The 72,089-nt window shown below is 33.9% G+C and overlaps 2 protein-coding genes and 1 long non-coding RNA gene across 5 annotated transcripts in view; 2 read left to right on the top strand and 1 right to left on the bottom strand.

Annotated features, from left to right (window-relative positions):
* Positions 1-1,744: 1,744 nt before the first annotated feature.
* On the top strand, positions 1,745-15,979 carry LOC123534264 (uncharacterized). Its single transcript, XM_053519605.1, has 13 exons — positions 1,745-1,801; positions 1,913-1,966; positions 2,233-2,307; positions 3,345-3,404; positions 3,664-3,783; positions 3,998-4,135; positions 4,473-4,591; positions 6,079-6,249; positions 7,037-7,207; positions 7,621-7,782; positions 13,561-13,733; positions 14,318-14,465; positions 15,516-15,979. The coding sequence occupies exons 1-8, from the start codon at positions 1,792-1,794 to the stop codon at positions 6,235-6,237; spliced, it is 735 nt and encodes a 244-aa protein (XP_053375580.1). The 5' UTR covers positions 1,745-1,791; the 3' UTR covers positions 6,238-6,249; positions 7,037-7,207; positions 7,621-7,782; positions 13,561-13,733; positions 14,318-14,465; positions 15,516-15,979.
* Positions 15,980-25,649: 9,670 nt separating this feature from the next.
* LOC123534960 (uncharacterized) lies at positions 25,650-31,461 on the bottom strand. 2 transcript variants are annotated; one of them, XR_008366449.1, is made up of 3 exons: positions 31,447-31,461; positions 29,031-29,418; positions 25,650-28,138 (listed from the first exon to the last, which is right to left on the bottom strand). It is a non-coding gene; the product is annotated as an uncharacterized LOC123534960 (long non-coding RNA). The 2 variants fall into 2 exon arrangements; XR_006683110.2 differs by lacking the exon at positions 31,447-31,461 and having other exon boundaries at positions 29,031-29,847.
* A 32,467-nt stretch (positions 31,462-63,928) lies between these two features.
* LOC123534526 (zinc finger protein 93-like) overlaps positions 63,929-72,089 on the top strand; it is an 8,715-nt gene continuing 554 nt past the window's right edge. Inside the window, exons 1-2 of one of the 2 annotated variants that reach the window (XM_045316812.2) lie at positions 63,929-64,062; positions 69,758-72,089. The exon at positions 69,758-72,089 is cut by the window's right edge and continues 554 nt beyond it. In XM_045316812.2, coding sequence (XP_045172747.2) covers positions 70,205-71,329 — 1,125 coding nt within the window. In that variant the 5' untranslated portion in view covers positions 63,929-64,062; positions 69,758-70,204 and the 3' untranslated portion in view covers positions 71,330-72,089. Of the gene's footprint in view, positions 64,063-66,198; positions 66,719-69,757 lie in introns of those variants that run through there. The other variant, XM_053519601.1, reaches the window with a different exon arrangement.

Below are 72,089 nucleotides of genomic sequence, written 5' to 3'. Positions count from 1 at the left end.
AAAATAAATAAGCTTATCCACCTATTAACTGTGGATTGTGAAGGGGAAGGATCACCGTAAACAGTTAAAATCTTGCAGAATTTGCTTGGCTTTTATATTCAGAAACAACGCAGTTTATGTAAGATCTAATTTGAGCCTCCATGCAGCTAGGTTGAAGAACAATATATATATATTTTTTTTTGTACGGAGAAGATCATTTTTATCTATCAGTAAGCTTAGTCCAATTGTACATGCACTCATCAATTAGCTGATCTACGTCTGTGCCATGCGAAAATATATATAGTTACTGCATGGGACGGAATATGCACTTACGCAAGTAGAGTTAGCTTTCCAAAATTAAACTACCTGCATGGGATTCAATATATGCACTTACGCCAAGTAGAGCTAGCTTTCCAAAATGAAACTACCTGCATGAGACTGAATATGCACTTACGCCAGTAGATCTATCTTTCCAAAATGAAACTGTCTGCATGAGACTGAATATGCACTTACGCCATCAGATCTAGCTTTCCAAAATGAAACTGCCTGCATGAGACTGAATATGCACTTACGCCAGCAGAGCTAGCTTTCCAAAATGAAACTGCCTGCAGTATCGTGCTGGATTCGATATGAATTGCATAATGGCATGTGACATATTTTGCCAGTATTTTCATACAAATACCTGGCTCAATTACCTCCTCACCAAAATAAACCGTAAAAAGAAGTCCACATCAATCATTTAAAATACAAACTTTATATTGGATGTTATTCATTAGGAGGTAAGCATGCTTTCAGCACCAGACATGTGTGATACTAATAATGTATCAAAACAACTGAGACGTCTGAAAGTATATGAGAAAAAATCATTTTAGCTCCAATGTCAGTAAATTAATAAAACAGTAACACTGAAGAAACATGTCATAAAGAAATATATATTTTCTATGCACGTTTTGCCTTTATTCTGGCCAGATCGACCAAAGCTGTCACAGACAATACTAGTACTCCTTTGGTAAACAATGATATATCTAAAATCGATACTGAACAGCAAACATGTGATTGAACCACTCGAGTCTGCTTTAATTTTTATATGTATTTTTTTATAAATGAAACTGCTTCGGTTCTTACTCTGTTAGGGTCTTGAAAGAATACTTACAATTATTTGATAAAATAAACTATTGCTTTTATAGACAACATATTTTTTCTTAAAATATCAAAACCTGTTGACCACCGTTCATGCATGGACAGTGGATTGGAAATAAAATTTTAATTGTTACATCTTGACTGACGGTTTAATCAATAGAAGTTCATATTATGTTACACGTACATGCACGTAAATATTACATAAAATGTTAAAAGGACACGAATAACATAGAATCACAAATAAAATGAGTTGCAAACAAATAAATCACCTTACTTTACATGAAATAGAAAATGGAGCTGATGTGACATGCTTTTTTCTTGCAGTAACGATCCTCAGATTTTAATGCTACAACCTGTTATATAAATTTAATTAAAGTTTTATTGTTTTCTTTTTGGGTGTGACTAAATTATAATTACATACGAACGTCAAGACCTGCAACTAACCACGTGTATTCTTATCTAACGACCGACCTATAATCAAGTACTGCCCTATGCTTGTCTCAGTGCTAAACTATTGTAACCGCCTATATTTAAGAAAAGAGTTTGTGGTTTTCAACAAAGGCAGTGATATCTCTACTTTGCACTTAAATGTGGGCTATTTTTGAATTATCTATATATGAAGCATGCACGCATCATGTACAAATTTGAACACGAAATATCGCCGTCTGAATTATGACTTTAGGTAGGAAAAGCTATCATTCTATTGAAAGAATATTGGATATTTTATGCATAAATTATATAGATAATTCAGTAAAACATTCAAACTCTTTATTGAAATACAATTCTGTTTCAGATTATGTATACCTTGAAGTCATTGTAGCAGTGGTATTTCTACCATTGTTTGCACGTAAGTACCATGTAGTAAACTGGAATAATGGTTAGTGATACTAATTGTTAGTTTCAATATTGCCGAGAAAAATATTTAACTGTGTTTTAAAAGAATATTCAAATGACTGATCTAAGTAATGTTATCTTAACATAATTATAATAACTTCTTGATTAATATATGTAACGTTAACCTCGGGATGGATCACTAATGTTAGAAAACATGATTCAGTTATGGGAATGTTTTTTTGTTTTGTTCTATATTGATTTTATAAATTCCTTTAACAGGAGGTTTCTTATTGAATGGCAATATTACAACAAATTCACCAGATTTTCAACGGAATCCGACAGTAGCAGCTGTAGGTATGCGAGACATGTTTTCTCTGACTCTTTGTTGATGTTTTGATGCCCAAACATGCTACTAAACTCCGTTTTATAAAAGTGTATAGAGCTTTATTCAAATTTTAAATAAGAAAGAATTAAATAATGTATTTGAGTAAATCTAAAAGTTAAATTTTTTATTACTTAGGCAATTTTATTTAAGAAATAATTTATAGCAAAAGTGTGTTTTAACACTTATTTATGCACGATGGGCGGTAATACGTCGAGCGTAATAATTTCACGAGGTTAAAGCCCGAATGAAATTATATGTACGACGTATTACCGCCCGAGTGTATTAATAGTGTTAAAATACTGTTTTGGTATAAATTATTTCGATTCTAATATACCCTTAATCTAAAACAGTAAATAGAATATAGAAGCGCTCTTTCTTGGTCGCAACAAAAACATTGACGTCACCGCACGTTAACGTGACGTCATTCTAGCGTAAGGGTGTTTTAAAAGAGAAGAGCATATTAGAATGTTACATATTGAAAGTTGTACTTCGTGTTTTTGTATCATTTAAAAAATAATCCATACGTCCCTATCAGTCAATAAAAAAGACAGGAGTCAAAATGCGTAATAATTCTCGCAATTGTGTATCATTATTTTAGCAAAATTTTAATTTCCCGATGCGAGAATTAAAAAAGACATGCGAAAATTAAGACGATAATTATCGACTCAACCTTGCGAGGATTGTTAAATCTCGAATGTCTAAATGTTTTTGGACAAAGCGACAATGCGTTGGTGAAGAGAGAATTAAAATGGCACGGACATGATTCCGTAGGTTGGTAACATCTTTCATACAATAAAGAAATAATGAAACAATAGCATTGATGGTGAACAGTGTCTAGGGTAGATCAATCCTAACAATGATGTAACAATATATATAAAGTTACATCCTCATGTGTGCTGAATATAAATGTCCGCCATTTACAAAATACTATAAAAATATAGTTCGTAGTTCTGTTGCATTATGAATCAACTGGTTGAATCCCAACAAGTTTACTGCCTATTTTCAGCTCCTACGAAGAATGTGCCAGTGACATTGTACGTAAATATTTCGTCTACATCATCACTTGGTAAGTAAATCATTCATAAATGCATGACAAAATGCTAAGTAAATTTTATGCTTAGAGTTAATTGATTTAAGATTTATGAATATTTTGCCGTTTAATCATGAGCAATTTTATTTACTCAGTTGCCATATCTGATTGACGGATCATATAATATATAAATGACAAAATATGACGTACTTCTCAATCGTTTAGTTTCCTATTAGTTTGAATATAATTGGTTTCGGGAAGAATGTAAAATTAATGTAGTTTATTTTTGTTCAAGTATGTGAAGATACAATAGATACGTGCAGTCAGTATGGAAGAACACCATGTACCGAGAAGACCTACGAGGCCTGGGCAAAATCACACTGTGCTCTATACTGTGGATTATGCACACCACCAAGTATATCTAGAATATTATTTATGACAGAATCATCCGGTTTTCCAAAGACAGTTTTATCTTATATAACTAAAACTTAATACATTTTCTAGGATTTAAGATGAAATGCCTTTTGTTTTTTTTTTTGAGATCATATTACCTTTGAAAGAAAATGTTTTGACTTATTAAGTATTTATACTACAATGAGTTAAAATAACTTTCACATATATGTACATAGTTTCAGCGAACCAACTTTGTGAAAATAAACTATCAAACTGTGCCGAATTTGATTCTGGCAATCTTTGTACTGATGATAGATATTACACGTGGGCGTATGACAACTGCAAAGGATATTGCAAATTTGATATCTGTAATGGTAAGGTTGATACTGCATCCCATTCCGTATTTTTGTATCGTCAATGGTAAATCCTGTATGGTAAATCCTGTATTTATAACAGTAAGTGTGATATCTGTAATCATAAATTTGATATCTGTAATGACGTCTTTAAAAATATAATTCATTCCATAAGTGCTTACCTCACAACTGTTGACTTATCTTGAAGAGTGTCTATCTATATAATGCTGAATGTACGTTTTGAAGATATCGGGAAAATAAGCAGGTCTTAACAATTAAATGAAGTCTGTATGAAAATTGTACTCGTACTGTTACTTCGATGCATTGGACTAAAACGATGAAAATATTATTGTTACAGATAGCTGGTGTGACGACAGTAAAGGTGTAAATTGCCCACTTCTTGACTCGGCAATCAACCTTTGCTCATTCCAAAAGCTAAAAGCATCTGTAGAAAGTACTGCAATCTTTGTAATGTCAGTAAGTTGATTATTTAATTCTATCTAATATTTTTTTCGATATAATGTCTACAGTTGCAGACTAATCGAGCTTCGTAGGTCACTAGAAATGTCCAAGGAATTCAAAGGTGAAATTAGGCTCCCTTGATATTTTCATTTCCATAAAAATGTGGGATACACTTCTCTTAAAATTCTTAAACTGAATGCTTTTCTCTAAAATGTATATAAATGACCCGCCTAAACATACTTTCATGGGTCCATTTATTCGCCAACGACATCTCTGTCAATAACTCCTCCAAGGAAAGGATCATATGGCTAGATCTTGACATGTTAAAACTTTGGGAAATCAAATGGGCATGTAATTTACACCTCAAAATTCACCGTGTGCTAAATAGTATAAAGACAAAGGACCCATTTAAAGACATTTCCAAGAATTCTTCTCTGCAGACTGGAATTTTTAACATTTCACATATATCTACTGCAATATTTACTCGGGTATGTCATCATATTCGTTTTAAGGTGAAGACAGAATAAATGAATGACTAATTTAAAATTGGTACCTAAATATGAGAACCAAGAACTGAAACAGCTATGAATTAAATTCCATTAAAATTAAACATATTGATAAAATTAATTAAGTATTAAGTTTGGAAAATTTTCAAAAAGTAAATTGCATTGAAAATACTCCAAAATGCACAATATGTAGCACAAACAAAAGCCCTATCTTTACCTCTCTATGAGGAGTCTGCTTTGTGTTGCCACTTTATTCAAGGCTCTTACTTATTTTGTAAATAAGCCTTGCAGCAGACTCTTACTGATCCTGTCTCCCTTTTACATGTTTTTATTAAATGTTTTTGTCATTATTTGTCTTTTTATATTATAAACTGACAGAAGCAGTGGTATTTCTTTACTGTTGTAGTGTATCGTCCTTGATTTGTTGCTGTGTCGTTTGTTCAGTTTCGTGTGATAATGGGGAAGGAACCAGACCTGGTAAAAGTAACACGAAAACCAGCCTAGTTTGAAATGTTTTATAATAAAGTTTTAGGTATATGTAACTGTCACGTATATTTGTATCATTCTCCTTCTTCCGTCATAACAAATCAAATGTCTAACACTAACACACCTATCTTTTTAATATTTTTTTTTGTTGCATAAAATAGGATGTTCTTTTGGTTTACATCTAAACAAGAATTGGAGAAAGTTCGCGGAAAGGGGTATCTCAATCTGTAGAAAAATCGTACCTAACTATGTTTATATCTTCTTCAACATAAATTTATTTTCTAAATTTTTTATATCAAACATCGTTGTGGTTTTTGCAAAAGCCATAGAACTGGAGTAATTAAAATAAAAAGTATTGATAATTGAGTAATTTACCAAGTACAAAATAGAAAACATTTGAATGACACAAACTTACTTCATAGAAGAATTTAGAACTGCACTGTCTTTTGTCATGGCGTTGTATTGCGCATGCATGTTAACAACAAATATCAACATGAATGCTTTTCCCAGCTGACGGAAAGTGGTGTTCATGGGGTCCTTGGAACAACTGTGATGTCACATGCGGGAATGGAACGCAAGTACGAACAAGACAATGCGCTTGTCCGAAGCCTCAAAATGGAGGCATCGATTGTGTTTGAGACATTGAAAAGACAACAACATGTTCACTAAACCGCTGTCCAGGTTGGAAAAATGCTTATTCTATTATATATTTTCTTTGTGAACAAACTTACATCTGCTTTTTCTTTTATAAATATTGTTTAATTGACATTAAAATTCCTGCGTTTTTTCTATTATTATAATTACGTTCATGTTTTCCTGCATTTTGTCCATAAAATCAAAGGACATGGGTCACTTAAGCGTATTATTACTAAACCAACACAACTCGGAAAAAGATCAGATTGATTACACATGTAATTGAAAAATATGCACTGTTTGCTACCAATATTTAACTTTTTTTCAAACAGAATTATTATTTTGTGGAAAACATGTCTTTGAACAGACTGGCTTTATTTACAATTTTGACATGTTTTTCTATTGCGCAATACTAAAAATTGGGTTGGAATGTGCGGGTATTTTTAATCATAGGCAAATACTTTAAAAACAATGAAACAGGCCTATATATCTTATTTCACTTTAGTATAGACGTATGCTAGTTTTATAATTGTGATAGGTTTCATTAAAATTCAAACTGTAGAAATCTATCTGCAAAAATGTCATCAAAAGTGTGATTTCCCCATAGACTGCCATTATGAAACCTGTGTGAAGTCAAGTTATTTTTAAAAATCAATCTAGCAAAACATCAAGCATACGACCCCATTATTTATTTGCTAAGTTAAGTCAGAAGTTTTTAAATATCAGGGTTTAATGGAATTGTACATTGTAGAAATATATTGATCCGAACGTGCAGAACTACCTTAAGTTATTGGTTCTTCTCAAATATTAAAAGTTTGACTTTGCAATTTAAAAGTGCAGGGTGGTTGGAGCACGTGGTCTGACTGGGGTACCTGCAGTACATCTTGTGGGATAGGATTAAGAAGACGAGACAGGCACTGTAATAATCCATACCCATCATTGTTTGGAGACCACTGTTTCGGTGAAAACATAAACTATGATGTTTGTGCGGATCATATGTGCACAAGTAAATAACTTTGTCCTAAACCATGTTAAGTATTTTATGAAAAAGTTCGTAGAAGAAAATAATGAGGGCAGTTTTAGAGTTATTTTAAACTCGACTGCTTGCTACAAAACCGAAATGGTTCAGAAAGCGTAGGGCAAAGACAAAATGTGGATGCAACATGCATTTATAAAAAAAAAATACATTCCAGATACCCATCAAAGTATTTCGTAATCGTTGAAAATAGCCTTTCACTATTACTATATCGACCTTGCATGTTCATCTTGTAATTTTCACAGAGTTTTCTACTTTTCACAATTTTATACTATGTTTTAGTATTCTTCTGTGGAATCTTAGCTAAAGATCTCACAGTAAGTTTATCAAATATAATTTCACAAGAATGCGATCATGTTTAAAATCTATACTGTATGTGCCAGGCGGTAAATGGACAGAATGGGGAGAATGGGATGCCTGTAGTATGACTTGTGGCGTCGGTCTGAGAAGAAGAGAACGTAACTGCACTGTGTCAAGTTTACTTCTTCAAACATGCGCAGGAGATTCGTTTGAAATTGAAATATGTCCTACAATTGATTGCCCAGGTAACTGTATCTTGAACAGTGTCACTGCGTTTATTCATGTTAATTTCCCGTGAGAGTATCAATTCAAAACAAATAAGTTTGTTTTTTCCTTATTTTTATTGAAGTGTTACGTAAATATTACATATTTAGTAAAGGTTGTACAGTGGTAAAAAAAAAACCTATATAATTTATACAGACTAATGAAAACTTCTGAGAGTTGTAGTGCATAGCCAGGCCAATTTTGAATAAGAATTACTCACCTTATGTTCTAAATGACCTTTGAACAACACAAAATACCAAGAAAAGTAGGTGTCATGTATCTTCTGACATGATACCACTACGGAACTTCTTCAAAAATGACAGCTGAAATATGGAGAGGGATACATATGTAATTTGGTTTGTTTACATTTTTATATATTCCAAAAATCTACTTGCAAATGATAACAAATTGTCAGGCATAGATCCACAATAAAATAAAAACAGAGAATGGCTTACATAAAACATGAAAATTCATCAAAGTTTACTGGTAAAGAAAGATTTCTTTTTTCTGCCATTATCTGAGCCCGGTTGTGGTGCTTGATTCGCTATTTACTACTAATGTTCCTAAATGGACGTATCGCTTTAGTTTATACAGTATTTATTGATACAGCATGTACATAAATCACATGTGGAATGGGCTGATATAACTCTTGGCCCAATTCATTTGTATATGTTACTTTTGTGATCATATTATTGTATATATGCTTAATAACAAATACAATAAAATACTTTTAAATTTAAATAAACCACTAGCATACAGTCACTATAACTTACTCATTTCCTTGTAATAAATGTAAGGTGTAAAAAGTATGGTTTTTGCCTAGTTATTTATAAGTTTAAACTCGATCTATAGATTTTCTGGTTGATGAAATTAGAAATTACTAAAGAAATAAAATTAGGAATTTAAAGAAATTGGATATATAGGCGTATAGGTTAAAAGCCAATGTGAGAATAATATTAGAATATAATATCAAAATCCATCCACTTTTCTTAATTATTAAATTACGTTGATCCTATACTTCATGCTCTGTGGGAGCTACTTACCCAACCGACGCAAAAGTGAATCTTGTTTTGATTTTTCATCGATTAGCTGTCTTCTAACGAGTTATTTGAAATAATCTATCTCTAGGTCCGCGACTAGGCGGAGTTATGACGTCAACAAAATAGAGGTAATTTCAACAGGTTCAGTGTAGTTAATATCAGTAATATGCTTGTTGTTATTTTTACAGAAGATGATATTTTGATTTTTCTTAACTGCTAGCATAAAGAAAAATATAATGTTAAATGTTTGAAACAATTTTAAAGAAAAAGTTTCACTTCTAAATAGAAATATACTAATAAAGTAAATACAATTATCGGTTTAACAAAGGAAAACTATCATTCTTGGTAGGAAAAAATATGGTAAATATTTACTTAATTATTAATAATAAATAAATTTCAGAAAAGAAAAACACATTCAGTATAATTTGGCTATTATCCTACAATACCATTATGTGAAATTGCAAAAATATGTGACATCTCCAGCAAAAGGAGAAAATTTTCAGGAGAAAAAATTCAGTTAATCTCAGGGGTAACATGCAGTTACGGACTGTTTTGTGCTTCTGATATGAGTCTTGAGCCCAAAAATTATTCAATCAAGAGCTGTTAAATTCTTGTCTTACGACACAGCTTTTATCAATACTTATTTACAAGCTCCGTCTCGAAGTCACAGATCAATACCATAGTAATAAAACTGTCTTGATGTCTCGAACACTCAGACAGAAATCGAATATAAATTCCAAAAATGCAGCCCCTACTCCGCACACACACACTTCTCCCCTGCCATCCCAAATAAAATCATACAAAAGTGTTTGTATAGGTGTGCAATGGTTGATATGTACACAAAATGTATAGACAGTAAAACCAGCAGACAACGGAACAAAATGCGACACCGCAGTGTAACCGTCTGTTGCAAATATTCAGCGTGAGCCAACTGGCACCAGATCAGAAAGAAAATGCCTCCGTACGTGTTATACTCTACCCCTAGGTATTCTATAAGAACCATGGTCATGAACGGGAAAATATACTAACACATTTCAATCGCGTATTTCATACCTAAAACACGCAGTTCAGTAAATGTGTACTATTGATATTAAACAAGCGATAATTTATCTTCCATCGTGCACCAGTCACATTGTCTCAATATTCCATATTGCAGAGATGCTCCATATATTTTATGTTTTTGTCAACGTTACAGAAAAAACTTGCGTGAACTCCCCTAATGAACATCCGGTCTAGAGGTCACGGCAGTGTGCACATGTTAAACGAAATGTAAACAAACAAAAACAGAATGCAATATATTCACAGTTTTACGATAAGACTCGACATGATGAATGGAATTCATCTTCTATATGATTTTGAACTTGAAATCATACATTGGTATACATCTATTTTGTTTATTTAATTCATTTTGCACATTTATGCTGCATATAAACATTTTAGCGTACACGTGTAGTAAAATGACGACTGACATACATCTTCACATCAGCCAATCAGAGTGTGTCTGTAATCTAGAACGGAACTTCACCAGGAGAGTTCAAGCAAGTTTTTTGTGTACCTTGAAAAAACTGTAAACTACACGTTGTTTTTCTAAGATAAGAAGTATTGAAGAAATGTGACCGGTACACAACGGAAAATAAATTACCGCTTGTTTAATATCAATAGTACACATTTACTGAACTGCGTGTTTTAGGTATGAAATACGCGATTGAAATGGGTTAGTATATTTTCCCGTTCACGACCGTGGTTCTTATAGAATACCTAGGGGTAGGGTATAACACGTACGGAGGCATTTTCTTTCTGATCTGGTGCCAGTGCGTGAGCCCTCAGTCTTCGTTCCATCAAGTACCAAGGACACATAAACCTATGAATAAATGTTATGCTCACTAGCTATATCCATTAGACACGTAGTGGTAACATAGATATGAAATGTTAACACACAAAATGCTCATGTACATACGGATAAAAACATTATGAACCAAACTTGCATGTACTCAGTGCCTTGGCAGAAGGTACAGCACCAAAAAAAAAAATTGATAAATGCCCTTGCATTGGAACTACATGATTCATAAGGAGTGCTATGTTATATTAGTTTGGTGCTGTGGAAACCAAGTTTGAAGTTAGAAGCAAACGTTTTTATTGCGAAAAGTTTTAATTTCGACTTAGGTTTTCGTATGTCATACGGTTAACTTTTCCTCTAGGAGTAAATAGTTTAATATAGTATAGTTTTCTGTTATTGCCTTTGTGTGATAAATGATTATAAAAATGATATACTATTGCTAGCAAATGTGTGCATTTTATATAGCATTATTTCAAGTGATTTTGTGCCCAGGAACGCATATTTGTTTTGCAATGTATGTTAGTGTCACTTCTTTAAAAAATACCTGTGTGGCTCTGGTGGAAATAGTGCATATTAGTGAATTGAAATACATATAGGTTTTATTACACGGTTGAAGAACATAGGTATTAACTAGACAGTTTATATGTCGGGTATGGTTTTGAGCAAGTCAGTCATTTGGTGATTAGTGTACAAATACACATTCACTTGCATGTGTTAGCACCTGTCTCCTCAAACAGATATTATATAGTTTTAACATTTCTCTAAGCAGGCGAAGCTAATAAAAGCAGTATTCCAAATGCGTCTCCTTAAATCCTGTGATAATGACGTCGGAAAACGTGCATATGACCGGAAGCTACACATTGAAATTGTCCGTTCTGATGAGACGTTTGAGTGTTTTCTATTTCAACAGCCGCCGTTAGTTGGCTTGATGATTTATCGTTACAGCGCTGGATCAAGTTAATCCATGCGAAAGAAAGAGAATAAGAATTGTAGATATAAGGAAGAAATTGTTGTACACATTGGACTTTTTAAAGTACGTATGTATTTCGCCACTTTAAACAGTCAAATGATATTTAAATAACCACAATTTATTGAAAACAGTCATTTTACTTGATACACAGGAACAATCTTGAACATAAGTATGGCCAAATAGGTAGCCCCTTAAAGCAAACCGTTACCATCCAGTAAATTTCAAAATGCTATTGCAATGCTTCGTAAAATTAGTGCGTTTATAGAAATAACTAAAATAAGATACCAAAATCCCTCTAAGCAAATCTCATTCTCAATCTGTCATTAAACAAAATTAGGCTGACTTTGTTGCGTTTTCCTTCTTTTCATAAAATAATGCACTTTAAATGATATTTTAGTAAATTTATGCCCTTATATTGAAGTTGCGTCCCGTTAATTAACTTGGCAAAATTGGAATAACATTTGAATGTCTTCGTCAATAAAAACAAAGTCAATGCGCCACTGTATTGTTACTTTTATGTTCATGCATATAGTACCAAATATACTGAAGTTCACTGCCAACAGATATGCTTAGGGTGTAATAGTAATAAATCTAAATAGAAATTTAAACTACTGAAATGAAAATTTAACATTAATCTAATTGTGTACGATCGAAATATACAACAATAGTTTACACTGATTTTCAGAAGTATAATGTAGTTGGTGGGTACGGAAAAAGACCTCTGTTTAACACTTGAGACAAATTAAAACATTGAAAATTATGAAAAATGACATTTTAAGTCGTAAATCTTTATGGAACATTTTTTTTCGAGCTGCACTTATTTTTGCTATACGCTATTATTTACAATAACTCATTTTTGGCTTTTTGTTGAATTTGTCCCTTTTGTTGATGTTGTATAAACATTTAGATCTACCTTTTAACAACAACAATATATAAATAATTATATATAAATAAAATAAGTAAAGATAAAAAGGAAAACCTTCAATTAAATGTAAAGGATGAATGATTTATTTGTATGTTTGTAGAATGTTAAACTTACCATGGTAAATGCAGGTTTTATTTATAATACCGTAATAAATATATTTTATGAAAATATATTTAATATTATATTACACGGTACATCATACTACAGCAAAGATTACGGGAAAAGTTTGGTTTAGCTGCTTAAATGCGAACAATTACTTTGGCAGTTCTTTTCATTTGAGAAGGCCTTATATGTGCTTTACAACTGCATTGTAAATATTTTATTGACTTTTCGATAAAAGAATAATGAAGAGACCATTTCTAGTATGAATAGTTATACCTTATAGTAATAGTGTCATTTCTGAAAAAGTGCTGTACTACGCAGGAATATCAACACCGATAAACGCCTGACGCGAAACAAGATGGAATCGTGTCCGTCTGACTACTTTCCTTTTTATACTCGGATAATAAGTATAGAATAAAAGCTTTATTTAAACTTGTACTGTACAATACGGGATATGTTTGGACTCATAGACATTCGAAAAACATATTGGACTCGCAAATTGGCTCTTCCATTATTTTAACTCGAATGGATACTCGCCGTATTGTACAAAACAATGTTAGATAACGTAATATAATTGCACGTAGGATTTAAAAAGGAAGTGGCAAGTTCCAAGAACACTGTCCTTCTAGAGGCTGCTAGAGCAAAAGTTACAAATACATTTAAATGACTACGTCCCATGAACCACCTGACAGCTCTTCATCAAACTTGGTCTTTAGCATTATTGCAAGGTCTACTCCAAAATATCTTAAAATGGGTTAGTTGGTCTTAAGACTGTAACTCGTTAATCTTTGACATATAAAATGTCTGAGGATCTCTCCAGTACACTTGTAAGAATATATCTAATCATCTAAGATGACAAAATGGTTAAATTTCATTTTGTGTCAGGGATGGTGGACACATATACACTGGTTCACATTTTGGACAAGGAACATTGCCTATACTTTTGGACGACGTAGTGTGTTCCGGCTCGGAGATGAGCCTTGAGGACTGTTCTCATCGTTCTTGGGGCACAAGCAACTGTGGTATCGGCGACGAAGTTGGAGTTTCGTGTATACTAAGTAAAATATTTAATGACATTTTTTCACATTTTATTAAATTTATACCACGAATAATCATCAATCAGTTTTATCTAAACAATAGCAGTAAATAGGTTTTGTATTTTGTGTTTATAAATTTTTTACCTTGGATTACTAATATGCCGTATTTCTAAATAAAGTGAAATGTTGTACATTATATCATATAGAAACTACTAGATTTAATACTGGCTATGTGCAAGATTTGCATGTTATTTCTTTTCAATGGTCTAACTGAAACCTTAATTATTGTAGCTTGAATTGGAAAACGTGTCTTTTGCTAGTAGGTTTCTAGAATGTTGAAAATGATTTATTTTTGCAATAGGATCAGCAATGAATTTAGCAAAAGTCACGTGTCAATAATTTTCAGAAGTTGTATAAGCCTTATTCGACAATTTGAAATGTTCATTGAATTTTATTATACTTGACGTTAACAACATGTTAAGGCTTTGTTTTTCAATAACGCTGTGAGAATAATTGAATAAATAAAAAATATACTCAATGCTCCTATCCAATATTGGACGATTTAGATTTTAACGACCTAGGTATTTTTCATTTTTATTTAAAAGATCTGCACATCCGTCTTGTTGGAGGAAGCACTTCCCATAGAGGACGCGTGGAGGTGACTATCGACGGTAGTCATTGGGGTATAGTGTGTGACGATAGATTTAATAACAACGCCGCTAAAGTTGTGTGCAGAATGTTAGGCTATCCAACGTATGTTGATATTTACACTTTTGTACACGTTAATACACATGGTGATTCCTACATTTAGAAGTAAAATATGTACTCATGTTTACAGCTTTAGATCACGGGCTGTTTTAAGTTTATGTATTGCCAACTTCAAGGACATGTTGTATTTTTGTTTTAATTCTCGACAGACAATTTAAAGATTTTTCGGGACGGAAATGTCTCCTTTTTAAGCTTTCGAAACCTCAATTTCTATTATGAAAAATATGAATTTTAATTGGAATATCTATTACTAAAGAAATTATCTTTTTTTTCGGCATCTAAACCGATTTTAGCTTTGGTTATCACCTAATTCTCCGTATTTAAAGAAATACAGTCAGGAAATATGTATATTTTATTGCTCATTAATTTTGCCACGATTTGATGGCACCATTATATCTGTAATACGTCAACACGTCATGTATTGTAATTAGATCTATTTATATGAAATTGTAGTGATGCACATAGAACATGATCATGCAAACGTTTAAGACTTTTTTCTGCATAACTTTGTATTGAATTATATTTTAACAAGAATCGCGGTTCGTCACAGGTCTACGCGTATTTAATGTAATAATTGAAAAAAAAAATGAAAAGGTACATTTATAGCGGTAAGATAGAGAAGTTTTGGAACAATCAGAAATTCTGTCAAAAATGAGACACTTTGGAAGCGACGGTTGAACCTAGGAATGCTGTATGCGGATTTGTTACGACATTTTGTATGCAATATTTTATATTTTAGTTTTTTAAAAACTAACGATCTCTTTTTTGGAAAGGGAAAATCCCTTCAATACAACGGAGACTTTCATGCCTAACAGATGATCAAGTTAGATTTATATTGAAAATATAAACAAGCACGTATGCAGTCGACACACCCTTACATATGGGATATAAAAAATATTGCTATTTTTATTTGCTGTCCAAAAGAAAATGCTGTAACCGTATTGTAGGTCAGGGCAAACAAGCTGAACATGCATTCAGTCATTCCAGAAGTATTATATGTACCTTAATATGATATTTCAACTTTATTACTTTCAGTTCAAATGCACGATATAACACCAGTGTCAGTCGAGGCACTGGACCAGTATTCCTTGATGAAGTAAATTGTACTGGGTCAGAAACATCCTTGCTCTTGTGTAAACACAACAGATGGGGTGATGATGATTGCCACCACGATGAAGATGTCGGGGTTGTGTGTGCTTAGAAATGGGAATATAATATCAACTCTATAACACTTTCAATTATTTCTTATCTATCAAAATAATATTTGTAGAATATTGCTTGCTTAAATATTTTGTTGTTATTAATATGGCCAACATTTACATTTACGCATGTCAATATGCAGTACTTTAAATTGAAATTATGCTTTACTGACTTTTTCATACAAAACAGAAACAAATCAAGTCATTATATAGCTAGCCAGATGACATTGAGATCGCTAGTAAGGTATTCGATGATTTTATTTCCGTAAATGGTACAAATAAAATGTTTGTGAAACGCCTGTGTAAAATATTTCCATCTTTATCTCACACTGTTCAGTTCAAGCTCATTCTAGTCCAATTTAAACACTGCGTGCTTATTTCATGTCATAGATAATATTTTTCTTGCCCATAAGAGTCATAACATTGCAGGTTTGTGGCTGATTTTGATAATCATCTTTCTTGGTAGGACCACGTGGTTTTTCATTTGTTTAACGTCACACCGACACAATTACAGGGCGCAACCCCAGGTGCCCCTCCGGGTAATATTTCAGGCGTGGGCGGGCACAATGGTTAGTTTCCGGATGCCTTCCACACATCAAAGAACTCTTTACCCCAAGTGAGGTTTCGAACCAACAACAGTGACGGACAAGTGATTCGAAGTCCCTCACCTTAACCGCTCGGCAACGGAGGCCCATCCCCTCTAACCCCACTTTTGTTTTTGTTATCAAATCAACTGCGAAAATTATGTTTCAAAACATCGAAGTTTTTAGAGTCTGTTTTGCTCCTATCAGCATGGACATGATCTAAATAGTCTTAGATAGAGATTTACTTGTGTCATCCGTAACTTTATCATTATCATCATATCTTTTATGACAAAATTGAACCGTACATTGGTTCTTCATATGTTCAAGGACCCGAAATCTAATACCATTATTCAAATATCTAATATTTAAACTTTGCAACAAGTGGCATACAGCATTTAAAAGTGCAGAACACAGTACCTATCTTTCAATCCATGAAGTGTCGTAATGACCCTCTGCCTAGTGTTTGTCAAATGAATAGGGCACAGAGAAAACGAAATATTGCGGGCCGAGGCGATCTTAAGTTACTGTTGCATTGAATAGTACGTGAACATATTTTGTAAATGTTTTGATTTTTATAATATCCATTCTTTATTGAATATAGAGGTGCCGGTATAAAGTAGAACCTAAAACTTTATACTTACATTATGACATGATATCAAATAAGTTTTCTTTTGAAGTCTCAGGTTTGTGAGAGAAAAATAAATGTTGTCTAAGACATCCGTTTTTTTCTGAGAAAGACCGCTAAGCCTTCATTTCTCTCTTCTTCTTTTTTTTCAAATTCGGACATCTGATTTCATAAGGCTACAACAAATTATGTAAAAACTGAGGAAAATGAGCCTCTTTTTTTTCTGCTAAAAACATCTACTACGGACATATGTACATGTAATGTTAAATATGTAGATACAACCTACTATATATATTTTAAGACGAGATCATGATTTGTGTTGTAGTATAATTGTTTACAGGCCGTTTGTTAGGCAGAAATGTAAATTATCTTCTTTTTACAGATTTTATTTAACACGGTTTAACATTACCTAAATTTAAATAGATATAGCATCACAAACACATACAAATTTAAAAATAGCTTTATAACGATTACTTGTGGTATCTAAATATACATACATGCTAACTTGTTTATATTCTAAAACTTCAAATAACGCACGCTTTAAGTTATGATTTTTATTTAACGCCCATCATAAACGGCCACTTATTAATATTTATCACCCCCCCCCCCCGCCCTGTCCCATGCAAAGACGAGGGGGTGCATAATATTGTTTTGCTTATTGTTGGTTAATCGGTCCATCTGTCGCTTGTTCCGTAGATACTTTGGTTTCCGATAAATAACTAGACAATGCTTTATTCGACCTTCGTAGAATGATTGCATCTGGTCAGCAGATTATCTCTATCCTTTTGGGGGTTAGTAGATTTAAAGCCATGGTCACAATCACGTTGGATTTTTAAACTTCATAAGATGATTGCTAACGGTCAGTAGATAAAATATTCTGTTGTTGTTGTTTTTTAGTTATCATTTATCTTATTATTATTAAGTCAGTGGTAAAGGCCACTGTATTCTTGAAAGTAAAATTACACATAGCTACAGTTTTAGTGTTTATTTCAGTAAGTGTGTAAGCTTCCACACACATACACTTATTGCAATGACAGCCTCCTATGATTACTCAGATGGCTATACAATATGTAAAATTTATCGCAGATGACCATTACTGTCACGTATCTTTTTAATACCTTTTTGATACCATTGCTATTCTAACTTCAAATAATTTTGTTAAGGAAATTTTGTTTCAATTATTGTATTTTAGTATACAATGTCTGTATTTTACATTAAAGTGTTCTGTTTTGAGATTTCTGATGAGTTCTGAAAAATCAGGAAAAAAACAGAATGAATTTAAAACATTTTCCTAAAAATCGTTGAAAGGTGCTGCAGTTTGTTATGCCCCCGGCCATATAGCGATTGAACTGTCCGTTTGTCCGTTCGTACGAACCAGATTGCCTACAGCCCACACTAATGACACGATTTAGTCCTTTTGACAAGACCTGTACATAGATTACTTTGACCCTCATACATTTTGGTCCTACAGCCAACATAGATGACCCAATTTAGTTCATATTTACCCTCAATAAACCTTACGGCATGACCTACAAAACTGACCTATATATAGACGACCTTTACCTTCATTCGTCCGTATAAAGCAGATTGTCTACAAACCTCATTGATAAACCGATTTAGTTCATACTCTCATTCAACCATTCTTGTGGCAAGACCTACAAACTAACTTATATATAAATGATATTGACACTCATATGACCTTCACCTTCAAACTTAAAACCTTGATAAACAGCATCTTTGGTCATAATAATCATAACTTGCTTTTAGTCAAGATTGAAATTAAACTACCATGATGACCTTGACCTTCATTTGTCTGTACGAACCAGATTGCCTACATTTTACATTAATGATCTGGATTTAGTTCATACCCGCACTCAACAATTCTTGTGCTAACCTATAAATAGATGACCTTCACCTTCATCTGTCCGTGTAAAGCAGATTGCCTACAGCCCTCATTAATAAACAGATTTAGTAATACTCACATTCAACAATCGTTGTGGCAAGACAAACAAACTAACCTATATATAACTGACATTGACCCTCATATTACCTTCAACTTCAAACTTAAAACCTTAATAAACAAAAATTTTGGTCATAACTGGGTTCTAGTCAAAATTGAAATTAAACTATAAAGATGACCTTGACCTTCATCCGTCTTTAGGAACCGATTGCCTACAGCTTACATTAATGACCTGATTTAGTTCATGCTCACACTCAACAATTCTTGTGGCAAGACCTACAAACTAACCTACAAATAGATGACCTTGATCCTCATATGACCTTCAGCTTTAAACTTAAAACCTTAATAAACAATATTTTTGGTCCTACGGTCAACATTAATAGATGACCTTGACCTTCATATTATTTTCACCTGTAAACTTAATACCCGAAGAAACAACATTTTTGGTCGTACACCTGGGGACATGATTTTAATCTACGTTCATTTTGGTTGAACACTTGTTTTTAAATGTACTTTTCAAATTACTTATTAATGTAAATATCTTTCATGTGAAAATATAAAAACATTGAATTATTCAAAGGTCAATCTGAAAAACACAACAACATGTATAAGATTTTATTGCAATTATACTGTGTTAAAGGCAATATAAAAGTCTTAATTTTTGTAAGCGATTAAATCATGTATGACATCGTCTAACGAGAAGAAAACAACTCAAAATTATTTCTGAGATGACAGATAATGTGCATGGTGGTAAAATGATACACAGGGACCTCCATAACCAAGTGGTTAAGGTCGCTGACTTCAAATCACTTGCCCCTCACAGATGTGGGTCCGATCCTCACTCGAGGCGTTAAATTCTTCATGTGAGGAAGCAATCCAGCTGGCTTATGAAGGTCGGTGGCTCTACCCAGGTGCCCGCTCGTAATGAAATAATGCACGGAGGGGCACCTGGTGACTTCTTCCACAATGAAATGCTGGAATGTCGCCATATGCCCCATAAATGTGTTAGTGTGACAAACCAAAAAAGAATAAAATAAAATAATGCACGTGTTAGAGTAATTTTAATAGGGCATATGTGTTGTAGTCATGTAATGGTATTGTTTATCAAATCTATCTAAACTGTAGACTATGATGTATCATTGTCAAACCATGGAATCTCATGCAAATAGCTCTAGTCAAGGTGAATCATAAACATTATAGATGAATTTCAATATATTCCTTTAACTAACTGCATGTGGCGGTAGACATCTAGCCCAGGAACGTAAAGGTTGACTCCAGAAACAAAGGAAGCGTTAGACAGTTTTATTGTTTAAATCACCTTTTATTTAGTTCCATAATGTGATTTTTATAATCAATCAATAATAATTTCTAACTAGACAAATACTCATGACAGTAGTTACCTTGAATTTTGTAAAAGTAAATAAGTACTATATCAAACTATATTATGTTTTACTGAAACACTGCAAAATCAACGTAGTCTTCTTAATTTTACTTAAATATTTTCCAAGCTTCTTGATATATCATTAAGCTTGGGTCCTTTACATTTCATTCAATTTGAAATTTACGAATCTTACAATGGTTCACACACGTTTGACAATGGTTTGTTACAATACTCTCGGGTTTGATTGTCGGCATCAACGTTGTTGTTCTCATATCCGTATCCTAAAGTGTGTAACAGCTACTTGTTAAATCACAAACGTCCTTTTAATCACATATAACTCCTAGTTTTAACGTCTTGCTATGCCGTGATCCATCCATTTACTCGATTGAATAAGTTTAGATTTCAGCTACACTTAACATGCTATTTACAGTATCAAGCTGTTACTGCGAATTATATCCGGTCACCTATATTGTGTTTCATACCACACTGCTTTTGTAGTTATACAGGAGTACAAGTCCCTTTCTAATGAATTTTAATGTTTCCTCCAATATAGCTCGAAGTGTTGGCAAACCTTTCATTTCTTTTTGCCTCTCGTATGTTTGTTGTATGTCATCACTGACAGATTGTAGTTGACAGGAAACACGACGTTGTCTGAGTTTGTGTTGAATATTCACTTTTATATCAGCGTCAAATACCTCGTCGTTCATATCTGCCATGCTTATGTTTTTCTCTTCTAAGTCATGTTGTTAATAGTAATCTGTACTTTTTTAATACTCCATTCCTTCTGGTCGTGGTTTAAAGTATTTTTTCCCGTTTTCTAGCGATAGCTTTTAAACGTAAGAAGAAAACTGAGGAAAACACCTTTGGAAATCCTCTGATTATCTAACAACTCTCAAGCATGTTTTTCAGACCGTTTTAAGTATATGTTTATCTGTTACGTGATACAGCATTGGTATTCTTTAAATTACCATATCATATATCATAATGTTATTACTTGTTCGAATGTTATGAGTCATGTAAGTGTAAAGTGTTATCTGATAATGTATGAAAATAAAGTTAGGTCATCAAAACAATGAGGTGTTGACATAAAGTACATCGTACTATTTTCATATCGTCATGCTTAACTGTTTGATTTAGTTTAAAGCCTCTTTTGATGGCCTAGAAGCTAGAGGCCGTTAGAGGCGTTGCACATTTCAATTAAATTAAATAGCGACTGTAAATAGTTTGCTTGATTGCGTTCCATGCTTCTAACATGATATTCGTCTTGAAACACGCCACATGCACATAACAATATATGAATGGTATATCTGTAGGCATACTCAACATTCTTCTTGAGTACTTAAAACACACTGTCGCATTCAACAACTTACTGTAAAAGGTACATAATACTTCAAATTTTTATCTTAAAAAAAATGAAACAGCTTTCCAAATAGATGTGATGCGTAATTTCATGGTAAGAAAGAGCACTACATGAACTGTTTAAGTTAGAGCCATAAAGGGAGGTAATAAAAACAATAGCTTCTATAAAACATTAAAGTATATTCAGCAATATTCAAACCTTTGACAAATGTTAAAGAAGGTAATTATCTGAAATGGGATTTAACAAGAAATTAATGTATTTTATGTTGTGGCAGCCACATTTTAAACAAAGGCATTATGAGCCTTTAAGAAATGTTAATCAGACTCAAAATGACTTTTTTGCAAAGGCTGTCAGCTCGGATATTCATTGCAAATATATCGTATTATAGCAGGTAGCACAGACCTCAAATGATTTGGCTAATGTTACATTTTGATATGGAGACCATCCCATGAATATGTTTTAATATTTTAAAAACTTTATAAACCAAATGCTGAATTCTAGTGAGTTTTTTTACTATGATACCGGTATATAGACTAAGTTAGTCTCATTACTACTTCAACGAAACCAAAAACACAATTGTCTCAAAGTCGATGGGGAGGAGAGGCACGGTATATGCTGTCCCATATTGAAAGGATAACACCTCTGACACCAACTGCTCTTATGTCTATGTATATGATTAAGTGATTGTACTGTATGACTGTAACTTTTTTATCATAATAATTTCACTGGTCACATATATCGATTTCGTAAGTGGCAACTTAAACTGCATTTACTGAAAATTAATTATTATTAGGCGAATAGCTGGTCACTAGTTGATGATAACATAAGTACTCTTTAGTCTTGTACAGTTGTGTCCCCGTTGAGTGTAGCAACATGGATTTGATAAATCGTACTTGCAACCAAACTGATTCGGATACTTTCCCTTCGCTTTGATATCAGTTGTGAATAAAAGCGGAAGTGTGAGATAGTAATAAAAAATGTGCCTGAAACGTACAATTGCTGTTTATTTGCAATATACTACAGATTAATGGTATTTTTTTTGTATTCTTCCGTTACTAAGTATAAGCTTTTGGACACTTTATAATCCATACAAATTAACAAAAAAACACATTCTTATCCGCGAAAATGCAAGTGTTACGGTTTCGGTAGCATTAACAAAACGAATTTTTACAGAGAAACAGTTCCAGCTTCATGGCAATTTTTCCAAAAAGTTTAGAAGTTCTTTCATTTGTCAGAAGCGTAGCCTCTGTCTGTAAAATATGCAGAAAAAATACATAACGCACGCAGTGAACGATCGATACAGTTCATTAGAATAAGAAATGCACAACCGTCCAATTTCAATTTCGGGAAACGCGTGTATGTGTGAAATGAACTACCTATATTCTATGTTGGCAGAAATATAGAGGAGGTTAACATTTGCTCCTATGTTGAATGTGGTAATTGAAATCTACATCAACACCCCAACAATGCGGATTTTATGTGAAAAGGAAATAAAAGTTCAGTTAAGTGTAGATAGATCCGTATAACTAAGTTATTATGTAAAAATTATTCAATGATGTTAAGTCCTAAAATAAGAATTAAACCGAAACTGCGCAGCTTAATAAATGGGAGAGAAAATATTTACACAACCGGAAACTAACTATGATACCTGGATCAAACGTTAGGAAAAATCTCAAGTAGTTCGGACATGGATATGTGATGTTTTGTTGACTTGACTTTGATTTAACTTATATATGTTTCTGTAACCATGGAAGATTCAGATGTTGACGACGCTATTGAAGATGAAGTTCAGCCTCAGCATTTACACCGACGAGTTTCTAATCAGCTTAGAGTTATCAGTGATGATTTACAAACAAGTTATAAAAGAGATAAACAATTGTCTGATATACTTTTAGAGGACATTGTGAATCTCTTACTCAGACAAACAATTCTATTTCTGTGTGACTTTGTGGAATACATCAGGTGAAAGTAAAATCTTAACTTTTTGATAAATCTCATGTATCTCATTCTTTGATGTGATGATATTATGTAAATACACTTGGACAAAGAAAAGACTATATAATACATTGTTACAATGTCGTGTAATACCGTTTTGGAGAGGTTTTAGATAAAACGACGAGATACAGATGGTTCAATGCAATATGAAAGAAAAAGATATGACGACTTTAAGTATAAAAACCGGAAAGACTGTCATTAGAACATTATCACTGCGAAATCAGACGAAAATTCGAAACGGTTCAAAGTCTGACAATATGTTTGGATGTTATTTATATGGGTGCTGTTTCTGCTGGATAGTTCGAAACTTTTAATGTTTCTTTTATCTGACTGTTGATGCCAATGTGAGAGATGTTCAATCATTTTTCTGATATGAATGAACGTTTATGTGTGTATAGTGTTTCTACTTGTAAAACAAGGCCAACCGGTAATTAAAAGAGTCAATAAAACAGAACTAAATAGAGTGAAAGCTCGCGTTTTCGTAATTATAAATGTCCTGTTTTTGTGTGTGTGTGTGTGTGTGTGTTTTTTATTACTTTCAGAACTATTCAGTATCAAGTATTCATCTTAAATTAATAAATATAGTTTCATTATCATGACAGCTGTGTGTTTCTCCTTTGATCTTTTTTCACTCACCTGAACCAATGATTCAGTGTCAACGATCCGTCGTCCATCATTTTCTTTAAACGACTTCTTCTATTGGACTGTATCTAGATGTTTTGGTCCCATTAACATTTAGGGATCCTTTTAAAATTGAGCTACAATGCATAAAGTACTATTATGGAGCATTTGGTGCTTTTGTCCGGCTTGTCTATTTTAGACCTAAACTCCAGGACTTATCCGCTACCTTTAAGTCACTGAAGGGAATAAAATCAATCTGACCACCTCGGCCTTTATGCTTCACAATATTAACCGGAGAATACGTAAATACCCGATGTATATATATCCAAATTTTCCTATTGTTCATAAAATTCAAATGTAAACCGGTACGGAGCTAAAAATAAACCAGAGTGCGCTTAGTATATGTTATAGATCATTTATTGACTTTCTAATGCAATTAAGTTTGCCGAAACGATGCGCAGCATAGTGAAGCGTAGTGAAGGCAAAACTTAATTCATTAGAATGTCAATAAGTGTATCTATAACCGACTTATAGTTAAAACGCCCCTTTTCATCAATCAACATCTACGTCTCAAGTAGGGAATCCTTCTTTGAAATTACCTTAAATCTGTAGAAAGATATTTTTTTTAATTTGCACATTTGTACATAGTGACCTTTTACAATATCTTATTAAAAATCTGTTTCTGTTTTATTTTGCAAAGGTGACTTTGAGAAAAAAGTTTAAGACTTGAATTTGAATTTCCTTCGGAGGTGTGGCCAACATTGTTTGTACACAAAATCATGTGGATGTAATTATAAATACATAGTAGACGACTCACTTATCGAGTAGTTTGTTGAATACAATCTTATTAAATGAAAGTATAATATGCATGTTAAACTCATAATAATCTAACAGTTATAACTTAAAAATAAAACAAAGTAATAACCATGCGCAACATTTATATATAGTAAGCAAATGGGCGTTTTAACTATATGTCGGTTATAGATACACTTAATGACATTCTAATACATTAAGTTTTGCCTTCACTACGCTGTGCTCCGTTTCTAAATGATCTATAACCTATACATATAATTCATCTCAATTTCACTATTTCACTTTCAGTTTAGTACACAATAATTTGAAGATGCATCTAAAAGTTTCAGCCAGAGAGGGGAAAGTTAACGGCAAGGAGAGGCAGCCGGCACTTGATGCGGAGCCTGAATTCTACCGGGGATCTTTGTCCAGAATGAAGAGCACAGTGACGATGATGAAGTGACCGGATTTTATATATCCCAAAGTAGCAACCCATGAGGATCGTCTATAATGCAGCACGATATCGTATGTGCCTATTCTTGCATATCAGACGGGGATTTCCGGTACTTTTACCGGTGCTAGAAAAATCCATCCTACATCCTTGGGTGTAAGATGACTCTCGTTCTGTATATGATGTATTACGAACTACATATATGTAGAAGATTTATTTAGTAATTTATATTTTGTTTCATAAAACGGAATAAAAGTCAAATACCTTGACTTCTCGATTCAATAAACGTTATGTTATCAAAAAGTCATAACGTTACGCTGCAACTCATAAAACAAAACTGGAACTAAACATTGTTATTTGTCTTTGAAACGTTATGACGCCTTTTCTGTTTATGGACGTTGAATTAAGTATGCAAGAAAAAGAATCTATCACTGGCTGTAGGTACAGATGGGAATACCCGGCAGGACCTCGTTACCACTGAAACAGTTACCCTCGAGGCCAGATATTCCCATTTGCACCTTCATCCAGTGAAAGAATCTTGTAGCATTTAACGGTGGATAAGTGAAATTCCAGGATTTGACCTCATGCACCAAAACCGAATTACTGCACAAAGTTGAAAGAACGAGTGTCTGTGATCAGTAGAATTATTAGGTGACCGCCATTGTTTTCTAGGTCCGGAGGCCTAAGGTCAAAGTCGCAGTGACCTTGAGACTAGAAACGATTTCTGCTCAATAACTCAACAAACCTTGGCTTACAGTTTACATACTTCATACGGTGATTACTTGTGGTCAGCTGATGACCCTAATTGTAAGGTCAGTAGGCCAAAGGGTAAGGTCATAGGGATTTCGGGACTGAAAACGGGGCAGACATTCATGTGGGCATACGTGCTTTACAAACAGCTAGCACTGTTAACATGAAATAATATGAATGTAGTGCACAGCTGTATGTTTAGAAAGTAGCAGTAGCTTGCCAATACTGACCAAAGGACCCTGTGCGTGCGAATGTGATAATACATATATTGTTCGTAAGTACTGACCTGGCACTCAATAACATCAACCAATATCGGGCGTTATCGTTATTGTTCGTTTTAGAATACTATCTCTCCCTTTTCGATCAAAATGAATATGAAAATATTTACAAATATTTTGTATATGATATTATTGAAAAAATAAACAGAACAATTTGCATAAAAAAGGAGATGAATACGTTAATTTTTCTTATACTTTCATATACAAAAATTTGTTATTTTTATCAAAAGAGTTATAACAACAAACAAAATTTAAGGTATTATTGTCGTCTGTATGAAAAAAAAGAATATACTAGTTAACCTTTAAACGTTTAAATAATAACACAGGTATTGCTCCTTCAGAATAAACGTTTCAGTGTTTACGCAGAATACACCCACATAATAATTGTTCAGTTCAAGGTTACATAGAAGTTTAGCTTAACAATTTGCTTCATATAACAAACAGAAAATGACACAGAGATTTTTATCGAATAAATACAGTACATGGAAAAATAGATCTAATATCTAACTATTACGTTGTCGTTTGTAAATGTTAATACATGTATTTCAAACAAAATGATGATTCATTCATTTATTGTCATTTTACATTTACGTAAAAACATTCTTTCAATGTTCATTTAGCAAAAATGAACCAGTATCATTTATACTTTTACAACAACAAAGGTCGTGTGTTCGACATATTTCTAGTTTTATATTTGTATTCATAAAATCATTTTAAAGTTTTTGAAACAGTTGCACATCAAGACCATTTTCTAAAGAAAAAATATATTTGAGTATATTTGATTATTATATTCAATTTATAGCTCCGATTCAATTGTGTGATTAATATGTCAATTTTCTTCATCTGTTTATTTAACATTCTTCAAACCAAACACTCACAATATATTGTCACTTTATAAATTGTGTCTGATCACATATCATTATTTTACATTGTAAGTATTGTGCGCATTGTTATTACCTATGATTTTAAAAAGGCACTGACCGCCAGATCGCACGGGCAACAAAAAATAGATGTTTCTAGATATTAGAAAATCATTACTATATTTCTTAAGAAGGCTTTAAAACTTAGTAACTGACATATAACATGTTATGAAAACACATGCGAATTAGTTGTTTTTACTCTTTTTCCATCCAAAATTGAAACGCGTTTGTAACGCGGTACCGGAGGTAAACTGCCTAGCTTATTATAAAGCTTTACATTTAAACATTTAATTCTTCCGTGGTGTATTGGACAAGAACGCAATAAACATTTTATTGCTGCGGCGGCGCGGGTTCGTTTCCCGACTCGGACGTGTTTTCTTTTCTCCTGATTTGGCATTTTAAGACAGTTTAGAAACAAAAACTCCTGTTCTAATGTTCATGATATGACTAAATTTCAATTTTAAAGATTGTTAGCCAAACCCCAAACCCTGGAGGTCAGTGCTTTTAACGTTTCAAACATATTCAATATTTTCAAATTTCAGAATTCAAGTACTTTGATATAATCAAATCGCATTATTTAACCCCCTGATTCACAAATATGGCAAATATTCTTCATTCCAAAAACAACTTGTGATCACTTCTCCTTTATGGAACTGAATGAAACACTGTGTGCCAGTGCCATCTTTTTCAAATGACTCCTCTGGAAGTGAGGTTGACAGTGGTGCAGTTGATTATCGGTCATCTGTTAAAAAATATTATTAGCTATGTTAATATAATGTAAAAGTAAAATGACATCACTCATGATTAACATCTCTACAATAATATCCAACTTACTGTCGAAGTTAACCTGTTTGATTTGTACCTTTTAGTCAAAAAGTCAAACCTGACCTATTATTCTCAATTTCTCTATTTCGCTTCCTTCTTTCCTATCCCATTTTTTTAAGATATCAATATATAACAAAGCTCAGATTTAAGTTTATACAAATATGTCAATTTTTGTATCCGAAAATGTATTCTTTCCAAGCTTATTTTATCCTACAGTCTTACATTTTTATGTCTCATACCGTATTGATAAACGAAGAAACTGCAAGCAGAACATGTAAGATAGATGATTTGAGCCGTGCCATGAGAAAACCAACATAGTGGGTTTGCGACCAGCATGGATCCAGACCAGCCTGCGCATCCGCGCAGTCTGGTCAGGATCCATGCTGTTCGCTTTCAGAGCCTATAGCAATTAGAGAAACTGTTAGCGAACAGCATGGATCCTGACCAGACTGCGCGGATGCGCAGGCTGGTCTGGATCCATGCTGGTCGCAAACCCACTATGTTGGTTTTCTCATGGCACGGCTCATTTATTTTGTTACCGTTGAAATTATATAACGTATAAGGGAAAGAGTTTCTAAAAAGCTATTAGTCGATACTGTAACATGCGGGAATTTGCAGTGAATCCATATTCCAAGACAGCCCATGGTTTAAATAATATTATATATGTATCTGGTGTCACGTTTGACAAGAACTTAAATAAATTTATTAAATTAAGTCAGATTAAGATTATATAAAAAATAATTAAAGCATCTTTCTACAGATACAATGATAACGCTGTTACCCATTAGAAGTATTTATCAAATTGTTACCTTTCTCGTTTATGAAATATATCTCAGTGTGAATTCATCATTAGCTGAAAGAAGATGTCTGCATAACAACTGAAGGATCATTCTCCTTTTACTTAACGATTCTCGCCTTTTACGGTGCTGGTTTTGCGATTCTCGCTTTTTCCCGTGCTGTTTTTGCGATTCTCGCTTTTTTTCGTAGCTCTTTTGCAGATCGTCGCCAAGGAAGCGGAGTCTTGAAGCTACTAGTTTAAGGACATCCTGTTGTTTGTGGGTTTCATTTGTTGGATCTTTCATAACCTCTTGCTGTACTCTTCATGCCGTTGATTAAACTAAGTAATTTTCAGTCGATTCCTCTTTTGGTTTCAAACACAGGCGTTAAAGACACCCGAACATACATAGTCACAAAATCCTGATAAATATTGAAGCTTTATATATACACATTATTAAATGAGAAAAGAGATAAAAATGGAATATTGCGTTTAATAAAAACAAAATGTATTTATAGTTGTTTTGTTTTGTACATTACTATAATTTTACCCGACCTAGATATAAGACTAAAATCGTGGCTCTGAAACACAAGATTTAATCATTCGTTTACACATTATATTTAAACGTTATGGGTTTTATCACGTTTATATAGTTCAAGGCTGAAAAATGGAACTATATAGTCTGCTACGTAGTAAGTCCATACGATTTTTCAACCGGGAAGTCTACGACGTGGTGTGACAATAACACATAAACATTTATTTGATCTAAAATTAGTTACAGATAGTATCTCAAATTCAGTACAAGGTTGATAAAACTGTGTTATCAATTACATGTAGTTGAATTGGTACGCATAAACATGTACACTACGGTTGTTTTTCAGTCTAAAGAAAACAAACCGTGCTTTTTAAAAAAAAATAAAAAGCAAATAGGGAAAAGAACTGAGTAACATTTTATAACCTGTTATAATTATAGTTTCGTATTTTACTACATTATGAGAAAGAGATATAGAAAATTTTCGTCTTTTGTAGTTTTCATTGGTCTCCATTTCAAATAACACATGCTTCTAAAGTAAAGTATCCATTTTCTTTCAGAAATCAGGAGAATAACCTGTATATATACATAGAGTTTCTCAGACACACTGTTCAGGCAATATATATATTTATTATAAACCTACATGTGTATAAATTCTGTAAAAAACGAGTAAGAACAAATAGTCCTTATACTGGTTCGCCTCTGGCTCCAAGCTTTTTCCTTCAATTACAAAGAGTAATCCAGCAACCTAAAACATTATGGTGGTCCGTTTATTAAAAGTGACCAACCAATTCGGCCATAAGTGTATGAGAGAAGGGAAGCCTATTTCCTTTTTAATACTGAGCGCCAGGCAAGGGAATTTCTGGTACCATTCTTATGTATTTGGTATGACGCAGTCAGGGATAAAACACACGACCTTGCGCACTGGAAGCGGCCGCTCTACCACTGAGCTAACGAGGCGGAACTATAAACGTTTATATAGCCTTTTTCAGTGGCATATCACTCCATCCATGCCCTCTCATAACAAGAGCTAAGCAAGCCACTTTCTACCTTGTTTAAAAGCTATCCTTATTATACTATGCTGAAATCCAGTCACGTATTTTGCGTGTACCCTAACATTCACCTGTATCTATATAGTAGTTCAAACAGAAACACTTTTATAAAATGAAGAGCAAACCGTGTAGATTCTCCGTTCTAATATAAAATTGAAAACTGCTGATTAGGTTATTCATATTGTTCAATTCATTACTCTTCAATCAATGAATCTCGTATATAAAGGAAGCGCGAATAATGCTTTCGATTTTGAAAAAAAACATGACCTCCTAAAAAAATTATTCTGTCTTCTGTCCGGAATTTCATGTAAAATTTGGCACATATTTTCAACATATGAGCCGGGCCATGAGCAAACTAACATAGTGCGTTTGCGACCAGCATGGATCCAGACCAGCCTGCGCATCCGCCTATTGCAATTAGAGATACCGTTAGCGAACAGCATGGATCCTGACCAGACCTGTAATAAAATTAAGATTTGCGAGCTGAGCGAGCAAAAATGTTTTTCGTAAGAATATCACCGCTGCTACGAGGGAAGCGAGGACATGTCATTAAATTTCGCATTGATACTTATAAAAAGCATGCGCTAGTAAATTCGAATATGTATATTAATAGCACATTCTTTGGTATGAATTATAATTAATGATAAGAGAGCGAAGCAAGCAGTAAATAGCTTTAAATTGCATAGGAAAAAGTCGTAATAAAACGTATGGTTGGCAGATTTTAGGCGGGTTGGAGCCAGCTAGGTGTTCCCACTCCCCACCCCAACGTCCGCAAGTAGTGTTGACATGATTCTAACAAATCAAAATATGCCTACCAGATTACCTATTCTATATTTAAACAACCAAACACAACAAAATGTGCATACCTTAAGACGCTGGAAGAAAAATAATTGAATGTGCATATCACAAGTTGTGCGTCACAAGTGTAAGTTCTAGTTTCAAGACATGAGATCAAATGTTTGCCGTTACGGTTCATAAATACCTAGTTTGTTTACAATCAGGCAAAAAAAATGGAGATGATCTCATCATTTGAAACTATTATAAACGCATAATTTGGAAAACCACAACAATAGATATGTCATCATATGTTTCGCTACCCGTATGACACACGTTGAGATTAAATATAGATCCTAGTAATCGTTTGTTTCTTGAATCATGTCATTTGTTTTCAAATACTTCATTTAGCTTGCATCTATTATCCAGGATTGTTAGGATGCACGTGTCATCCATCAGGAAACACTTCATTCAGGTTGCACTTATCACTCATTGGGTAACACCTTAATTTAGCTTGCACATATTATCCATCAGGAAACACTTCATTTAGGTTGCACGTATCATCTATCAGGACACACTTCATTTAGGTTACACGTATCATCTATCAAGAAACACTTCATTTAGGTTACACGTATCATCTACCAGGAAACACTTCATTAAGGTTGCACGTATCATCCATCAGGAAACACTTCATTTAGGTTGCACGTATCATCCATCAGGAAACACTTCATTTAGGTTACACGTATCATCTATCAGGAAACACTTAATTTAGGTTACACGTACGTATCATCCATCAGGAAACTCTTCATTTAATTTGCACGTATCATCCATCAGGAAATACTTCATTTAGGTTGCACGTCCATCAGGAAATACTTCATTTAGGTTACACGTATCATCCATCAAGAAACACTTCATTTAGGTTGCACGTATCATCCATCAGGAAACACTTTATTTAGGTTACACGTATCATCCATCAGGAAACACTTCATTTAGGTTACACGTATCATCCAACAGGAAACATTTCATTTAGGTTACACGTACGAATCATCCATCAGGAAACACTTCATTTAGGTTACTCGTACGATCATCCATCAGGAAACACTTCATTTAGGTTGCACGTATCATCCGTCAGGAAACTCTTCATTTAGGTTATACGTATCATCCATCAGGAAACACTTCATTTAGGTTACACGTATCATCTATCAGGAAACACTTCATTTAGCTTGCACGTATCATCCATCAGGAAATACTTTATTTAGATTGCACGTATCATCCAACAGGAAACATTTCATTTAGGTTACACGTACGAATCATCCATCAGGAAACACTTCATTTAGGTTACTCGTACGAATCATCCATCAGGAAACACTTCATTTAGGTTGCACGTATCATCCGTCAGGAAACTCTTCATTTAGGTTATACGTATCATCCATCAGGAAACACTTCATTAAGGTTACACGTATCATCTATCAGGAAACACTTCATTTAGCTTGCACGTATCATCCACCAGGAAATACTTTATTTAGATTGCACGTATCATCCATCAGGAAATACTTCATTTAGGTTGCACGTATCATCCATCAGGAAACACTTCATTTAAGTTACACGTATCATCTGTCAGGAAACACTTCATTTAGCTTGCACGTATCATCCATCAGGAAATACTTTATTTAGATTGCACGTATCATCCATCAGGAAATACTTCATTTAGGTTGCACGTATCATCCATCAGGAAACACTTCATTTAAGTTACTCGTACGAATCATCCATCAGGAAACACTTCATTTAGGTTGCACGTATCATCCGTCATTAAACACTTCATTTAGGTTATACGTATCATCCATCAGGAAACACTTCATTTAGGTTACACGTATCATCTATCAGGAAACACTTCATTTAGCTTGCACGTATCATCCATCAGGAAATACTTTATTTAGATTGCACGTATCATCCATCATGAAATACTTCATTTAGGTTGCACGTATCATCCATCAGGAAACACTTCATTTAAGTTACACGTATCATCCGTCAGGAAACACTTCATTTAGGTTACACGTACGTATCATCCATCAGGAGACACTTCATTTAGGTTGCACGTATCATCCATCAGGAAACACTTCATTTAGGTTGCACGTATCATCCAACAGGAAACACTTCATTTAGGTTGCACGTATCATCCATCAGGAAACACTTCATTTAGGTTACACGTATCATCCATCAGGAAACACTTCATTTAGGCTGCACGTATCATCCATCAGGAAACACTTCATTTAGGTTGCACGTATCATCTATCAGGAAACACTTCATTAAGGTTGCACGTATCATCCATCAGGAAACACTTCATTTAGGTTGCACGTATCATCCATCAGGAAACACTTCATTTAGGTTGCACGTATCATCCATCAGGAAACACTTCATTTAGGTTGCCTTTTGGCCATTTACATTGTAATAGAAATATGGCAAAGACACAATTTTAGTTAACTATTTGAACGTTGGAATTGAGATTGAACCATATGCATAAGATTTACTACAGGAGTAGTCCTGTAGTCCTGTTTAAATAAGTATGCATATTGAGCTTGCTTTTACCCGCGTTTTAAACCAAAATTTTGTCAAAAGACCTCATTTTATTAAAGTTGTATCCATTTTTATATATATATATATATATATATATATATATATATATATATATATATATATATATATATATATATGGACATTTCATTTTTTACCCATGGACCCCATTGGAAATAAGCTCTTAGCTTAACGGGTTATCCATAGGATTAGTACGTTTTTTTTAACCTTCAATAGCCGTCTCCCTTTTGATCATAAGAAAAAGTATGCTTTGATATTAAGTTTCATATGCAAACCCTTTGACATGTTTTAATTTTTGAAATATCTTGTTTTAATGGAGATTCTTAATAATTGTAACTTTTGTCTTTGATACCTAACTTAATTAATTGTTTGTCTTGTATGTATTGTGTATTATATCCTAAAATAAATAATTAATAAATACAAAATCATAAAATATGTCATGTACGTACACATAAAATAACAATACTATACTAGGAAACAGTAATATTACTTAATTATTCATACTTTTATGTAAAAAATTATCATGTGCTTCAATATATAAAGTCATAAATTTTAGAATCAATATATTTAGATATCTTTATTCACTCGATGGTATTGTAATTAGAAAACTGCCTGAAGTTATTTACTCATATCTTTTTTTATTTTACCATTTATTTCTTAGATTTTTTCTTCAGGGTCCCTATTACACCATATAGGTGACCTCTTAATGGACCTTAGTGCCCACTTATTAGTCCTTAGTGTCCCCTTCATTAACGGTCCTGGTATATTTGGCATACAGACACTTAATAGAAAAATTGCACAAAAAATGGTAGTCTCATATTATTGGCCGATACAAAACTAATAGTCCTCATTTTTTTTAGTCCCCTACTGGTTGAAAACCAGTTTCGGGGACTATAGGAATGCGCTTTTCCGTCATCCCGTCCATCCGTCTGTCCGTCCGCAATTTCGTGTCCGGTCCATAACTCTGTCATCCATGAAGGGATTTTAATATTACTTGGCACAAATGTTCCCCATGATGAGACGACGTGTCATGCGCAAAACCCGGACTCCTAGCTCAAAGGTCAAGGTCACAATTGGAGGTCAAACGTCAACAGGGCTTATTTCCTGTCCGGTCCATAACTCTCCCATCCATGAAGGGATTTTAATATTACTTGGAACAAATGTTCCCCATGATAAGTCGATGTGTCATGCGCAAACCCCAGACCCCTAGATCAAAGGTCAAGGTCACAATTGGAGGTCAAAGGTCAACAGGGCTTTTTTCCTGTCCGGTCCGTAACTCTCCCATCCATGAAGGGATTTTAATATTACTTGGCACAAATGTTCCCCATGATGAGACGACGTGTCATGCGCAAAACCTAAACCCCTAGCTTAAAGGTCAAGGTCACAATTGGAGGTCAAAGGTCAACAGGGCTTTTTTCCTGTCCGGTCCATAACTCTGCCATCCATAAAGGGATTTTAATATTACTTGGAACAAATGTACCTCATAATAAGACGATGTGTCATGCACAACTTTCAGACCCCTTGCTCAAAGGTCAAGGTCAAACTTAGCAGTCAAATGTTAACATAGCATGAACAGGGTCTGTTTCGTGTCCGGTCCATAAATCTGACATTCATTAAGGGATTTTAATATTACTTGGCACAAATGTTCCCCATGATGAGACGACGTGTCATGAACAAATCCCGGACCCTTAACTCAAAGGTCAAGGTCACAATTGGAGGTCGAAGGTCAATAAGGTTTTCTTCCTGTCCGATCCAGAACTCTGTCATCCATCAATGGATTACAATATTGCTTGGCATAAATGTTCCCCATGATGAGAGGACATGTCATGCGCAACACCCAGTACCCTAGCTTAAAGGTCAAGGTCACACTTTGAGATCAAATGTCAGTAGGATTTTCTTCCTGTCCGGTCTATAACTTTGTCATGCAAAACAGGAGTTAGATATCAGTTGGCACAAATATTCCCCTAGATGAGACAGCATGTTTTGCACAAAACCCAGGCCCAGGGTCTAATGTCAAGGTCACCCTTAGAGACCAAAGGTCAGACACAAGAATGACTTTGTCTGGAGCATTTCTTCTTCATGCGTGGAGGGATTTTGATGTAACTTGGCACAAATGTTTACCACCATAAGATGGATTGCCATGCGCAAGAACCAGTTCCTAGGTCTTAGGTCAAGGTCATATTTAGAGGTCAAAGGTCAAATTCAAGAATGACTTTGTCCGGAGCATTTCTTCTTCATGCATTGAGGGATATTTGATGTAACTTGGACCAAATGTTCACCACCATGAGGCACCCTTGTTTTTAGAATTACGTCCCTTTGTTATTACTATAAATAGATGTTATTGTAACTTTTTTATTACTGTCGGTAGAGAAAAATCGAGACCACTTTTCTGTGGTACAACATGCATGTTACATCCAATTTTTAGGTGTATTTTGACCTATCTCTACCTGGTAAAGAGTTTCTTGTGGACTTATATTATATAGATTTTTTTTTTTTTTTTTTTTTTTTTGATTTTTTTTAAAGATTAATTTCCCTTTGTTGGTACTATAAATAACTTATATGATAACTTTTTTATAATCTGCAAAAACATTTCAATATGAAAACAACTGTGGGTTTTTATATATGCACATTTTAATCCAAGTGTGTTGTTATAACATATTGAATATATAGTACAATATTGTTTATACATCATTGACAGATATCAGTTCATTATGTTATACTGCAGTAGAGAAAATTAGGTGCCTTCCAGTAGGGGACTTTGTATTACATGGCAATACTTCATTCACTTGTTTGCTCTGTACTGTAGAGCTATTTTCCTTATTTTCTTTGCAATTTTTGCTAAAATCACATCATAGATCTATGCTTGTCGGTAGCATTTTCATAATGAAATAACAACATGACAGAATTTTTAATGGAAATTTAGATCATACACCACCACTATAATTTGGGATCTAGTTTTAGCTTATTTTGCAGTTAGTGTGTTTGACCGAAATTATTTTTCTTGCATTGAACATGACCCCCACTTTTGATTTTTATTTAGCACTGACAATATTCTTCAAGAAAATGTAAGTTACAGACATTTAGAATTGATCCTGATGTGTGCTGCGGCCATTGTGTGTTTTGGGTTTAACGCCGTTTTTCAACATTAATTCAGTCATGTAACGGCGGACTAATGATTTCAGACACAATGTCGTTTATCAAATAGTCATGGAGAACATACGCCCAGCCCGAGGATCGAATTCGCGACCCCGTGATCCGTAGACCGACGCTGTACCTACTGAGCTAAGCGGGCGGGTGTGCTGCGGCCATATTAGAAATAAGTTCATTTTATATAGAAGGCTGATCACTACCAAATAGAATGTAGGCTTCCGCAGGTCTATCACAAGTAGACCAAATATAAATAGTACAAATCTTTTTTCCTTTCCTAGTGCCTTTCTCAACAACAACGTGTTTACTTTTACCCTACCGCGTTCTGGTGCAGTATGTATCACTTTGCTTTCTATCGAAATCGGCATGTTCCTACCGCATTCTGTGTAAAAATGGCAGCGTAAGAATCTAATGTTTTGAAAAGAGAAATTGAAAGAAGCGAAAAGGAGTAAATTTATCGGGTTGTATTAAGCGGACTGTAGTTTTCTTATGTAAAAGTTAACACACCCTTTTCTTTTTGTTTTTCTAAAGTAGCGATTTCTTTATGGGAATGTTAGTCTCTGAAAATCTGATATGCTAGAAAATGTCGAAAACCCGTTTTAAAGTGAGTGAATTTTATATAAAATAAAGAACAGTCGGATTTAGTGGTGTTCAGCCTAGAATAAGAAACACAACTATTTAGTGCATTATAACCTATTAGCAGGACCGGATTGTCCCATTACACCGGTTGTTTCCCCTTACTTAGTTTCGCCATTTATTTGGGATTGGATTAGGTATTATCTCTTTTAACAGTTTAGTTGATAAATTAATAGACAGACTTATTTAATAAAATTAAAATCATTCTACATTATATTGATAAGAGGTATTGTTTAAATACAGTTTACATTTTGTTTTTGTGTTATCATGTTCAGACTATCCAGGTATCCCCACACCCCACACAACCTATTTTCGACCGCCTAGGACATCTTTACAAGCCAAATTTAACAGTCGTGATTGTTTCATTGTTTACAGCAGAGACAGAATATGTTAGGAACCTATTCTCCTTCAGTTTTGGTACTTGGAAAATTATATAAAATCCATTTATGTAGCCGTACTATGTTTTCATGAGGTTTTTCATATTACTAAAAAAACCTGCATCTTTCCTTGTCTACTACCTGTTCTTGCTTAAGCCAATATCAGTATTTATATATCTTTTGCACTAAATGTTTATTGCTTAACACATGCTTACTGCCAGAATTGTGAAGCATACTATTATTAAATTATTTTGACAATGCAATCATGATGCCTGTCCTTGGGTGGGGTTGGATATTCATAACTTTAGTTTGTCGAAAACGTTGTGGAATATACTAATTTCACTTGGGTATTGATTACATTTTACTCGGACTTTATCTTCATGAAATTTGATCTGAATAATCGCCTTGATGAAATCTAGGTCGAGTTTGAATATGGGTCATCTGAGGTTAAAAACTAGGTCACAAGGTCAAATTATAGAAAAAACTTGTGTATGCGATAAAGACTGTATTCTTCAATTGATTTTCATGAAATTTGGTCAGAATGATTGCCGTGATGAAATCTAGATCGCTTTTGAATATGGGTCATCTGGGGGTGAAAAAGTAGGTCACTAAGTCAAATCAAAGAAAAAACTTATGTATGCGATAGAGGCTGTATTTTTAATTGATTTTCATGCAATTTGGTCAGAATGATTGCCTTAATAGAATCTAGGTCAACTTCGAATATGGGCCTTCTGGGGTCAAAAACTACGTCACTAGGTCAAATCAAAGAAAAACCTTGTGTATGGGATAGAGGCTGTATTTTTCAGTTGATATTCATGAAATTTTGTCAGAATGGTTTCCTTGATAAAATCTAGGTCAAGTTCGAATATGGGTCATCTGAGGTCAAAAACTACGTCATATCTAAGAAAATACTTTTTTAAATTCAAGAGACCTCTTTTTTGACCAATCTTAATGAAAATTGGCCAAAATATTTGTTTCAATGAAATCACTCTAGTTCAAACCTGTTTACACTGGTATGGTGTGTTTCTCAGGTGAGCGACCTAGGGCCATCTTAGCCCTCTTGTTTCTAAACAAAAAAATAATAAAGGTTTAGGAGTATATCACCAAAACACAGAAATATTTTATAAACGAATAACATCGTTACCAATATTTTACTTAACAATTACATGTTCTGCCGTACTGTCCCGTACTGAAAATATTCTGAAAAAGTTGTCCCCCTTTGAAAATGAATGCCATTTGTAAAGAAATAAAAATAAACAATTGCTGAAAACTGTGTTCCACTTAATTATGGGAAATTTCAACACTCGCATGCGATTGCAAATGAATCAAAACTTACATGTGTAACAGTTCTTTGAAAATGGTGAGTTTTTGAAGGAGTTTGACTGCCCGGAAGTGGGTCCCATTTAGGCAGTCCTTTTTTCGGAATTCAATGTTTATATTAGTATACTGACACTTGTTTTGTTGTTTTTGTAATGATAGCGTGTATATTACTTATATTACCCTACAAAACAAGTGTCAGTATACTGATAAAAGCATTGAATTCCGAAAAAAGAACTGTTTAAACAGACCCCACTTCCAGACAGTCAAGCGCTTTTAAAAACTCACCATTTCCAAGGAACTGTTACACATGTTTGTTTTGATGCATTTGCAATAGGTGCGAGTGTTGAAATTTCACATAACTAGGTGGAACACAGTTTTCAACGATTATTTATTTTTATTTCTTTATAAATGACATTCATTTTCAAAGGAGGACAACTTTTTCAGAATATATTCAGTACGGGACAGTACGGCAGAACATGTTATGGTCAGGTAAAATATTGGTAACGATGTTGTTCGTTTATAAAATATTTCTGTGTTTTGGTGATATACTCCTAAACCTTAAAGGCATGTCAAAACAATTGGCACCAAATAATATGCATTGCATTTGATGATTATCACACATTTTATATAAACTGGCCCGGCAGTTTGGCAATTGAAAAAGGTGCAAATCAAAGAGTATAGTGTATGTTAGCTATTATTTGAAACTAACTTCTGTCATTTAAGGACGCATGTTTATGCATGACACCTGTTTAATCACAATACTCTTCAATCTGTAGCAGCTTGAATGTACCGTTTATGTGTTTTTGGTTATGTTAACATATTACATAAATGAAACCAAGTATGAACATATATACACTAAGAAATAGTAGCTTCCTTATAACATCTGCTTGTTATATACTGCCAATTACATTTCCTACTCCTGTCATGTAGAAATTATTACACTCCCATGAATCAAAATACAGAAATACATAGTTAGAATGTATTGAATCATGATTGTAAAAACATCGGTGCAACAATTTCAAGGGAGGCACTTTTCACGAGATTGCATGCACGGTTTGATGACATTCACAAAAAAACATGAACAAAATGGTGTTGTTCCATAAAAGTCTTTCGGACCTGGAGAACAAAATTATAAATAAAACTAAAACTTATTAACATTGAATCAACAAGACAACATTTTGTATATTATTTTATTGTTAAAAATCAGGAACTGTAGTCGAATTACATACAATTCAACATGGGCTGGTCCTGTTGAAACAAGAAAATTTGATGAATACGAATTCCCACCAAATGGGTTTGTGTTGAGGAATGGCAAAGAAATATATCAGGCAAATAGTTAAGAATGTTACTAAAAAGCAAATAAATTAATTACATTCATTTTTTTTAATATACATATATATATATATCTTTTTTTTTTTTTTTTTTTGGGGGGGGGGGGGGTGATGGGGTGCATGATCGGGGTTGTGGGGAAGCCTGGGTGGAGTAGCAAGGTGGAGGGTATACTGTATATCTTTGTATAATGATAAATATTCATAGACGATTAAAGGTTTAGAAAAAAAATTGTGGTATAGGGTTGAGGGTGGGATGGGAAGGGGGATGGAGTGTGACCAGGGTGGGGAATGGAGTGTGACCAGGGTGGGGGGTGGGGGTTACACAACTTCACATGTGGATAATAAATGTTCATGGAAAACAATGAACGCAGTTTAATGAAATTCTACTAATTGGTTAGTTTGTTATGTACAAATATGTGGATTCTTTTAAACAATTAATGGGCAATAACTCTGAAGTTACAACAGAGATCATGATGAAATTGAATGTGTACTACCACGTTAAAGTGATCTAAATTTAATATAAGTTTCATGGTTCTAGATCAAATATGTCACAAGTCATTAAGCAGAAATTGCCATATTTATAATACCCCATACAGTTAACACTAGAAACTACTAAGGGCCATTAACTGTGGTGTTATTTTGGGCAATGTGACTGACACTTCACAGGCCGCATTTCCCTATAGTGGTGAACATGAATATTAAGTTTTATCGTTAAAATATACTAAACCACTTCCTAGATATGGCTCCGGATGGACGGACGGACAGATGACGCCAAAACTGTATCCCTCCGCCTTCTGCAGGGGATAAAAATCAATAGCATTCATCTGATACTTGCGATATGAAAACAACTTAAATGTTTTTAGCAACAAATGTAAATATAAGGACACGAATTTAGTGCATGGATATGTAAAAAGTCTCATTGTGGTTTATATCCATCTAAATGCTGAAGGTCAAATGTTAAATATGTGCACACAGACTTGGCAAACATACACACAAAATATAAGATAAATGAAATAAAGAACACAACTGAAACACATAAACACAAAACATATATTAAATAAATGCACAACCTTTGAAAGGTAACTGCCCGCAATAAGAATCCTTTAAAAATATTCCCTAGGTAGTTATAAGTAACTGACACTGACACACATAAAAATAACAGGCTTCATACACATCCTGTATAGGATTAATTGTTTGTAAAGGACCTTATTTGCAAACGAAGAAATACTAAGTCTGTTTCATTTACTTGCATGCTAAAGTTGATCTGGAGACTCAGTAAACCTTCTTCTATTTTTTCCTTTTTTGAATAGCAAGTGTTTTTGTAAACTGTCGCCTCAGTCACAATCAAATGCATTTTTTTGTTTCACTTGGGGTCAAAAATAAAAGTTTGTAAAACTCTTTTATTTTGAAATGTTAATTTACCATATACCTTGGTTCTACAAAAACAATGGTAGTTGTCTCTGTCCTATAGTTCGACAATATTTTTTTTTCGATATAAAGATGAATCTTCAGGGAAAAAATAAAACAGACATGACCATTTTTAAAGGACTGTTTTATTCAAATAACTCTTTGAGACCCAACAAAATTGTTACCACATGATAAGGTACATAAAAGTAATGTAGAAAACCCAAAAAACTAATAAATTACACAAAGATTTGTACTTATTATCTTCTTTTGAAGTTCAAAATTCCAGAAATTTTTGTTTTCTACTTGCTTTCAGTTTTTGCATACCTTTTGAAATGCATTTATTCAACTCAAATATGTTATTTTCTAAAAATTCAGTCATTTCTCTTTAAATAATGGTCTCATTTTTGTGATTACGACTATGTTTGGCAGAGATATCGCAATTTTGAAATGAAAGCCGAAATTAACTCAAAAAGTATACGGACAAGACATCATCGCCAAGTGCTTTCTACATAGGTTTTAGAAGACAGTCTTTTAGTTCTGTTGAACTTTTTATGTTTAAAATGATCAAGAACAAGTAAATAACAAACAAATTTAAGAAAAGAAGTATAATTGACGGTCTTCGGAATGTGTCTTCGAATAATTGAAGGATTTGAACAACTGTGACTAAATCAAAATGTCATTATGTGACAAGTTCTGTGCTATTGCTTACATAAAGTAGGACTAATTGTTTTCATATTTCACTATATACTAAAAATAATGATGCTTGGAAGGATCCTCACTGAAATAGGCTGTTAAAATATCTCCTTCAGCTTGGTGTCTACGGACAAGACATTTGACCATAATTTCTGTCTAAAAGACAGATAGAGTAATAATGTTTCTGATCAATGCTCATGCATTTAATGTTCTTAAGAACTGACCTTGCAGCCTGTTATGTACACCATTTAGACTATGTTTATTTATCTGTAATAACTTTTAACCTCGACTAAACAAAATAAACCACAATCTTCCTGAAATTGGATGGTGGAAGAAACCACCTGACTAGACTTTGTTGAGGCAAATTATTTACATGCTGTTATCAACCATATCAATCAAGAAATGGTACAGAAGTATAAACACAAAGTTTAACATGAAGAACTCTATGAGTTCATCTAAACATGTTCATTAAAGTAGAAACGTGAAAAAAGTAGGAAGAACTTATAGCTGAGAACAACATCTTATAATAAAAAGATTACAACTGTGTCTTAAATGGAAAACTAATGAAACAAACTCACTTGCTGACTGCTTAAATAGCTGTATGTTGTAAAATACTCATATGACATTTATTCTGTGAGACCCATAACTCAAACTAATATTTTAAGTAGTCCTGCAAAATAAAATTCCTGTGAATTTTAACCTGTTTACAGAATAATTAAATGTTCACTGTGATAAGCTTTTATCACTTAGTTTTGAGTCAGCTAATGACTTACATATTATGCTTTTTTCTTAAAATTCCCAAGATACATTCTCTTTTTCTAGCCAGTAATATTTTTGATTAATATTGACCTTTTTCTATTATATAAGATAGTATGACCGGAGACAAAGTTTTTTAATTATCTTTTTATCACATTTACTTCTTTTTTTCATGTTATCACCTATATTAATATTATTTTCTTGGAAAAATACTAGAACAAATGTTAGTAACTCCAATCGTAAATCAAACTATGATTTCAAAATTCTAGACCTCTGCCTCTGATGCATGTGGGGAAGTTGGCAGTTACTTGCAGAGAACATGTTTGTACAGTACAGAATCAATAAAAAATTGTTAAGTTACATAACTGAAATTCTGTTGAAAAAGGGCATTAAACCCCCCAAAAACAAACAAATCTAAATAGCCCTCATTTTTGAAAGGGAGAAAGCTGCAAGGAGACTACGGTAATCACGTAGTAAATTGCTTGTAATTTCTTTTTTAAGATGATTTAAACTGCTTCAATTTTATGTGATTTCAGTCAGTTACAGAATAAAAGTTGATAGGCAAATGAATAGAATGAAATCTTGAAAACCAATCACCATTATATCTTGGTCCTGAAGAGCACATAAATATGCCATCTTGAGTGGATTATAACATAATGTTTAAGTTGAAAGTGGACAGCCCACACCATGTCTAACAATAGATCCATACTCCACTAGAATATGACCAAATGTCAAATGATTTTGCTTCTATCTTCTCATTCTTTCTGTTTTACTACTAACTTGTAAAAGATTGGGTTTTTTTGCATTTCAGAGTCTCTTGATTTATTTCAAAGAACTCTTGATATATTTCTAAGGTCTAGTGCTGGTTTTTATTGAAAACAGAAAATATATTGAATAGTATTTGCATAATGTCTTGTCCGTAGACACCCTCATTGCATGCCTTGTTTTAGCCATAACAAAGGGAGGGTTAGAAAGAAATGTATTATTCCTTTTTTGATAGTTTTTAACATTTATATAAGTCATGTATAAGATTAAAACATATTCTATATCCATTGTACTGCCCAGATTCAGATTGTACACACAAGAATAAATGGGTAACATTTTGCATTTGGAAGAAGTAAGTTTCATTAGAAATATATTTATTCTATATTTTGTATAAACATTAAGTGTGGTATATCATTGAAACTTGATAAATAGCTCCAGTATGATTTTATAAATGATATTTGTCAAAAAACCTTCGTTTCTTTAGTGTCTACGGACAAGACATGTGTTTACGGACAAGACATTTTACAATTCAACAACTATTTATATCTATATAATCCAGGTTAATTCCGTCTAATGTTTATCAACTTAGACACTATCCTAGCAGCTTTCATACCAACAGTGATTAAACTCTAATATTGTATCCTTCACAAAGAAAATAGGTGTCTACGGACAGGACAGAAAAATTGGCGCATTTATCATTGTCTGTTCAGAGTCAAATTTGAGGAGATAAGAAACTTCCACCTGAAAGAATGCTATTATTTTCAGAAGAAGGTATACTGAAGTTTACACAGAGACAAATAAGACAGTAAAAAAAGAATTATTTCATAATGAAATCACATATCTGATATGAGGAAGAGCAAAAAGGCAAAATATATAACAAAACGGTCATGTCAGTCTTCAGTACATATCTTCTGTTGTGGGTGACATAGACAGTTGAAATAACTTGCAGCTGAAAGAAGACGAATTTTCCTGTAAACCTAATAGCAGAAAAAGGTCTTGCTGGTTCAGGTTTTAATTAAAATGAAAAGACAAAAAGCACATTTTTTAAGGTGAAACAATATAACGCTGAATTTTGGCCTTTTTTCTGTTATTAGACAGCATGGCGTTCATTTTATATGTACATCAGCTACCTGATAGTAGTTTTACCTGCAACTGGGTAGTGATATGTAACTCCTGAAGTGCTGAAGACAGAATATATAAACATGCACTTTTAAATTTGGGTGTATAACATGGAGCACCTAAAAAGTATGCATTTGATTGTGACTGAGGCGTGTATATAAAATCAGCATTTTGTTGAGATGCCCTGAAATCTGATGGCCAGACTATCAGAGGTATGTCAATTCATTCATTGATATTTTCCAAGAAGATGCACATTTTTCTCCAAGCCTTGCTCCATCCCTAATTTGAAAGTTTGAGTATCCTGAGGATTTTCTGTACTCCAATAAATATAATTCACTTTGGCTGAAAAATTCATGGAATAAAATTTAAAGGCTCTCCGCATGGCTTTCATCAAATGTTGTTAACTGGTGGCTAGCCTTTGGTCATCAGAGATTTTCATCTGACCCATTAACTTGACAGTCTAAAATAAAAGAAAATTTTAAATATGTACAATGAAGTTATTCGTACTAGTTATCATAATTTCGAATGACCAAATGGTTTATTCATGACATAGTTACACTTCATTGTAATAAACTATTTAAAACAATGAAAAAATAGTTATGTACATACCAAGCATGTGCTTTGGCAAAAAAAAACAAGTATGTTTCCGGTGACCCGACCGACCCTAATTTTAGCCCCCGACCCTAAACTTTTTTTCGGACGAAAATTTTCGGGTACGAAAAAAATTATATGCTCTCTTTTAGGAACATCGGATCGATGTACATTCACCGAGCTGTTTGAACAAGTCCACCCGCCGACAGGCAGTTTCTTGTGAAGGATCTGACAGTTCTTTATTCACATTCATCGTATATTGACGAGTTAAATTCTGGATAGGACGAGTGGACTTCGCTGTATACCGGTAATTTTCCATTCCACGAGCACGTGCGACCTATCGTAATATCTAATTTACATCGCCATTACATCGCCGTTACTTTTGTAAGTTTTGTTTATCGACACGTACACAAAAAAACGCGCGTAGTGCATTCATTTTCTAATATAATCGCTTCAAATTTTCAACACCGCATGAGAAGTAATACAGTTTGAATTTTATAATAATTTTAATAAGACGTCGACAAAAATGTAGGCAAAATTCTATAAAAACGGCCGAATTTTCATATAATCACTTGTAAAATTTCAAACAGCGCGATCTTAATTACTTATTTCTTTCTTAAAGTAAATAAATGATACATAATATGGTCATAAAATTCAGACTTTTGACCAGAAAGTATAAAAAAAAAAACAGAATTAAAAAATCTTAAATAATGAAAAAGCGGCAGCAATTTAAATACATGGAGTAAAACGATTTTTCGCAAACAGATTTCTGTTAGCGCGGCAGAATAGGTTACGTGACCTCGTGAATGTAAATAGAAAGGTGGCTTTAGAATAAAGCAGTATGATGTTGTTGCGGTTTTTAATTAAGTTTTAAATGAGTCTTCGTACAAGTATTATTTTTGACACGACACTTTGTAAGATATTCTTCTCTAACAATAATGTATCAATAATGTAAATTCTTTGAGGGCAAACAGGTCACAGAATCCAGTATAATCGTTTGACACATTTACCCGTCAATTCATTCATGATATTATACATTCGCTTTTAAAAAATTAAAGAAGAAACTTTTTTATTGATTTCTTCTCAAGAATTTAAAGAAGCGAGGCGGTACGATCAAACAGTGATGTTTCACGTGGCGCGAAAACATGACGTAATGCCATGACAATCTCGGGCAACTATGCCGTGCTTTGATCTCCACTTCAGACGCCATTATACCGACACACTTCTTTTAGCTCTTTGGAGGGTGTTAATTAATGATGAAAACAAGGCCAATTACTTAGCTTATAACAGAATAATTTCCGATTATTGTTTGTTTGTTTTTTCGCTTTCACAACGGGTGTGTGGATGATGATAATTGTGTTCATAATTTGGGGACACTTTTCAAAATAATTATTTTCGGGAAATAAGTCTTGAGAAAATGAAAATAACTAAATATTTTATGCTATCCTAACACTTTAGAAAAATACGGTAGGGGATAGACTTAAATTATTATTAATATCGCTGCAGTTATTTTGGAGAGCAACTGGCTGGTGCTGCTGACAAAAATAGAGGAAAGAAAATAAAAATGTCTGCTGTATGAAGGAAATTTAAGAAGAACAAATGTGCCACCTTAAAAAGGAAATGAAGTGTACAAGAGAACAGTATTTGTCTACTGTGTGTTACATTTAAAATTTACTTATTGTGCATGTATAATACTCCAGGCTTTCATACAAGTGAACATATTATACATGTCAATTATAAGGGCAAGTGACTGTACACTAAGGGCGAGTAGATTTTAGTGGTTACTAGTCCTGCAAGGCGAGTGGTGTGAAAAAAATTTACACCCCTGCCTTAAACATGACATAAAAATCATGATTTTAAGCTAGGCTTGAACCAACGGAAAACCAAAGGTGCAACTGTCGAAATATTCTGACGGCATGTTTAATAATTTGACTAAAAGCCAAAGGGTGTATAAAAAGCTGTGTATTTAAAGTGTATAGCATCTACCATCTACATATATACACTGCTACGAATTTGCCCGAAATATCGCTCTTTTTGAGCCAGGTAACCTCAAGGGCATGCATCATTAATAGATAATTATAATTACATGCATCTCGCTCTGTGGCAGGGAGAAATCAGCATGATAGTAAGCATGATGAGATAATGATCTGTAGATTGCTTATGATAAGAAGAAACACATTTCTCTTATATGAGTTTGCAATAGAAACTTATTTGTTTTATATACATAAGTAAAAATAGATAAACATTTTTCTTTTTAAAAACAGTTTTATTTTCCATTTTAGTATGATAATAAAATATTATTAACAAGAGTAATAAATTGAAACAAAGTTTTATCTGAGTACAATAGAAATGATTTATAAAGATATTTGACTATAAAACAATTGGTTAATGTATATATAAAAAAGACTTATTCTTAAGCATGAAATGCATGAATAGTTAATATATGGTGACACATTTCTTTTAAAAATGAAAATGATAAGAATTTCTGATAAGAACTTATTTCAATTGCTAAAAGTAAGATATGTGAACTGTGTATGACATTGATATATACATATAAAATATTACAAATTCTTAATACCCGGACCTATGTGTTGCCTTTCATAAATATTTAAAATGCCAAATCAAGGAAAAAAGATGACTGCGCCGGGAATCGACGCCAGACCGCCGTGGCAATAGAATTTTTCTGCTGTCGCTACCAATAGTGCTATGGAGGATTTAGTGTTCAACCCTAATGATGCTGTACGCGATTGATTGGTTCTGCCTTTGCGACCAGTGTAGATCATGCATGATTAGCTTGCACATCCGTGCAGTCTGATCAAGATCTGCACTGTTCGCCATTCAGTTCAGTAACGTTTTGTTAAGCACCCCTTTTAACAGGTAATGGTAATGTCATAATTGAATGATGGGCAATTTCATTGTAGAAATTTAGCAGGGTAAGGGTTATGTGCGTTGAATATAGATATTTATAATCGAGGGATTCTACCTCAAGTAAAGCGTTACCTTGAAACGATTTTAGACTTTTCATTGTAAAATTTAGTGAAAACAAATAATTCTCATGTGTTTCCGTGACATACCGTCTGTCAGTTATAAAGTTCTTAAGAAATAATAGTATTAATTTTCAGATATCTAAAAACTCTATTATTACTTGGCAAAAGATCTGGAGGACAGTGCCTGGCACTCCTGAATATTCCGCATAATTAAGTAAATTAATTTAATTGAGAAAGAGACCTTGGGTTTGCGCGTGACACTCGTTTGCAGTAATCATGGTAATGTTATTTAAACAAATACTGAAAATTGTCAGTGTTCTCAATACCAGTTATTCTTCATTCTGACTAAAAAAACTTTAAGAGATGTTAATATTTTCCAGTAGTCCTTAATTTTTACTAAATAATGAAAATCCAATACCAGCGTCCTTTAATTTTGAATATTGTTTACTGCTATGACATTAGATCAAAATACGCAAGTTTATTTAATTATCTATATATTCTAGATAATCAAATTAAAATGATAATTATGTTGGATGAAAAATTAAGATGACTATGATAAAAATATATCTTGCCACCTTGCAATAATTTTTAAATAACCTTTCAATCTCAAAATTATTTATATATAAAATGTTTTGACCGTGTTTTTTTTTATATATATAATCTAATCTTTTTCATTTCGCTGATTGTGGTTATTGATACATACACAGAATGAAAGGCAGCCTGTACAGATAATGTGATAACATAAGATAAGAATAATTAGTATAGTTGCAGTGGTGCTGACTTTATAATCAAGCTAATTGCTAGCAATCAATGCCCTCAGTAAGAACCTAATTAACACCTTGGTGTGAGAAGGAAAGAAATTTTGTAGTATTTTTGCTTTTCCTGGGCTTGTTCCATGGACTGGGTTCTACCCAGGTACCCACTTGTGATGAAACAATGCACAGTTGGGTGCCTAGGGTCTTCCTCCACAGTCAAAGCTGGGAAGTCCATATGACCAATAATTGTGTCGGTGTGACGTTAAATCCAACAAAAACAAAACAAAAATCTGCCCAGTCGGTTCAGCCGCCCATGATCACTGATCATGCACCCCAACAATTTTTTTTGTATCATTTATTTTCTATCATTATCTATTATCAAAATATGCAGTTTTTCCCTCACCCTGTCATTTGAGCCTCCCAGAATTTTTTTTTCATTCCTTTGCCATGCAGTTATATTTCTTCACCATTTTTGCCACTCATCAGTTCGGCGGAGGATACCAGTTCATTGAATGTGTGTTTCTTATGTTATACATGTTAGTGTAATATTTTTTCTTTTATTGATTTTGAAAATGGTAAAACAACTCATTATTTTGATGCCAACTTCACAGAATAAAGAAACGGAAGAAGCGCAGACCTAAACAAATACAGATAGCTATAGGACATTACTGTAGGTTACAGCAGAGAATTTGCACATCATCGATATTACATCTCAATCAATTTCCAACGCAAAATTCACAAAACTCATAGTGCGGCATACAGAATACAGATAAGAGTACACACAGTATAGAAATGTTTCAAAAGTTATGTTTATGAAAGTGGGTGTACATGTATTTCAAGGAGTTATCCAAAGTGTCGTTGAACTGTATATATAAAGAAAAAAGTAAAAAAATTGTCACAGCTGTGATCTTAAGAAATGCATTATAATGTGTACAGGAAGAAAATGAGATTCTAACTAGATGCATGTAATCAGAGTGGATATCTAAAGAAGGGACTGGGAAAGCATACAGGAGAGAAACGTTTAAGTGCCCTGTTTGTGTTTATGTTTCTAATTATAGCAATAATATGAAGACACATATGAGAACGCATACTGTAGAGAAATGCTTTAAATGTGATTTTTGTGACTTTGCTTCAGATTATATCAGTAGTCTGAACAGACATAAGAGAATACATACTGGAGAAAAAAGCTTTAAATGTGATGTTTGTGACTACGTTTGTAATAACAACAGTCGCCTGAAGATACATAAGATAATACATACTGGAGAGAAATGCTTCATATGTGGTGTTTGTGACTATGCTTGTAATCGCAGCGATATTCTGAAAATACATATGAGAATACATACTGGAGAGAAATGCTTTAAATGTGATGTTTGTGATTATGCTTGCAATGACAGCAGTAGTCTGAAGAAACATAAGAGAAAACATGCTGGAGAAAAAAATTTCAAATGTGATTTTTGTGACTATGCTTGTAACTGGAGCAGTAATCTGAAGAAACATAGGAGAATACATACTGGAGAGAAATGCTTTAAGTGTGATTTTTGTGACTTTGCTTGTTATGACAGCAGTAGTTTGAAGAGACATAAAAGAATACATACTGGAGAGAAATGCTTTAAAAGTGATGTGTTTGAATATGCTTGTAATGACGCTTCACTTTGAAGAAACATAGAGGTACATACGGGAGAGAAATGCTTTTAATGCGATGTTTGTGACTATGTTTGTAATTGTAATCGCCAACACTAAATCGCCCTTATTAGATGTATGCACGTATTGAGTGTACTAATTACTGACTAAAGGTTAGGGTTAGATTTAAAAAAGATTAATAGTGTACATTCAAAGCATGCTTACACTAAATGCGGGAAATTTAATGCCGACCAGCTCATAATTGGAGCGGTAGTCTGAGGAAACATAGAAGAATACATACTGGAGAGAAACGAAAGCTTTAAATGTGACGTCTGTGACAGGGGTTGTGCCTGATTATAAATACAACTTAATTAATTATAATTAACAAATCTGAAGTAATTAAAAGTAATTACTGAGACAAATGTCAATAAAAAATGTAATTAATTAATTACAGACTCAGATTTGACCAATTATTGTCAGTTAAATCTAATTATTCTTAATTAATGTGCCTCATCTACTAGTGCTGAGATGAAATTTCACACTGTAACGTAGTCATAATTTATACCTTTGGTGCTCTAAATAACAAGGTGTCAGCACCTTTTTGTATTTTTAGCTGGACTATTTGAAGAATAGGCGAGCTCTGCTACTCGCCCCGGCGTCGGCATGAGCGTGAGCATTAGCGTTAGGGTCACACAAATGTTAAAGTTTGCGTACCGACCCAAATATTTTCAAAGTCCATTGAGATATTGTTTTCATATTTTGCATACTTGTTTACCATCATGACCCCAGTCTGTAAACAGGAGCAGACAACTCTATCAAGCATTTTGACTGAACTATGGCCCCCTTTCGACTTAGAATATGCTTATTGTAATGTCAAAAGATTGCGTACCACCCTAAATATTTTCAAAGTCTATCGAAATATTGTTTTCATATTTTGCATACTTGTTTACCATCATGACCCCCAGTCTGTAAAAAGGAGGAGGCAACTCTATCAATCATTTTGACTGAATATGGCCCCTTAACTAATTACATTTGTTTTAATTGACTTTTGTGACAATTAATAATTACTTTCAATTATTTTAAATTTGTTAATTAATTAAATTATAATTATAATTTGGTACAAGCCTGCTTAGAATTGTACTTATTTAATGTTATGATAACTTTATCTTTATCTCTCTTATTTCTTAATTGTTTTGACTCAAACAAGCTATAATTGTCCAATACCTTCATCGATATTGGAGTCATTAAACACTCCAGTGACTGCTCCAGTTTCTTCAGATGTGCCCATTTTCACTATCCAGCATCAAAAGTGGCCATCTTGTAAGACATGAAAGGATACATACGGGAGAGGAAACCATTTAAATGTGATGTTTGTGATTATGCATCAAATCAATGTTCTTATCTGGTAAGACATAATAAAAAATTTGGATAGAAATCCTTTAAATATAATGTTTGTGATTATGTATCTTGCCAAATGCTTACCTTTTAAGACAGATGAGAATACATATGGGAGAGAAGATCTTTAACTGTGATTTTTATAATTATGCATTCAAATGGGTAATCTGAAAACACATATGGAAATACATACTGGAGAGAAACACATTAAATGTGCTTATCGAATGGGTAATCTGAAATTACATTTGACCATGCATATGGGAGAGAAACGCTTTCAATATGATGTTTGTGATAATGCACACAATAAAATCAGTAGTCTAGAGAGACATATGGGAAATATATAGGATGGAAATGCTTGGAATGTGATGTGTAACTAGTCAAGTGTAGTAGTTTGGAGAAAGAAAAATTAAACAATACATACTGAAGTAAAATGCTTAAAATATGATATTTGTAGTTTTGTATTTAATAAAAGAGGCAGTTTAAAGAAAAAAATGCAATTTCAAACTGGAGATGACTGCTTTAAATATATTCCTGTTACAATCCTGTAGTACATTAGATAAGGTAGTAATGACGAGCCAGTAATGATAATGTAATTAATTGACAGGAGGGCATGGTTAGGTGGTCTTTATCTAAGGTATTGGGCCCCTAATAGTAATGTTTTAAAAATAGCACTTGCTTGGTATATTCATGAAGTTGACCATGTTTCGCACTGTGTTTCAAAATTTTAAACAACTTTTTCCGTGCCGTTCTTTGTAAATTTTGTATGATTTATGGTATTTCCTCAAGCTCAAGTAGAGACAAATTTCAGTGTGATGGCCACTATCTAAAAGGTTTGTAGAGAATTCATTACAGCATTCATTAATTTTGATAAAAGAAACATCAAACTATTGTTAAACAATTATAAAACACAAAATAAAACTGTAAATTTCAATTTTTTCTAGGGAGCCTCAAGTAAACAGATTTAACGAGACATAATTCTAACTCCAACATTGAAAAAAATTATGGTCTAATCCTGTGGGTCTATTTTGAATTTTGCCCACTTTATTCAAAAGTAACCTTGGGGCAGAAGTAAAACCTTCTTGCATTTCTTCCACAATGTGTAATCTAAAGAATGAAGGCAAATTAGAGAACTTTTACCGCATGTAACTCAGTATTTTTAAAGACCCTCCTGATTCAGAGGTAAATTCACTTTGAACAGCAAGAAATCGCTTATAAAATGAAAAGTTTCCACTTTTGTACAATACATCCATAGCAAGTCTTGAAAGAAGTAAAAACTTACTAGAAAAAGGAAAATATGAAGAGAAAAAAATTTGGTCCCAGTGGGGCTTGAACCTACGCCCCCCCCCCCCCCCCTCGAAAATTGCAGTCAAAGACGGTTTATGGTAAAAACTGAATACTCTCCAAAAAGGACGGGTCCAAGGTCTATTACGGGTCCAATACCTTTAGACATCAAAATGGAATAACCGAATTCAAAGGGAGGGAAGCGCACCTTAATTATACCCCCCTTCGAAGTAGATGTTTTGCAGATGTTGGCATGTCAGTCGGTCGGTATGTAGACCAATCCGTTTCAGAATTATAACTCAAGAAATTAATTTTGAGGTCAGTAGGCCAAAGGTCATGGTCACAGTGACCTAGAACAGTTAAATGGTTTCCTGATGATAACTCAAGAACGCTCAAGCCTAGGGTCATGAAAATTGACAGGAAAGTTGATCATGACCAGCAGATGACCCCTATTGATTTTTGAGGTCAAAAGGTCAAAGGTCACAGTGACACGGAACAGGTAAACAGTTTCCAGATGATAACTCGCGAATGCTTTGGCCTAGGATCATGAAATTTGACAGGGAGATTGGGCAGGTCTAGCAGATGACCCCTATTGATTTAGTTTATACTAATTTGTTTAAGCTCGATTGTGATGAAAGCTTCAAGCTTATTGGAACCACTCTCGAGTCCGCTTCCTGGAAAAACGAGTACTGGTGTCATATGTGAAGTCATGGTCGTGACCCCAGTGGGGCTCGAACCCACGACCTCTGGATTGAGCGGCTGCCACCTTATCCACTAGACCACTGCCCCCCTATTGATTTAAAGGTTAGTAGGTCAGAGGTCAAGGTCACAGTGACAGTTTCTGAATGATAACTCAAGAACAATTGGGCCTAGGATCATGAAAATTGATGAGGGAATGTTGATGAACCCTATTGATTTTGAGGTCAGTAGGTCAAAGGTCAATGTCACATTGACCCAGAACATTTATATGGTTTCCGGATGATAACTTGAGAATGCTTTGACCTAGGATAATGAAACTTGAGAGGTAGGTTGATCATGATCAGCAGATGACCCCTTTAGATGTTGAGGTCAGTAGGCCAAAGGTCAAGGTCATAATTGACCCGGAACAGTTAAACTCTTTCCGGACGATACCTTGGGAACACTTGGGTCTAGGATCACGAAACTTAATAGGGAGGTTGATCATGACCAGCAGATGACCCCTGTTGATTTTGAGGTCAGTAGGTCAAAGGTCAAGGTCACATTAAACCAGAACAATTGAACTTTTGTTTACAGTGAGCAAATTATTTCTGTTCCTTGTGCAGTTACAGAATGCATCAAGGCAGGCATTTTGTGTTCGGCGAGCTCTTGTTTTGATTGAAAACAGTCATTATATCTGATAGGAGAAACCATAATTAACTGTGGTCGAATGAAAAATAATGCCCCAAACTCAAAGGTAAAATGGAAATTGAATCATTGTTTTTCATATTGCCTTCCTGGAAATTAAGTAAGAACACCTGTTTGTTTATTAAGCATTGGCACCCAAGAGGATCGCTGTAATGAATTATTCATTTCTGAGCCATAAACAGTTTGTTCTTTTGTTTGTTTCATATCGCGAGTTATCAAATCAAAGGTCAAGGTCAAATGGGTAATGTTGGGGGGTTTACTCCCCACAGCGGTTTTAACCAGTTAAATCCGCCCCGGTCAATTCTCCCAGAAGTGGTCAATACTGATCTTTATAAACAAATAAGTTATGACTTTTAGATCATTTGGGACTAGATTATAGTGAATGGAGGCATTATTATTTAGTTAAAACAACCTAATCAGTACTTCAAAATTGGTCAGAATTGATCGATTGGTCAATATTGGTTGAATTTTTACTGGTCATGGAACATATTCTGTTAGATTAGATTACAAAGATATATTAAAGCCGCAATAAGTGAAAAAACTGCTAATTTAACTGAACTTTATTTGATCAAAGTATTTCATAAACTGTAGCAGTAAGTGTTTGAATCTAATTAATTTTAATGGTATAAATAATCTAATGAAAAATTACTGTAAACACCTGGACCATTTGATAAAAGTGGTTTGTGTTTTGACAGCAATTGTCACATTGCCTAATTGACATCCTGTCTTACAATATACAATAGATATGTTGCTGGCCTGTTTACTTCTAGAGTCAGTAATTAGCTGTCATAATCAGTAATCCCACTGTACCATTCAATGCTTGAACATGGTAACTTTATTGTGCAGAGGAGATGAACCCTATCAATTTTGGAGTCACTCTATTAAAGGTTAATGTCACAGGGGCCTGAACATGAAAATCCATTTCCGGTCAGTAACTTGAGAATCACTTTACTGTTGAAACTTGATAGGATGATAGGATGATTGGACATGCAGAGTAGGTGACACCTATTGATTTTGGGGTCATTTTATTAAAGGTCAAGGTCGCAGCGGATAGAAAATGGAAATCTATTTCCGGTTTATAACTTGAGAACCATTTGACCTAGAACCTTCAAACTCAAACCCCTGTTGTTTTTGGGAGTCACTCCATCAAAGGTCAAGGTCACATGGGGCTGAACATGGAAAACTCCTTCCAATCAATAACTTGAGAACCACTTGATCCAGAATGCTGAAACTGAATATGATAATTTGACATGTAGAGTAGATGATCCCGAATGATTTTGGGGTCACTTGATCAAAGGTCAAGGTCACAGGAACCCGAACATGGAAACCCGTATCCAGTTCATAACTCGAGAACCACTAGGCCCAGAATGTTGAAACTTAGTGGGATGATTGGACGTTGCAAGTAGGTGATTCCTACTGTAGTCAACCATCAGTGTCTCCTTGACTTTTGCTCTTATCCCCTATTGACTTCTTGCATATAAGTCTATGCATTGGGGGAGACATTATTACAAAAGCATCTTCTGTTTTGCTTTATTTACAAAATGTTGGGCTGTGTATGCATACGGGATCCCTCTCTGTAGTTAATGAGAAAACGGATCCCTTTTGTGTAAGTTGTGTCCGTCTGTTTTATCTGTAGACTTGTTGTTAGGGCAGTTTAACAGTAATATAAATAAACATTCCTTTCAATAGCAAATAAAAGATAAATATTTTATTCTTTCACAAGAAGAGAAGCATACAATAATGCAAACATTATCACAATCACATGCAAGATATAATTCGTTAACAAGACGATATTGATGGCGAATGTAACATATTTCAAAACGAAAGTAAACAAGACAGACGAGTAAAAAAAAACAGAGAAAACCTAAGAATACTGTATGTAATCGAATCTTAAACGTATATAACTTCCCGTAAGATATGATCTTGCAAACACAAAGTACAAGATAAACATTAAGAAACTTTGATGTTAAAGTAATTACAATATACTCCAATTTACTATATACAAATATCATTTATAACATTTGACACTTAACACGTGCTTTCGGATATAATCAGCAAATCGTGATATACATATCTAATATAATTGTTTCATGCCTTTATGCACGAAAAAAGTCTATGTTTTTCATTGACTTCATATTTTTGTAGAATACCATAGACACGAGATGTTTTAGTGAAATAACTTGAAAAATTAAATCAAGACATTGTCTAAACAGATACATAATTCATATATTTTTACCGCCGACGGTTCCGTACTTAGAACCTCTCAAAATATACTATTTTTCGTGAAAATATGTTAATTCTTACAGTCGACTGTGCTTTGCACTGTGTTGCATTTTTTAAAAAATCTTTTACCGTGCCGTTTTTAAAAATGTTTGTGTAATTTATGGTATTTCCTCAGGCGAAAGTAGAGACAAATTTCAAAGTGATGGTCTTTATCCAAAACGGTTGCAGAGAATTCATTATTCCATTTTTATACAAGAAACATCAAACTATTGGTACAAAATTATAAACCTTAAAATAAAACTGTCAATATCATTTTTCTATGGTGTCTCAAGTAAATGGATTTAATGAGACAGAATTCTAACTCTAACATTGAAAAAATTAAGGTCGAATCATGCGGGTCTGTTTTGAGTTTTGCTCACTTCATTAAAATATCCTTGGGGCAGAACCTAACTGCATTTCTTCCACAATATGTAATCTAAATAGGCAAAATAGAGAACTTTTACCACATGTAACTCAGTATTTTTAAAGATGTCTAACTCATCCCTTCTGTTTCAGAGGCAAATTCACTTTTGAACAGCAAGAAATCGCTTATCAAATTATTTTTTACGCTTTTGAACAATAAGTCAATAATTAGTCTTGATAAAAGTAAAACCCTACTAGAAAAAAGGAAAATAATAAACTAATGAAAAAAAATTTGGTCCCAGTATGGCTTGAACATACGCCCCCCCCCCCCCCCCCCCCCCCCCCACACACAAACACACACACCCCATAAAAGGTAAATTCACTTTGAACAGCAAGAAATTGCTTATCAAATGATTTTTTTCCGCCGAGTTCGAGCCAAACATTTCCCTCGTACCGACAAGAAAATTGCTCAATCAGTACTTCACTGCTTTAACTCAGTATAAAAAATGACTTGTAAATTTCATAAATGTATAGATTTTTGTATACATGTTGAACTACCTTAATTACGCGGTAAATATATTTGTCATGTGAGAAAGGCGGATGACACATAGAAAACTATATTTATCCGCTTAAAATATACGTCGTCGGTAGCACCAATTTTCAAGTGCTCGCCCAGTACTCTTTAGTGAATCAGTTGACTTTTTGACATTTAGAAAATATTGGGCCTACAACATACTCATCGAATGTTTAATCTCACTTTTAATCCCATTTTTGTTGTTGTTGTTGTTTTGTTTGGGTTTTGAGCTCACCTGTCACATAGTGACAAGGTGAGCTTTTGTGATCACCTTCGTCCGTCGTCTGTGCGTGCGTGCGTGCGTCCGTCAAAAATTTTTTGTCTGCGCGATAGTGGTTTCGTTTATTACTTTATTTTAACCAAACTTGCACACAACTTGTATCACCATAAGATCTCGGTTCTTTTCTTGAACTGGCCAGATCCCATTATGGGTTCCAGAGTTATGGCCCCTGAAAAGGCCAAAATTAGCTATTTTGACCTTGTCTGCACAGTAGCAGCTTTATTTATGATTTGATTTTAACCAAACTTGCACACAACTTGTATCACCATAAGATCTTGGTTCTTTTTTTGAACTGGCCAGATTTCGTTATTGGGTCCTGAGTTATGGCCCCTGAAAGGGCCAGAATTAGCTATTTTGACCTTGTCTGCACTATAGCAACTTCATTTATGATTTTATTTTAACCGAACTTGCACACAACTTGTATCACCATAAGATCTCGGTTCCTTTCTTGAACCGGCCAGATCCCATAATGGGTTCCAGAGTTATGGTCCCTGAAAGGGCCAAAATTAGCTATTTTGACCTTGTCTGCACAATAGCAGCTTCATTTATGATTTGATTTTAACCAAACTTGCAAACAACTTGTATCACCACAAGATCTTGCTTCCTTTCTTGAATTGGCGAGATTCCATCATGGGTTTCAGAGTTATGTCCCCTTAAAGGTCCAGAATTGGCTATTTTGGCTTTTGCAGCCATATAGAGACTTCATTTTTGGTTTTAATTTGATACAAATTTCCAAAATATTTTCAACAACAATAAATCTTGGATTTAATGACAAATCAGATCCAATCTTAGGTTCCAGAGTTATTTTATATCTGATTACCTCCCCTGATTGTAATCAAAATGGATTTATATCAGTAAGTACTTATAGGACTTATTTGAAATTTCATTATTGTTATTATTTGGACTGAGACAATCAGGGTAGATAACTATGGACTGATTTTATATCAAATTACCTCCCTTTATTTCAAATTAAAATGGGTATATCTCCATAACTAATGAAGATACTGATCTGAAATTTCATTTATGGCAACAAATTTATTTGGCAGATCCTTCTTTTGTTCACTTACATTTTTTTTAATTACTTCCCTTTTATGTTACTATAAATTGCTTATTTTAGTAACATTTTTATTATTGGCCGTAGGGAAAAACCGAGACCACTTTTCTGTGGTACAACATGGATGGTACCTCCAATTTTTAGGTGTATATGACATATCTTTACCTTGTAAGTTTTTTTTTCTTTTTGGTTAAATTTCTTCCCTCAGTTGTTCCTGTCCTTTTGACTTAGATATTTTTTCTGAGGACCCTCTTGTCCTCAAATGCAATGATAACAGGTGAGCGATATAGGGCCATCATGGCCCTCTTGTTTTTTTTTTTTTGTGGTTTTTTTTCTTTTTGTTGTTTTTTATTATTATTTTTTTTGTAAGATTTAAAACAACTGTAACACAGTTTTGAAAGATTTTTATAAAACTGTTACACAGGTTTGTAAGATTTTTAAAAAAAATGTTAGGCCTACACAGTTTAAATAGATATTTTTTTCTGTTTGTTCTCTAACTTGGTTTTATACGGTGACATCTCACTTAGGAAGATCCTGTCATGACTATCTGTCGAACCTGCCTTCAGTCTAGTCCGTTTGATTTTCTTCGTACCTTGCCAAAGACATAAGCAATCCCTATCGATTTTGGTGTCGAGGTCAATGCGGCCTTAGTCTGCTTTTACTGATGATCAGATTTGATAGGTACAGACATTGGTTTCCTATTAGATCTATTAGACCTAGAGTCAAGTCAAAGATTATGATTTGAGTAACCTTTACCGAATTAGGTCTGGATGTTTAATTGGTTACTTTTTTGGTGAAGTGAGTACAAAAAAGAAACTAGTAGCATTTAGTGAAATGTTGCAAAATGATGGAATCTTCTCTTGTCTAGCTTCTCCATTAAAATCCATATCGGTTCTGCTAGGCTTCCCAACAGTCCTCTCAGGGCTTTGATTCAAAACTGTATTTTCTGTTACTTTAAAGAACACATGTTTGCACATACGAAAAATAATTGATTTTGTACCAATGATAATGAAATGAACAATAAATATTTACGAATTGTGCGTCAAAATCGTTAACTTAAGAATAATTTATAGCAAAAGAGTGCTTTATATATTTATGCACGATGGGTTGTTATATGTCGGGCGTAATAATTTCACGAGGGCAGAGCCCGAGTGAAATTTTTTGAACGACGTATTACCACCCGAGTGTATAAATAGTGTTAAAGCACGCTTGTGCCATAAATTATTTCGATTCTAATATGCCTTTTTTTTGTTTAGGATATATGTTATTTTTTTTAAGATTAAATTATCTCGTACGCACGACATCTTATCTTGAGCGATCAACATCTTATCTCGTACGCATGAAATCTTATCTCGAGCGATCAACATCTTATCTCGTGCGCACAACATCTTATCTTGAGCGATCAACATCTTATCTCATTTGCATGGCATCTTATCTCAAGCGATCAACATCTTATCTCGTGCGCACAACATCTATCTTGAGCGATCAACATCTTATCTCGAGCGAACAACATACTATCTTGAGCGATCAACATCTTATCTCGAGCGATCAACATAGTATCTTGAGCGATCAACATCTTATCTCGAGCGATCAACATCTTATCTCGAGCGATCAACATCTTATCTTGAGCGATCAACATATTATCTTGAGAGATCAACATCTTATCTCGTGCGCAAGACATCTTATCTCGAGCGATCAACATATCATCTTTACCGATCAACATATTATCTTGAGCAATCAACATCTTATCTCGAGTGATAAACATATTATTTTGAGCTATCAACATTTAATCTCGAGCGATCAGCATATTATCTCGAGCGATCAACATCTTATCTCGAACGATCAAAATCTTATCTCAAGCGATCAACATCATATCTTGAGCGATCAACGTCTTATTTCATGTGCACGACATCTTATCTTGAGCGATCAACATCTTATCTCAAGTTATCAACATATTATCTTGAGCGATCAACATATTATCTTGAGCGATCAACATCTTATCTCGACCGATCAACATATTATCTTGAGTGATCAACATCTTATCTCGAGCGATCAACATATTATCTTGAGCGATCAACATCTTATCTTGTGCGATCAACATCTTATCTCGAGGGCACGACATCTTATTTATATATATTAAGGCCCTTTGTGTGTGAATTTAGGTCATCAGTAAAACACAAGGACAAGTTGTTAATTAGGGTCCCGCCTATTCCGCTGTTATTTAAACTTCCCACAAATACATGTACAAGTTTATCACATCATTTGGGAGAGCAATGCATATAATTGGTCATCCTATCTTCAGAATCAAATGAACATAACCAATGATGCATACTGCATGTTAGAATAGCAAGAAATTTCAGTTCAACTGATAAATTCGCGCAGAAAAATTGCATGCATGAATTTAAAAGGAAAACAAGAAATTCTTTGATATATGGGCGAAGCCTACATATACTTATTCTTTTTTTTGTCAAGGACTTAAATTTATTTCTTTGCATCATCACTGATTTTTTGCTGCCTTTTATCAGTTTTGCGTTTAAATTTCTAACCCTGCAAAGATGTGAAACGTTTTATAAGTATAATCGAAACAAAAAAAAAACGGTGGCAGCCATATGTTTTTACTAATGACTAATTCACAAAAAAGGTCCTTAATATATTGATAAGAAACCGAGTAAAGATGTTGATCGCTCGAGATAATATGTTGATCGCTCAAGATAATTAAGTGATCGCTCAAGATAAATTTGTCGTGCGCACGAAATAAGATGTTGATCGCTTGAGATAAGATGTCGATCGCTCAAGATAATATGTTGATCGCTCCAGATAATATGTTGATCACTCGAGATAAGATGTTGATCCCTCAAGATAATATGTTGATCGCTCGAGATAAGATGTTGATCGCTAAATATAAGATGTTGATTGCTCGATATAATATGTTGATCGCTCAAGATAATATGCTGATCGCTCAAGATGATATGTTGATCGCTCGAGATAAGATGTCGTGCGCATGAGAGAAGATGTTGATCGCTCAAGATAAGATGTTGATCGCTCGAGATAATATGTTGATCGCTCGAGATAAGATATTGATTGCTCAAGATAAGATGTTGCGCGCACGAGATAAGATGTTGATCGCTGGAGATAATATGTTGATCGCTCGAGATAATATGTTGATAGCTCAAGATGATATGTTGATCGCTCGAGATAAGATGTTGATCGCTCAAGATAATATGTTGATCGCTCGAGATAAGATGTTGATCGCTCAAGATAAGATGTCGTGCGCACGAAATAAGATGTTGATTGCTCGAGATAAGATGTTGATCGCTCTAGATAAGATGTTGATCGCTCAAGATAATATGTTGATCGCTCAAGAAGATATGTTGATCGCTCGAGATAAGATGTTGATCACTCAAGATAATATGTTGATCACTCGAGATAAGATGTTGATCGCTCAAGATAAGATGTCGTGCGCAGGAAATAAGATGTTGATCGCTCGAGATAAGATGTTGATCGCTCGATTAATAATATGTTGATCGCTCAAGACAATATGTTGACCGCTCGAGATGAGATGTTGATCGCTCAAGATAAGATGTCGTGTGTATGAAATAAGATGTTGATCGCTCAAGATTTTTTTAACCTTAAAAAAAATAATTGCATGTCCTAAACCTACCACCGTACGGCTGGTACATAAATGATGATTATTTGTTATCATAAGATGAAAATCACTCAATCTTTTGAATGGAGGCATGTACTGTTAAAGTCTTTAAGAAAGTAAAAAAAATATATTTTAAATTATAGAGATATAAAAAATATGGATTATTTTGTAAAACGGTCTACTTTCGCATTTTAGCCCAGGCCTATATTTGCATCCAGCCTTGTCCCATTCCACCGGTTGTTTCCCCTTACTTAGTTCCGCCATTTTATATGGAAATATTTACTACTACCGGTGGATTGGATATACATTTTTTAATTGATGAATTAATAGACAAACTTATTTGATAAAATCATTCTACATAATTATTATAAGAGGTATTGTTTAAATGCAGTTTACATTTTTGTTTACAAGTGTGTAAAGGAAACAGGTTGATTCGGACCGTGGTTGATTCGGACTGATTCGGACCAAATATTTTGGCTGATTCGGACCAGAGTATACATACGGTGAATAAAAGTAGATAATGACCATAGATTTTGGCTGATTCAGACCACAAACTTTGATTTAATAGTCAATAATGAATTCCAGACGTTTCACCCCCAAGACTTTTCCTCCCAAGAATTTTCACCCCCAATTTTACAAACCCTAGACTTTTCACCCCCAATTTTTAAAATACAGAAAATATTGTAAACTGTTTTGTTATTTGATATTCAAGATATTTTTTATAGAATATTAGGGCATTTATGAAGATAGTTCACTACTTTGCGGACCATAAAAAATGTACTCTGAATTAAGAGGATTGATTATACATGTAGCCAACTTAGTCAAGTGATCTTAATTTCAACTATTTGTGACTTCTTAATTATTAATTTTTTCTGTGTTGTTCAAATTTATTCAAGTTGTAATTATATAATATCAATAAATATGTGAGTAGATTAAGATAAAAATAGTCATGATAGTAGATGTAAATACTAACTAGGAAATAGAATTAGAATAGTATATGTTTATTCTATGGTATTATAAAATTAGATTTTATTTTTATGATATTTTTATATATTTAACAAGATATAATAGACTTTGGTAACTCACTATTGAGTGGCAGCATTCAGTATGTTTAATGTTCAAATTTAATATATGTAACACATTTTGTACTGTGATAATATTTCTGTGTGCATGTTGATCAGACTGAAAAAAAAATTCAACTAATATTACTATTTCAGTCATTTATTTCATTGTAGGTCAATATTTTAAACTCTTAGAGGCATGGTAATTTAATCAACACTTTTTGATTGACATAAACAGTCAATATATACATTCATAGGGTGTGGTCTTCAATCACATTTGGAAGTCGATTATGTTTAATTAAAATCGATTTAAATAACTGTACTATTTATTTGATCAAACTGACGATTAATTATTACACTTTTACCAAAAATTTCATAAAACAGTCGCATAAGACAGCTTGGACAAACTAAAATTTTATCGACAAAAACTTAAACAATTGGGTATAGCAGTAATTGTATTATGATACAAACCAGAAACGGGAAAGGGCATAATTACCTAAAGTAATGGGTCCATTGGCATCATTATGCTTAAATTGTATACAATTACTGTGTTTATTAACATGCTTCAGGTTTTTAGTCAGGGCCAATGTGGGGACATTGTGCGGGCTGAGAAATGTTTACATGAAGGAAAGCTGATTTAACACTGTCTTTAATTGAGTTCAAGTATTATTTTCGGTTCGTAACTAATTACAGAGAAGTACTGGCGCTCAATCAGACAAAAACGAAACATGTCAAATTTATTGACGTTACAAATTAAACGGAAAAGCTCCCAGCATGGAATGCGGCAATTTATAGATATGTTTGCGCCTGATTTGCGTAAGCGGTAGTATTGGTTCTACGGTCGCGAAATGCAATACTTCTTTAAATGTTGTCAATCGTCTTCTTGTTTTGATTAGACGGAACGAAAATGGATTTTTTCTCGTAACTTTTTTTATTGCTGCAACATTGAACAATGGTTGTTATCACAACATATAAAGCATAAATCGCTTTACTGGAAATCTTTCGATTCACATTAATGTATTAAGATTTTAGCAAAACTCCCACGAGTGGCGCCCTAGGGAATTTATGATAAAAAAGGTGGCACGCTGTATGAAACGTTAACTGATGAAAATCGAAACCTTTGTCATGTTAGCAGTTTTTGTGGTTTATTTTCTGATTTAATGCCAAATATAGTTGCTACAGTCATGTCCATGATTAGGCAGATCGGAATCTGCTAACCAAAGTAGCCTTCACTTTGCTAGACCGTGGAGCTGCCTAGCCCACTTCCCCAGTAATTTGGATAATGAACTTTAAAAAATATATTAGTAATTGTAATTAATCGATATTTACAGTTTTTTTTTGTTATTACAACCAATTGATATAAGGGAAAAAAGATGCGTGTTCAATTGTATAAATATGATTGCAAATCGAATATATTCCAAGGTGTTCGACTTTATCATCTGTCCTGGTTTATCATCAGTACCAGTACCCGTGAATACTATGCATTCATGACTCAGGGTTGGTCCCGGGGGTCATAAATCTGCACATTTTACACAAGGTTCAACGGTATGTTCAGTGATATGGGGAATGTATAATGACATTTATTGAAAATGTATTCAACTTGCAATGAATTCGAATAAAAAAACAACAAAAAACAAAAAAAAAAAACCCACAACATTATTCCTGTTTGTTTGATAAATACTGTTTTATGACTGAACTGTTTGATTATTCAAAGCCTATGATAAACATGAATAATGATAATTGAAAAATAAAGTGTGTTTAAGTGGTCCATGAACAAAAAAAGATTAAATAGTTATAAATACCCTGTTTTATGTTTTTTACTGAAATGCGAAAGCGCACGCGAATAACGCGCACGCCAAGTTTGTCTATTAATTTTTTCCCTGAAAAAAAAGTGGCTATTAATTTATAATGGCCAGGGCCAGCACTGATAGGTGTTGTGTTTAATCAACACCTTTGGATAGTCAAGAATGTAAGTGTTAAATTAAAAATCGATTAACTTACTAACCTGTACTATATCATATTTGATCAAACCTTGACTGATCTTATACTTTATTTCACTTTTTACTTCAAAGACTTTTCCTTTATTTATTTACTGATACACCGTACAAGCAGGTAAGAAGTTTTGACAAACTAAAATGCATCATTAGTGTCAGGAAAACTTAAACAATTTGGGCTGAATAAGCCAAGTAAATTTGGTCCGAGTCTGAGCCTGTATACACACAAAAACCCCAGGACAACCCGGGATCACAGGTGGCATTAATGTACCTAGGATACAGTATGGGTCCATGAGCCATAATTATGCACTTAAATTTATTACAATTATAATGTTTTCTTTAACCAGTGTTCATTCCAGGATTTTTTTAAGTGGGGTCAATTTTTTTAGGGCCCCATGATGGCAAAAAATTGGGGACATTTGAAAAAAATAGGGGCCATGAAAGAAAAACTGATTTACATGAAAGGAAAGGCTGTATTTTTAACACTTTTCTTACATGGAGTTCAAGGTATTATTTTCGCGGTTCGTAAAACATAATTACAAAGAGAAAAGTGGACACTTCACAGGTCGCTCAACACAACAAAAACGAAACAAGTCATAATATTTTGACCGTTACCGAAACTTAACCACGGAAAGTCCGACAGCCATGAATGCGGATTTACTACGGAATTAATGTTTGTCGCCTGATTTTGGCTAAGCGGTTAGGCTATTGAGTGGTCTAGCGGTCTCGAACATGTCATCTTTCTTTGGAAATTTGTTCTCAATCGTCTGCTTTTTTTTAACGGTTAGAGGAAAACGTAAAATTGGATTTCTTTTTTCTCCGAATCGCGGCTGTTTTTTTTTTGTCCGCCATTGCATAGCAACATTGAAAGCTGTATGTTGTTAGGCGACCGGAGACTGGCTACTATTTTAACATCGACCAATGAAAATGCGCGTTACGTCATCGGAAGAGTCGTATTCGATTCACAACTTCTGGAAGTCGGCTCATTGTAAACGGACTGTTTTCTGAAAAAGTGTGCGCCCAACGGGCGCTTTAGGGCAAACTTTTATGCGCCAATACAGTAAAATACGCGCCTATGGCCCCATGGCGCGGCCTGGAATGAACACTGTTTAACTTAGGAAAATCAAAGCCTTGAAATGTCTGATGGTTGCAGGTTTTTGGTGGATTTATTTTCTATATAAATGCCAGTCTGTGAATATATGTTGGCCTGACAGTCATAGTCCAAACTGGAATCTAGGCAGATCTGGAATCTGCCTAGACCAAAGTAGAATTCTACTTTGGCTAGACCGATTCCGGATCTGCCTAGGCCAAATTGGAATATTTGTTATGAACTTAAAAAAATAAATATTTGTAATAGATGAAAATCGATATTCTGGTTTATATTTTTGCATTAAAGCATTGAACAATACCAATATAAAGGGAAAAAAACTCTATATACTTAATTGTATTTTTAAATCATGTCCCAAAATTATATAATAAAACCAAAATTTATATTCACCAATAAAAAGCTGTTATCAATTCCTTTTGAAGATTTTCTAATTTAATAGTATCAGTTATAAAGGTAGGCTTTTCATCGTCAAGTTTTTATGCCCCCGAAGGGAGGCATATAGTTTTTGAACCGTCTGTCGGTCTGTCAGTCTGTCGGTCTGTCCGCAATTTTCGTGTCCGGTCCATATCTTTGTCATCGATGGATGGATTTTCAAATAACTTGGCATGAATGTGTACCACAGTAAGACGACGTGCAGTGCGCAAGACCCAGGTCCGTAGCTCAAAGGTCAAGGTCACACTTAGATGTTAAAGGATAGTGCATTGATGGGCGTGTCCGGTCCATATCTTTGTCATCGATGGATGGATTTTCAAATAACTTGGCATGAATGTGTATCACAGTAAGACAACGTGCAGTGCGCAAGACCCAGGTCCGTAGCTCAAAGGTCAAGGTCACACTTAGACGTTAAAGATCATTTTTCATGATAGTGCATTGATGGGCATGTCCGGTCCATATCTTTGTCATTCATGCATGGATTTTAAAATAACTATGCATGAATGTGTGACACAGTAAGACGATGTGTCAAGCGCAAGACCCAGCTCCGTAGGTCAAAGGTCTTAAACTCTAACATCGGCCATAACTATTCATTCAAAGTGCCATCGGGGGCATGTGTCATCCTACGGAGACAGCTCTTGTTTGATTCTATACCTCATGTTTTTATTTCGATGAAGTGAGATGTGAAACCAAAATTTGTAGTCCTGTTTGGCGCCATATAACCTATTCCGTGTTGGTGCGCCGTAAACCCCAAATCAATCAATAAATCATCGTCAAGTTTGCGCAACTGAAGAATCAGTTTTTCACAGAAACAAAAGATAAAGGCAAATAATACCATCATGTTAAAGTGCAATTAAAAATACTAATTCATTCCTTTTATTACAATTAACTACTGACACAGGTGTTCCATAAATAATTAATTACCAATCAAGGCATTAAAAATAAACAAAGATGTAACCATATATATTGCCCATGTGTACTTTTAAGCTCACATATCATTGCATAAATTTTATGTTTTATTTATGATGTAATACAAGTTTGAGAGTCTTACTGGCTACAGAATGTCAAAACAAAAAGAAAAATTCAGCAAACTTATGGATAATTATCTGTCTACAAGAAGATTCCAGTTTGGTCTAGACAGATACGGAATCATCTGTCATGTGACCTATAATTGTGTCGGTGCAAAGTTAAACCCAACAAAAAAGTCTGCCCAGTCACTTCATCCACCTTGATCACGAACCCCTACAAATGTTTTTATTTCAGTATTTATTTTCCATCAATATCTATAATCAAATCATGAAGTTTTAATCCATTTCCCTGTCATCCGGCCTTCCCAGAAAGATTTTCTCATTTCTTTGCCTGTTATATTTCTTTGCCAGTCTTCACCAAAAAGCAGTTTGGAGGGAGGATACCAATTCATTGAATGTGTTTGTTATGTTTTACATGTATTTGTGTAATATTTTTTCTTTTATAGATTTTAAAAATGGTAAAACAACTTATTAGTTTGATGCCAACTTAGCGGAATAAAGAAACAGAAAAGGCACAGTCCTAAACAAATACAGATAGCTATGGGACATTACTATAGGTTACAGCAGAGAATTTGCACATTAGTATTCCTTATCAACCCATTTCCAAAGCAAGATTCACGAAACTCATAGTGAGGCATATAGAAAACACATAAGAGTACACACAGGAGAGAAATGTTTCAAAAGTTTATTAAAGTGGGTGTATTTTAAGGAGTTATCCAAAGTGTCATTGAACTGTATAAAGAAAAAAGTAAGAATCTTGTCACATCTATCATTTTGAGTAGAGTGCGTACAGGAAAAAAATGATGTAATCAGAGAAGGTATCTAAGGAAGGAACTGAGAAACGCTTTAAGTGCTGTGGTTTTAATTATGCTTTAATTTAATACAGTGATAATATGAAGAGACATACTGTAGAGAAATGCTTCAAATGTGATGTTTGTGACTATGCTTGTAATGACGACGTTAATCTGAGGAATCATAGGAGAATACATACTGGAGAGAAAATCTTTAAATGTGATTCTTGTGACTTTGCTTGTAATCGCAGCGATATTTTGAAGAGACATATGAGAATACATACTGGAGAAAAAAGCTTTAAATGTGACGTTTGTGACTATGCTTGTAATCGCAGTGATATTCTGAAGAAACATAGGAGAATACATACTGGAGAAAAATGCTTCAAATGTGATGTTTGTGACTATGTTTGTAATCGCAGCGACATTCTGACGAAACATATGAGAATACATACTGGAGAAAAATGCTTCAAGTGTGACGTTTGTGACTATGCTTGTAATCGCAGCGACATTCTGATGAAACATATGAGAATACATACTGGAGAAAAATGCTTCAACTGTGATGTTTGTGACTATGCTTGTAATCGCAGCGATATTCTGAAAGGACATAGGAAAATACATACTGGAGAAAAATGCTTCAAATGTGATGTTTGTGACTATGCTTGCAATGACTGCAGGAGTCTAAAGAGACATAAAAGAAAACATACTGAAGAGAAATGCTTCAAATGTGATGTTTGTGACTATGCTTGCAGTGACCGCAGTAGTCTAAATAGACACAGGAAAATACATACAGGAGAGAAAATCTTTAAATGTACTGTTTGTGACTATGCTTGTAATAACTGCAGTAGTCTAAAGAGACATAAAAGAAAACATACTGAAGAGAAATGCTTCAAATGTGATGTTTGTGACTATGCTTGCAATGACTGCAGTAGTCTAAATAGACATAGGAAAATACATACTGGAGAGAAAGTCTTTAAATGTGCTGTTTGTAACTATGATTGTAATAACTTCAGTAGTCTGAAGAGACATAAGAAAATACATACTGAAGAGAAATGCTTCAAGTGTGGTGTTTGTGACTTCGCATGTAATCGCATGGATGTTCTGAAGAGACATATGAGAATACATATTGGAGAGAAAAGCTTTAAATGTGATATTTGTGACTATGCTTGTAATCGCAGCGATGTTTTGATAAGACATATCAGAAATCATATTGGAGAGAAAAGCTTTTAATATGATGAATGTGACTGTGCGTTTAATTGCAGCGATATTCTGAAGAGAATATGAGAATACATATTGGAAAGAAAAAACTTTAAATGTGATATTTTTGACTATGCTTGTAATCGGAGCGGTAGTCTGAAGATTCATAGAAGAGTACATACTGGAGAGAAATGCTTTAAATGTGATTTTTGTGATTATGCCAATTATGGTTGTAATTAATTAAAGGCTAAGCAGTAGTCTGAAGAGACGTAGAAGAATAAATACTGGAGATAAAGTGCTTAAAATGTGATATTTAATTAATGAATTTGCTTGTAATGATCATGATGATGTTTTAGTTTTAAGAAACATTTGCGTGATTGGAGAATACAGTCATATGGGAGAGAAATGCTTTAAATGCATTTTTTGTGACTATTGTGCTTGTAATGATGGTACTGGTCTGAAGAAACACAGGATAATACATACAGGAGAGAAAAGATTTAAATGTGATGTTTGTGACTATACTTGTAATGATTGCGTATTGAGTGTACTATATACTGGCTGAAGGTTAGGGTTAGATTTAACATGGGTTTAACAGATTACATTCAATGTGTGCATACACTATTTGGGAGATTTAATGCCGACCTGCTTGTAATTAGAGCGGTAGTCTGAGAAAACATAGGAGAATACATACTGGAGAAAGGCTTTAAATTTTAAGTTTGTGACTATGCTGCATGAATATGAAGTCCATGACTTTGCTGCTTATTGAAGTGGGCATCTGAAAAGACATAGAATA

This window comes from Mercenaria mercenaria, chromosome 12, assembly GCF_021730395.1.
Source record: "Mercenaria mercenaria strain notata chromosome 12, MADL_Memer_1, whole genome shotgun sequence".
NCBI lineage: Eukaryota > Metazoa > Mollusca > Bivalvia > Venerida > Veneridae > Mercenaria > Mercenaria mercenaria.
Note: the sequence above shows the minus strand (reverse complement) of the source record. Positions and strands in the feature narration are given on the sequence as shown.

What these genes read in the sequence shown, in the direction of transcription:
- LOC123534264 (XM_053519605.1), top strand. An exon ending in TCCGACAGTAGCAGCTGTAG is followed by an intron (nt 2,308 to 3,344) that starts GTATGCGAGACA and finishes GCCTATTTTCAG; the next exon opens with CTCCTACGAAGAATGTGCCA. An exon ending in TGGATTATGCACACCACCAA is followed by an intron (nt 3,784 to 3,997) that starts GTATATCTAGAA and finishes ATATGTACATAG; the next exon opens with TTTCAGCGAACCAACTTTGT.